Genomic DNA, 72089 nt, shown 5'->3' on the forward strand with positions numbered 1-72089 from the left:
GATCAACATCAAGAATTTCAAAACAACAAGTCCCAATCAAAATTTAGGCATTTACTAGTCAAAAGAGGGTTTTAACCACTTAATCAGTTTCGAACTTCGGCTACAACTCACTCAATTCAACTTGGAATTGAGCAAGGCTAGTGGCGTTGGAAACTAAATTCATAAGGGTAAAAGTTCACAGAAGGAATCGTTTTAAAAATCTGTCTACAACTAGCCCATATTCTAGCCTCAATTTGTAGCTCATGACTTGCACTCCAGTGGATCAGCGAAACAGGGCAGTCCCGTTCAAACGATTGGTATGGTTTACTCAGGTGGAATCAGGACATCAATTTTATACCATTAGAAAACTGGGAATGTCTAGTTTTTAGTGCCATAAACGGCACTTGATTTCGACATCGGAGCAAAAAGTTATAGCTGTTTGAAAAACACTGCCAGTGCAATACGGGAAAAATTCCAGTTTTGAATGAACTTTCGAAATCACCACATTTGGCCAACCAAATCACGTAATGTTTTGTGGAAACCTTCCACACAACCCATAAAACATATACACATCATAAACAAGTCAATAGAACTTCAAAAAATTGCTCTAAAGTCACGGCATTCACAGGGGCAGAAATGGAAAAATTCTCCTGTTCACTTCCTTTGAACTTTCATCCATAATATCACTCATTTCTACTAATTTAAGCACTAATCCAACATTATTAACATCAAAACTCACAGAATCAGTCTATCAAGCCAAAGTGGGAGTTCATAGAGCCCACACATCAAATTTTCAACATAAATAAAGTTACCCATAAGAAATTATGAACTCATAAGTGCTAAACAACTTCCATAAGTCAAGATTTTAGTAGTTGATCGTTATTTACCTTCCTTGATGGACAAAGCAGAAAATTTCGGCCTCTTGAAGCTAAAAAAAACCATGAGATGAAGCTCTTTTCCTAGCTTGAGGTGGTCTCCATGTGGTTAGCAAAGTGTAGTGTGATTTTGAGATGAAATGGAGAAAGATTGGTGCAAAGATTTGGAGTAAAAATGGTGAAGCTTTTCTTCCTCCTTCCTTGCTGTTTTGGCGGCCACCAAGAGAGAGAAAAGAGAGTGTAGAGAGTGTTGTAGCTTCTTGAGGAAGCTTGAGAATTTGTGGCCAAGATTTGTCCCAAAAGTCAACTGGGAATAGTGCGCGTTTCGCGCCCGATTCCTCTCGGGTTTGTTGCACTAGTGCACTAAACCTCTAATGCACTTACATTCATACTATTATTATTCACTCTTAATGGTCTAAAAATAAAGGTCTAAAGTCCCTTAACTAATCGCGCGCGTAAAAACGCGTACTTCCGATTTGTGCGCGATAAAGTGGAATTTTCAAGAAATTCTTTTAACGATAGTATCACTAGATAATAATTGAACACTTAAACATAAAAATACCTATTTCAAGACTAATGTACAAGTCTCCAATTTTCCAAACTTATTGTATTCTCGAATCGATTATTGTCTCCAAACGCGTATTCACTATTCTCACTTAACGAGTTTTCAAAAATTAAATTTTGAAATGAGTCATTTTAAAAATATAAGCATGTCATAGTTCCATGCAATTGGGTCTAAGAAGATTTAAATAAATTATTTGGAGAAAATGGATGGATAAATAATTAATTAAACCATTAAAATAAGATTAAAATAAGTAAAATTTCGGATCCTCACACCCTCTCATCTTTACAATTGTACCACTAGACCCGAATCATCCTCTCTAATCAAAATTTCTTCCATTCGAACCATAAATGAAGAATTCTCGCTTAAATCCAAGACTAAATTATGATAATTGATTCATGCATGGGGATTCAACGCCGCTCAACCACAGACATTTAATATTACTAACTAAAACATCAAGCACCAAGCTCTCTGTTTCTAATGGTGATACAATTTACTACATAAAGTTTGCATAACACATAGTCCAATAAATACAACTATTTCGGGTAAAACATCACTACTTGCTAACTTCGACTATTATAGCAGTTTCGCCATCATGAAACTCATTTATTTGGGCAATTCCTCACTTGATGTCCAAGTTGGCTGCATCTAAAACATGCACCAGTTTTCAGATAATATGAGCCAGTATGAATTTTGTCACAGGTTTCACACTTAGCAGCTACACATCTCTTCTCGAAGTGTCCATTCTTCCTTTTCTTCTTCTCTTTATCCTTCATAGCAAGTTCATTTTCACTAATCTCTTTACGTTTTCCTTTAGTATCACGAAAGCTTCCTTCACACCTTTTTACTTGATTACTAGAAATGTCTTGAGAGGCTACTTGACTAAGCAAATGCACCAATTCAAACTTATTCCGCACTTCCTCCGGAATCCCTTCATATTTCTTTTTCAATTCTATGTTCTTGTGCAGTAGTTCAATTTTCTTCGAATATTCTTGTTTCCATTGTCCTTCCCAGTACTCAACTAATCTCTTTTGGAAATCTACTTCCTTTTGAAGTATCTCTATTTCCTTATGCATATCAGCTAGAGTTGTCATCTCACCGTTCACTTAAACTCGAATAATAGCCTGCCAAGCAAATTAAAGGATCAAAATATGTAACTAATTACAATTGGAAACTCTAGTCATATAACTTTTAAGTTCATTCACTCCCAATCCAACTACAAAAGGTTAAACTTAGCTATTCTCAAATGAGATAGACGAGGAAGTGGAACACAGGTAAGACAATACCTCAAGATACTATGCCACTTATTCCTATTCTGAGCTCTTAACACAAGGAGTACCATTATCACTTATATACATAACGAAATCCTAAAGCATCTTTCGTACATCAAAAGTTCCACACCCTATCTCAAGTTTTTGTATATAGGTATAGAACCCAAATCCTTTTTCTCAAAATCTGTATACTTAATTCCAAAACTCTCAATCTTGGACGATAATAATCAAAGCTAAGTCCATACTTTGACGTAAATTGATAGGTATCATAGAAGTATAAGCAAAAGTAGTTCATCAAGAACCGAACTACGGGTATCTAATATCAAAAGAGGGGTATAAATACTAATATAGTTGCAGTTAAACCGCATCAAAATTGTGACGGACCCACTTCTCCCTAAGGCGAACCAGAGGGTTGGCGGGTCGCCTGCCTAGCTCTCGCCAGGACTCACGCAAGCAAACCGACCAAATATCCACATATAACTTAAACCAAAACACAATTCGCCATCCGAACATGCTAACTTTTAAGCGACTTGAATACTAAAACACATTAACTTCAGAGATAACCTTACCATTGAACATCCACCCGTTCACTCCTAAATACATCTCCGACCAGATCACCACATAAATTCAAATATACAATACAAACCACACAGTAAGTTCATAAAGCTCAGATAACATTCATACAAGCCAAATCTTAGGGTTTGCACTTTTCCAGCTTCAAGTGACAACCCAAAACAAAGATACAAGTACGATTCGAAATAATATTTACAAAACGATAAGATAGACTTCAAGTCTCTCAATTTCCGGAACCTGTTAAGGAAAACAAATATCGTGTGGTGAGCTAAAGCTCAGTGAGGTTCCGAACACATAGGCAACAAGAAAATCAACGCATTCCTTACATATAACCAATAATTCAAGATACAAGCACAAATAAAGCAATAAACACATTCATGAAAAGGATACGGGCTCACAGGGAGCCATATGTTCGTTCGTTCGTTCGTTCTCCTGACATTTCCCCTTATTCCTCCAATCATTCGCAAAATGCATTTTGTATAAGTAAAATCCCTCGTTCATTCATTCGTTCATTCCTCTCATTCACCCCGTCCCTGGCTTTTGGCCAGGCTCCACCAACCTACAAGGTAATACTCGAGTATACCGGAACGTTCACCCAGGTCCCTAATCGCCCGATCGAGTCCGCTTCTGGCTCGAGACGACCGGTAACAAGGGCAATGGCCAGTTCAGCCCAAAAGGCTTACATTCATGCGCAATAACATGTCAATCGTTCAATCATTAAAATTTCACAATCATTTAGGCTAAGTGCGATAAAGTACACACTCGCCTTGAAAACTCATTTTGACAATCATTGAAAGCACTTAACACATTATCAAGCAATAAGATCAAGCCAATAAGTCAAGGAAATATAACAAACAAGGAATACTCACCAAGAGTGAAGTCACAACTCACGCGGGGAATCGAAATCTGCGTCCTCGCTAAACCCTAGAAATCCAAGTTTTAAAAACTATAAGTTTTACTAAGCAAATACTTGTTTTATATATAAAAGGTTATCTTATATAAAACTAATTTAATTTCCCGCAACAAGTCAATAAATTTCTAAAAATCAAAGCTAGTAAAGGAATAAAATGTTTCGTGTGGTTTCTTTAAAGGTATTTCCCCTCTAGAGGCAAACTAGAACCAAATTAATTCAAACAAGTTTTCTTGTCGAACAAGTTCCCTTTGTCTTTTATTTGAAATTATTCAAATCTAATGTTTTTAACAAATTTACACTTAAGAGGAGAAAATGAGAAGAAACAATAGACTAAAGAAATATGCAAATTCTAGGGTTCTCACAAAAATCAAGTAAACGCTTATCAAATCCTCACATTCATAGGAGAAAGGAAACAGGTCTTCAGTGCTAATTTCTCAACATACACTATAATCTATCCACCGTCTATAAAAACCCTAGCAGACTATTACTAGATTAGTCCATGATAGCACTCCTAGATCCAATCCCCTCGATCAGTTCAATTCGTAGGTCAAATGTTAGAATCTTCCGCGCCTTGACCTTTGCCATCAAAACTTACCTCAAGTGCAATCAAGATACCGATCCTTATTCTAGTGCTCATCACTTTTTGGTACTCGGGTACAAGAATTCAAAATAAAATAATTCACAACTCGGGTCGGTCGGTCCCAAGAGTAAATCACCTATATTAGAGATTCCTACCTGACGTATATATTTATCTTCCCCAAGTATCAAGATAAAGGTTTTACGTCTATAACAGTCATGATTCACAACTTACATTCAAGAAGAGCATCTAGTCCTTTACACTTATTCACATAATCGGAGCCGTAACACCACTTGACCCTAAACTCACCTCATGCAAAGACCACGTGAACTAGCTTTGATATCACCTGTGACAGTCCCACCTTCCCCTAGGGCGTACCCAAGGGTTTGGGGACCGTTTGCCCAACTCTCGTCAGCACTCACTCACGAATCTCATAAAATAATAACAATTCCCAAACTCCAATAGTAATCGCAAAATGAGCATCAAAACTTCATGGTTAAACATTATAGACCATCCAATGTTCCAAATTATCCCGACTTATATACATACAATCGAACGAATAAACTCAAAGTCATTTAATCAAATCACCAAGTACAACTAGAATGGTAAGTTACTTAAAGCTAGATGTCAACTCTCAAACCGTCTATTTTCCCGCTTCCCTGTTGCCAATGCCTGCTAAGGAAAACAAACTAAAAAGAACGAACTAGAAACCTAGTGAGATTCCAAGCAAACAGGCAGGTAAAATAGCAAGCATGATACCATTAAGTCAAACCCAAATAGAGCAGGACATAATGCATAATAAATCAGGTAACCAAATAGATCATGCAATGGTATACAGTAAAGAACACGTTTATGGCAAAGAATACAGGCTGCTCTCAGGAGAAGGTTCCACGGCAGATTGTCCAGGGTCCATTGACTTTTCGTCAACCATGAAATTATAATGTCCGTAGATCACTACTAAACGTCAATTTCCATCCACCGATCATCCCTCTACCGGGTCCGAATGTCAAAGAAGTACCCAAGGTTCGTCGATCTTCTCGACCAAACCCTTGCCAGCTTGATTCGACCAACTAGCCCTGGTTTGGGCTTATAACCCTACATATTCAAGTATTCATGATTTAGTTTAAAACCTCAAGTATTCAGGTATTCAAGAGTGGAGTCGTTGGCTGTCATCCAACGCTCACGCACGTAATGATTGGTGACGTTAGTTGTCACTAAACGATTCGTATTCAGAAATGTCACAAGTTCAAATCAGGAATTCTAGTCAAGAGTAAATGGGTTAGGAAATTCGTCCTTTACCCAAGGTAGCCTAACTTACCCGACCGCTCTAAGACTGGTCTCAAGCAAGAGATCCAATGAGGGCTCAGTTCAGACGTTACCGATCTATATTTACGCATACACATGAGTAACCCAAGTTTCCACTTATCCGACGTCTCGGATAAGGGTCCAAGGTCTAGTTCAACCGCTGTAAAAGGAATGTAGCCGGTCTATAATTCAACCGCTGCAAGAAGAATGCAGTTGGTCTACAACCATGCACATAAACATGCAAGTCTGCATGCAGGATCAATTATTTCAAATTCATGAAGGTCGAGTGTGAATAAGGACACACTCGCCTAGTCATGACCAAGTCACAAGTAATGCCCAACAAGTCACATTTTCAAGAATTTCAAGTCAATATATAGGTCACATGCAAATCAAGTTAATTTTACATGCATGAATGAGATATCTAGTGTTTAATCAAGTTAGGTCAAGTGCAATAAAGTACACACTCGCCTATGAAATGTCAAATCAAGTGTCTAACAAATTTCTGGCAACAATGAGCATGGAACATGCAGTTGGAACACTCACCGCGTTTAGAAAAATTAACTTTCCTCGGTAAAAGGATCCGTGGGTTCGCTTTCCAAACCTGTGATCAAATATATAGGGTAAGTGAACTAAAAAATTTCATCATTTTAAAACATTCGAATAAAGTAGTCGAACCCCCAAGTGCAAGTTTTTAGTCAAAAGTATCACCTATCCTTGCTCAAACCATAAAGGAAAACTTTTGACGTTAAGTTAAAAATACAAATTTAAACGGGACAAAATAAGGTTTCAAATAAGGCAAGGATATAGTAAGATGACATAATAACGTTTACTCTTGTCAAAACGTTCAACAAGCGACTCGGGAAGTGAAAACCCATGTATAAATAGTGATCTAGGGGTTAACAAGGCATAGTGGTTTAAAAACCACAAATTCACCATCTAAATACCAAGTTGTAGCTAGAATTCATCTTCATAAACTCTACCATCCTATACTAAACCTTTAACACCATCAAATAAGGATTTCATGCTACGTGCTATTCGAATAATAATTGAGGGTTAGTAGGAAAACTCGGCCTCGAACAATCAGCAATCACTATTCAACTCAAAGGCATAAAATTGTGAGAAAACCTCAATTCCAATCATAAAATCAAGCTCAAAATGGTTTAACAACTCCAACTTATGGTTGGAAATGGAAGCAAGAACAACTTTAGAAAACAGAATTTTTTCCTGTTTTGCGCGACACTCTTTGAAAAATCGTATCGCAAGCGTCTTAAGTCTAAAATTTATAAACTTTATACCATTGAAAAATAGACTCAAAGAACAACAATTTTTCAGAATACACATTTGTAAGATTCTATCTATAAATCATGTCAAATTCCAGTTTCAAATTGCTGCTTCATCAGGTAGAAGAACAGAGTAGGTGTGAAAATTCAGGCAAATTTGGAAAATCATAGATATTCATAAGAATTGAGAAAAATTCTAAACTTTTCACGGTAGAATGTACTCTGAATCTAGTTTCAAACGCAACAAGTAAAACTCAATTTGAATTTTTCTACACCAAGATATAACAGATTTTCCAAGACTATTTAGAGTCTCCTTTGGGAAAAATTTTTCAGCAACACTTCCCCTTATTTTCTAAACTTTTTCATCCAAACTCAACACCAATATTCATCTCAATCCAACCTCAATCACAGCCACAATTTATAGGCTATAAAGAACATTTGTTTAAGGTCACAAAGCCACCCAAAATAGCCAATTATCTAACTCAAGAACTACCATAATAAAGCTGAAAAATGGAAACCCTAGGCTGAAATTTTCCTCTACAAGCTAAAATTTTCTATAATCAAGCCAAAATAACATATAAAAACTAGAAAATTCACATGGCAAAACTACTAGATCATAGCCAAATTCAACTCACCAAATCATGGTTAAAATTTATTATTCAAAGCTGAAATTTTCCAACCACCACTTAACCCATGAAATTTTTCATGAAAACTACCAAAATCAAGCCCTAAATCTACTCATATGCAAGTAATAAAAGAGAAGATGGTTTCTTGATATAGTTACCTTAATACCTAAGAAGAAATGAAAATCTGTGACGACCCCACTTCTCTTTAGGGCGAACCCTAGGATATCGGCGGACCGCTTGCCTAACTTTCGTCAGGGATCAATACGAGTCAAATTTAAATTTAAAGGTAATCAACCAATAATAAAATCAAAATAACGAAAAGTCGCTTCCTTATATAATCATTCAAGTTTTACATCACGAATTTTTCAAAAGGTATATCAAATTTACCCCAAAATACAACCTTCCAAAGTTGTCAAAACATTTACATCCAAATTCTAATCAAAAGATAATCAAGTCAGCTTCTCTAAAAATTTTTCCATCCGAACTCCTGTTAAGGAAAACAAACAACGGGGGTGAGCTAACACTCAGTGAGGCCAAGTAAAGCATACAAACAAATAATTTCAAGTAGCAATAAACCTTATACAAAAGGAATAGCCATAAAATTCAAGTTATTCACAAGGGAAAGTAAAACACAATCAATAAGGATATGGAAGCTCTCAGAAGCTAACTCCACACAGCTTGGCCAAGGCCTTGATCCAAATATCCCACGTTCACTCTCCGTCAATCGAGCAAGTACCTCTCCGTAGACTCCACTTTCACCAAATTCCGTCCACCATTACACCCCCTACCGGGCCCGTACGTCAAATAGAAAAGGCAATACTACTCGAGTATGCAAAGCAAGATCTTAAAAGATCAAGCTTTGCAATTTTTCTCATAGTTCACCAAACTTCTCGACCAAACCCATGTCGGCTCGAGTCGCAAAGTTAGCCAATGAGTTTTGGGTGTCTCCACAAGTATAAGTATAATTTGTCGATGAGGTTCACTCCAATCAATATTCAAGTTCAAGTTCAATACAAGTCAAGTTCAAGGAACAAGTCAAGTAAAGGAGAGCGAGTGCGATAAAATACATACTCACCTCGTCAAGTCATGTTCACGTATACAAACAAGATCAATCAAATAGATACAACAATTTATGCACTTGATACTCACCAAGTCGAAAGTAAGTGAGCAATTAAGGTCCTTCAATTGTCCGTACCGGGATCCCCATCGAAACCCCCTTGAGTACCTGAGAAAAATAGTGACCAACTATCACTCACATATACTCTAGACCATTTAACATTCAAGGAAGAAAATGCATTTGCTTACATTTAGGACAACGCCTCAAAAGAGCTTTAATCTATTGAAAATCAAGATTCAAAAATAAAGATTTAAAGTCACAAAGGAAACTTGTGTCATCCATGAAATCAAGTTTAAAACGGACTATCAATCTCAAAAGGAAGGGGAAAGTTCATAAAAGTTCGTTTCTTAAGAAATCAGAAAATTTCAGCTTTATGTGACAAAACTTGGAAAATCAGATCTTGAGTTTGGTAAGTCCAAAAATTGGAAACTTTACGCCGTTGGAAACTAGATTCATAGTACTAAAACTTTCCAGAATACACCTTTCCCAGATTCTAACCAAAAACCATTCAAATCTCCGCTCAAAATTGCTGTTTCATGAAGATAAGGCAGAACCAGTTCTTGTTTTTCAGCAAAGTTTGGAAATTCGGTAAAATTCAGAATTCTTGAATTAACCTCTAAAATTTATAACACAGCAAGTGTTTCAAGTAAAGTTTCAAACACAATAAGCAAAACTAAATTTGGATTTTTGAACAACAAGATACAACAGTTTGAAGATGGCTGGATTTCACAGCCTGTTCAACAATTTTCCAATTTCTAGCTTTGGCACAATTTTGAAATGAGACCATATCTAATTCTACACAAGTCCAAATTAAGAATGGTTTATGGCATTAGAAAATAGATTCAAAATGCTTCAAATCATCAATAGACATCATTTTCAAACTCCTATCACAAGGAAGACGAAATTGAGCCACAAAATACAGTTTCCCAATTTCTCTGGGATAAACAGGTAAAACAGGTCAGTCCAATTTGCTGATTTGTTACGGCTCACTCAAAACGAATCATTAGGGAAATTTTATACCGTTTGAAAAGCCTTGGTGTCTAGTTTCAAATGCCGTAAACGACACTCGATTTCGACTTTTGTGCAAAGATTTATACTCAGACAAAGAACTACTATTCGGCTGCCCTGGCAGCAAATTTCCAGATTACTACCTTTCACAAAACTCAAGTTTTATGCAACCAATTGAAGTGATTTTTGAAAGCCAATTTCCACACACATAATACAACATATAACAAGCAATTTCGCAGCCATATAATCAACAAAAATTTGAACTCCAAGCAAGACAACAAAACAGAAATTTCGGCCAGCTCTCTCAAGAGTTTTTCGCCAACTTCCTCTCCTCTTATCAAGTCCATATCAAGTCCCTCATCACATAAACAATAACAATCAAGTAAAAGGACCGCAAGTCAGCTACCTAAAGGCCACCTCAAGACCACTAGCCTAGGATACAAAGCAAGAAATAAAAGTTCCTCAAGTCCTCTAGCCTAGATTCTTGATTAGCGTTTCAAACCCATGAAATTCAACCTCTATACTTGGTGAAATTTGAAAGATTAAAGGTGGATGAAGTGATTACCTCTTCAAGCTCTAAACCCTAGTTGAATGCAAGCCTTTTCACTACTACTTCACCAAGAAACACCACAAGGTTGCACCTTCCTTCAAGCTAGAGTAAGAATCCAAATGATTTGTGGGTTGGTTGATGAAGAACAAGCAAGATTGGAGCAAAAAGACGAAGCTTTTCTCTTCCCCCTTTTCTTCCTTGGTTCAGTCGAGAGAGAGAGATGGTGAGGGAGTGTTTGTGTTTTGATTTTGTGGAGGGAAAATGAAGAAAGACTAGCCATAAGTTTTGTGCAAAAGTTAACTTTCAATAGTGGCTCAATAGTCCCTTACACTAGCACTCTCTTTCTTGTTTGATACACTTAACTACTAACCCTCCAAGGTAGTTCCTCTAGCACTACAATTGCTCATACATATTAGCCTAGTATTAAATCCTCAAATCTCCAATTAGTCGTGCCGGAGTGACTTTCGAGAGACTTACAACGTGCGCGCGATAAAAACTTAATTTAAGAAAAATTCATGCAAAAATAGTAAAATTAAATAACACTAAACCAAATAATTATATAATAGACTAAATTAAAATAAAAATACGGGTCCTCACATCTTCTTCCTCTTAAAAGAATTTCGTCCACGAAATTCATACTTTGATTTGGAAATAGGTCCAGATATTTCTCTCGAATCTCTTCTTCTATCACCCAAGTTGCTTCCTCTATTCCGTGGTTCCTCCATAGAATTTTTACCAAAAGGATTTGTTTATTCCTTAGTTCCTTCACCTTACAATCCAAAAGCTTCACTGGTTTCTCTTCATAAGTTAGTGCCTCGTGAATCTCAATATTTTCTGGTTGCAGTAAATGGGAGAGATCTGGATGATACTTCTTGAGCATAGACACATGGAAAATGTTATGAATTCGAGACAAACTTGGAGGCAGTTCCAACTTATAAGCCATGTTTCCCACACGTAGGAGAATCTTATAAGGTCCTACATGTCTTGGTTGCAACTTCTTTCCTCTTTCTGCCATCAAACTTGCTTTTAGAGGGGTGATCTTAAAAAAACTTAATCTCCAACCGCGAACTCCAAATCCTTCCTTTGATTGTCTGCATAACTCTTTTGGCAGTTCTGAGCTATCTGAATCCTTTTGTGTATTAACTTCACCTTTTCGTATGCCTCCTCAATCCATGGTACTACAGTTGGATCTAAAATCTTTCTTTCACCTATTTCATCCTAACAAATAGGAGATCTACACTTTCGATCATAAGGAGTTTCGTATGGAGCCATTTGAATGGATGAATGGAAGCTATTATTATAAGCAAACTCCACCAATGTTAAGTACTTACTCCAACTTTCTCCAAAATCCATAATACATGATCTCAACATGTTCTCAAGAGTCTGAATTGTCCTCTCTGACTGTCCATCAGTCTATGGGTGGTAGGTAGTGCTAAAATTCAATTTGATTCCTAACATTTCTTGTATCTTTTGCCAGAACCGAGAAACAAACCGAGGGTCTCGATCGGACACAATACTTACTGGTATCCTATGTAGCCTTATAATCTCATCCAAATATAATTTAGCTAACTTCTCCAGGGAGTATTTTATACTAATCGGCAGAAAATGAGCAGACTTGGTCAGTCTATCCACTATCACCCAAATGGCATCGGGACTTTTTTGTGTCCTTGGTAATCCAGATACAAAGTCCATGGTGATATTTTTTCATTTTCACTCGAGTATCTCCAAAGGTTGCAATAGGTCAGATGGTTTCTGATGCTCGGCTTTAACCTGCTGGCAGATCAAACAAGTTTGGACAAATCGAGCGATTTTCTTCTTCATATTCTCCCACCATTACAAACTCTTCAAGTTTTGGTACATTTTATTCCCTCTAAGATATACCGTATACTTAAAACGATGAGTTTCCTCCAAACTTTCTCTTTTTAACCATTCATCCTTTGGCACTACTATGCGATTTCGAAATCTTAGTACACCATTTACTCCCAAATTAAAATCTGACTTTTCCCCTTTTTTGACTTTTTTCAACTATTTTTTTTGCACATCGGAATCTTTCTCTTGTGCCTCCTTGATACGATCGAGCAAAATGGATTTCACGACAATGTTCCCAAGGATTACCTTTATTGGTTCAAGACGAGGGTTCCAAATACTAATCTTCTCTAACAAGTGCAATTCTTTAATCATTAATCCAACTACTTACACTTTACGACTCAAAGCATCGGTTACCACATTAGCTTTCCCAGGGTGATAGTTGATTGTACAATCATAATCCTATAAAAACTCCACCCATCTACGTTGTCTCAAGTTTAATTTCTTTTGGGAGAACAAGTACTTAAAACTCTTGTAGTCTGTAAAAAGCTCAAACATCACCCCATATAGGTAATGCCTTCACTTCTTCAAGGCAAACACTACAGCCGCTAACTCTAAATCGTGAGTTGGGTAATTTCTCTCGTGAGGTTTTAACTTCCTGGAGGCATATGCAATCATCTTATCATTCTGCATCATTATGCACCCTAAACCTTCTTTTGAAACATTTGTATAAACCACAAAACTATCCTTTCCATTAGGTAAAATTAATACAGGTACTCTTGTCAAACGTCTTTTTAACTCCTACAAACTTTCTTCACACTTAGAATTCCATATAAACTTCCCACTTTTCTTAGTCAATTCAGTCATGAGTCTCGCAATCTTAGAAAAATCTTTGATAAACCTCCAGTAATACCCTGCTAACCCTAAGAAACTTCGAATTTCAGTAGGATTTTCCGGTTGCTTCCACTTAGAAACTGTTTCAACGTTGGTCGGATCTATCTTAATTCCTTCCTTGGAGATTATATGACCTAAGAAAGTTACTTCCTTTAACCAAAATTCACATTTACTAAACTTAGCATACAACTGATGTTCCCTCAAGGTTTGCAAGACAATCCTCAAATGTTTCTCATGATCCTCCAGAGTTTTAGAATACACCAGTATATCATCAATGAACATCACTACAAACTAATCTAGATAAGGTTTAAAGATTCGGTGCATTAAATCCATAAAAGCTGTAGGAACATTAGTCAACCCAAACAGCATCACTGCAAACTCAAAGTGCCCGTATCTCGTAATTAAAGGCAGTTTTAGGTATATCTTTTTCCAAAATCCTTAGTTGATAATAACCCTGCCTGAGGCCCAACTTTAAGAATACTACCGCCCCTTGCAATTGGTCAAACAATTCATCAATATGGGGTAAATGGTACTTATTCTTAATGGTAACATCATTCAAGCCCCGGTAGTCTATACACAACCTTAAACTCCCATCTTTCTTTTTAACAAATAATACTGGAGTTCCTCGCGGGGAATCACTTTTTCTTATAAAGCCTCGCTCTAGGAGATCCTGCAATTGTAATCTCAATTCTTTCAATTCAATTGGACCCATTCTATAGGGTGTCTTAGAGATAGGTGTTACTCTTGGAGTCACATCAATTTTAAATATTATTTCTCTTTCCGGCGGCAAAGACTTTAGTTCCTTGGGAAAAACATCTAGATACTCCTTAACCACTGGCATATTTGCTAACCTCACTTTATCATTAGGAGTATTTATAAGAAAAGCCAAATACTCTTGAGCTCCCTTGTTCAACATTTTTCTAACTCGAATTCCTGTAATAAGGTAGGACGAGGCTAGTCTACCCCTTACATCCAATTTTAGGGTTGCCTCTTTCGGATTACACAGCTCTACCGTTTTCGTCTTACAATTCAATTGAGCATGATAGCGAGCTAACCAATCAATACCTAAGATGACATCACACCCCTTAATAGTTAAACTCATCAAATCGGCCAGTAATTTTCGCTCTCTAACCCATATCTCGCAGTTTCTATATGCCATGTTAGTAATTAAACTTTGATCCCCCAATAGGCATTCTAACCTCCAAATCATAAGGTAACTTAATTGGTTTTACATCTACCCCACTCATAAATTTAGGGTTTACAAATAGAGTGTGTCGTACCAGAATCAATTAAAACCTTAGTTAGGCAGTGAAAAATAGGAATCATACCTTCAACCACCTTAGTGGAATCAGGAATCTGTTGATGGTGCAATGTGTATCCTAACCGGCCCCTTAGGTCGACTCCCTCCAGCACTAGACTGCTTAGAGGTGGACTTCTCTGGCCGTTGAGTACCACCTCCCTCTTTCGGCACACTTGGATAACTTGAGAGTTGGTGCTCGACACTGTCACAATAAAAGCACTTTTCCAATTTCCTCCAACATTCATTCTCCGTGTGGTTGGACTTACCACAGTAGCCATAAACAACTTGAGGAGCCACGGCCTGTCTACTAGGAGGTATTCCTCTCGCTTGGCCTTACCTATTGTGGCCTCCCCTTGATAAAGCCCCTCTTGGTGCTCCAGCAGTCCTTACACCTCCCGTTTCTCTTCCCATTTTAGGAGGTGGGGTACTCTTACTTGCTTGTCCAAGAGACTGACTAGGAGTGCCCCTTTTCTTGGCATGAAAATTTCTAACTTGCAGCCTTGCACTTTCGACTCTCTGCGCTTTCTCTAAGGTTTCAGTGAACGTAGAGATTTGGACTGCTGCTAGCCCATCTTGAATCTCTACATTAAGTTCTTGTACAAATCGCCTTATCCTTCTCCTTTCAGTGGCCACCAATTCTGGAGCGTACCTATAAATCTTAATGAATCTCCCCTCATAGTCAGCCACGCTAGAAACCCCCTATCTCAATTTTATGAATTCGTCCTCCCGTTTCTCTTGAATCAAAGGCAGGAGAAACTTCTCATTAAACTCTCTTATAAAGTTTTCCCAAATCCAAGGGGTCTACACTCTTTCCCATTTTTCTTTTCTTACATCCCATCAAGCACGTGTTGCACCCTCAAATTAAAGGGTTGCAAAGTTCACTTGCCTCTCCTCGGTATAGTGTAAGGCAGCGAATATATTGGTTATTCGTTCCAGCCAATTCTCCGCTAACTCGGGATCAAGTCTCCCAGTGAATTTAGGCGAAGTAAATTTTAAAAATCGCTCCAAGACTTTATCCTCCCCTCTCTCCTGAGCCCCGGATTGGTTAACAGGTCCTGGACCTTGATGCTCTACTAACCATTCTAAGATATCCGTCATACAGTTAATGGCAGTATCCACTTGGTTATCCTCTACATTTCCTTGTACTTGACTCGACTCAGTTGCCGATCCTTGATCATCCCCATGGGTTTGGGGTTGCCTAACCCCACGCCCTCAGCCCCTTCCACTTTTTCGATCATCATTAATCTTAATTATGTCTAAAGGCATAGACGCAAAATAAATATACATAAGTAACGTAAAAATGATACTTTAATCATGCAAGACGAAAATAAATAAGGGAGAGACCAAAATGGTCGCATATAAATATAATCCATGGCATAGATTAGGAGTCATAGTTCAATAAAGTCGGGCACATCAAGAGTAAATTCAAGTGCTTCAAAAGATAGGCCGCACAGTTAAGGAAAATACAAAGGCCTTTGAACCAGCACCACCTCAACTAATCCCAATTACAAAAGAGTCAAAAGGTTCAACATTCCTAGCCTAGTTCGCAGCAGAACCGCTAGTCTGAACCTCTTCCTCTGGATCCTCCTCAAAAGGTTCCTCCTCAGAAGTGCCCTCATGAGTCGAGCTCTCGACTCCGTCTACCACTTCATCAATCAGCATGGTGGTGTCAGCTAAAATTCCAGCGGCCCGCTCCTTGACCTCCTCGACTACTCTAACCAGTCAAGCCCTAGTCCTCTGAACCTGGTCACGAGCGGCCACAACCTGCTCATCAATCACTGTCCCCTCAAGCTCTAAGATCCTAGCACCCTGGGCCTCCACTATAGCCCTCAGCTCCTCAACCTGCTCAAGTAGTGCCCTATTAGAAATCAATAGCTGTCGGCGCTCATCATCAATAGACAGCAGCACTAGATCATTAGGGTAAGCATGCATCTCCCTACAGGGACAACGAGGAAACCTAGAAAAATGTGAGTATCAGACACGAGATCCTCCACCAAGTACTTGATATCGAATAGACCTAAGAGGTTCCACATGACCGTTAGCATCTCCGTTACCATTAGCCGCCTGACCTCCATTACCGTTCTCCATTCCTACAAAACAACCACAAAACTCGAGGTTAGAAAGTTAAAGTCATTAATTCACTCAAACATCAACTTAAGGCATAACTAAGTTATCTTATTTCTATTTTCAAGAGTAAAGCCTCTAAAACATCTCCCAAATAAATCTCTAAACCTAGGATTTGAAACCAACTGTGACGACTCCACTTCTCCTTAGGGCGAACCCTAGGGTATCGGCGGGCCTCTTGCCTAACTCTCGCGCAGGGCTCAATACGAGTCAAATTTAAATTTAAAGGTAATCAACCAATAATAAAATCAAAATAAAGAAAAGTCGCTTCCTTATATAATCATTCAAGTCTTATATCACAAATTTCTCAAAAGGTACATCAAATTTACTCCAAAATACAACCTTCCAAAGTTGACTAAACATTTACATCCAAATTCCAATCAAAAGGTAATCAAGTCAGTTTCTCCAAAAATCTTTCCATCCGAGCTCCTGTTAAGGAAAACAAACTACGGGGGTGAGCTAACACTCAATGAGGCCAAGAAAAGCATGCAAACAAATAAGTTCAAGTAGCAATAAGGCTTATACAAAAGGAATGGCCATAAAATTCAAGTTATTCATAAGGGAAAATAAAACACAATCAATAAGGATACGGAAACTTTCAGGAACTAACTCCACACAGCTTGGCCAAGGCCTTGATCCAAATATCCCACGTTGACTCTCCGTCAATCGAGCAAGTACCAAATTTGTACACTCCACTTTCACCAAATTCCGTCCACCGTTACACTCCCTACCAGGCCCGCACGTCAAATAGAAAAGGCAATACTACTCGAGTATGCTAAGCAAGATCTCAAAAGATCAAGCTTTGATATTTTTCTCATGGTTCACCAAGCTTCTCGACCAAGCCCATGTTGGCTCGAGTCGCAAAGTTAGCCAATGAGTTTTAGGCGTCCCCACAAGTACAAGTATAATTTGTCGACGAGGTTCACTCCAAACGACATTCAAGTTCAAGTTCAATACAAGTCAAGTTCAAATAAGTCAAGTAACAAGTCAAGTAAAGAAGAGCGAGTGCGATAAAGTACACACTCACCTCGTCAAGTCATGTTCACGTATATAAGCAAGATCAATCAATTAGATACAACAATTCATGCATTTGACACTCACCAAGTCAAAAGTAAGTGAGCAATTAAGGTCCTTCAATTGTCCGTACCGGGATCCCCTTCGAAACCCCCTTGAGTACCTGAGAAAATAGTGACCAACTATCACTCACATAAACTCTAGACTATTTAACATTCAAGAAAGAAAATGCATTTGTTTAAACTTAGGACAACGTCTCAAAAGAGCTTTAATCTATTGAAAATCAAGATTCAAAAATGAAAATTTAAAGTCACAAGGGAAACTTGTATTATCCATGAAATTAAGTTTAAAATGGACTATCAATCTCAAAAGAAAGGGGAAAGTTCATAAAAGTTCATTTCTTAAGAAATCAAAAAATTTCAGCTTTACATGACAAAACTTGGAAAATCAGATCTTGAGTTTGGTAAATCTAAAAATTGAAAGCTTTATGCCGTTCAAAACTAGATTTATAGTACTAAAACTTTCCAGAATACATTTTTCCCAGATTCCAACCATAAACCATTCAAATCTCCGCTCAAAGTTGCTGTTTCATGAAGACAAGGCAAAATTAGTTCTTGTTTTTCAGCAAAGTTTGGAAATTCGACAAAATTCAAAATTGTTGAATTAACCTTTGAAATTTATAACACAGCAAGAGTTTCAAGTAAAGTTTCAAACACAACAAGCGGAACTGAATTTGAATTTTTGAACAACAAGATACAACAGTTTGAAGATGGCTGGATTTCACAGCCTGTTCAACAATTTTCCAGTTTTCAGCTTTGACGTAGTTTTGAAATCAGACCATATCTAACTCTACAAAAGTCCAAATTGAGAATGATTTATGGCATTAGAAAATAGATTCAAAATTATTTAAATCATTAGAAGACATCATTTTCAAACTCCTATCACAAGTGAGATGAAATTGAGCCACAAGATACAGTTTCCCAATTTCTCTCGGATAAACAGGTAAAACAGGTCAGTCCACTTTGCCGATTTGCTACGGCTCACTCAAAACGAATCAGCAGGGGAATTTTACACCGTTTGAAAACCCTTGATGTCTAGTTTCAAATGCCACAAACAACACTCGATTTTGACTTTTGTGCAAAGATTTATGCTCAAACAAAGAACTACTGTTCGGCTGCCCTGGCAGCAAATTTCCAGATTACTACCTTTCACAAAACTCAAGTTTTATGCAACCAATTGAAGTGATTTTTGAAAGCCAATTTCCATACACATAATACAACATATAACAAGCAATTTAGCAGCCATACAATCAACAAAAATTTGAACTCCAAGCAAGACAACAAAACAGAAATTTCGGCCAGCTCTCTCAAGAGTTTTTCGCCAACTTCCTCTCCTCTTATCAAGCCCATATCAAGTCCCTCATCACATAAACAACAACAATCAAGTAAAAGGACCTCAAGTCAGCTACCTAAAGGCCACCTCAAGACCACTAGCCTAGGACACAAAGCAAGAAATAAAAGTTCCTCAAGTCCTCTAGCATAGATTCTTGATTAGGGTTTCAAACACATGAAATTCAACCTCTATACTTGGTGAAATTTGAAAGATTAAAGGTGGATGAAGTGATTACCTCTTCAAGCTCTAAATCCTAGTTAAATGCAAGCCTTTTCACTACTACTTCACCAAGAAACACCACAAAGTTGCACCTTCCTTCAAGCTAGAGCGAGAATCCAAATGATTTGTGGGTTGGTTGATGAAGAACAAGCAAGATTGGAGCAAAAGACGAAGCTTTTCTCTTCCCCCTTTTCTTCCTTGGTTCAGCCGAGAGATAGAAATGGTGAGGGAGTGTTTGTGTTTTGATTTTGTGGAGGGAAAATGAAGAAAGGCTAGCCATAAGTTTTGTGCAAAAGTCAACTTTCAATAGTAGCTCAATAGTGCCTTGCACTACCACTTTCTTTCTTGTTTGATACACTTAACTACTAACCCTCCAAGGTAGTTCCTCTAGTACTACAATTGCTCACACATATTAACTTAGTATTAAATCTTCAAATCTCCAATTAGTCGTGTTGGTGCGACTTTCGAGAAACTTACGATGCGCGCGCGATAAAAGCTTAATTTAAGAAAAATTCATGCAAAAATAGTAAAATTAAATAACACTAAGGCAAATAATTATAAAATTGACTAAATTAAAATAAAAATACGGGTCCTCACAAAATCAAGTGCTTCTTTTTTCCAAATCACTCCACCAAAACCCTTAATCTTCCTTAGATGTCACCTTTTATGGAGTAGTTTGCAAGATTAATGGTTAAAACTCAAGATTCAAGCAAGATTGGAAGTTGGAAGTTAAAGTTTTTCTCTCTTTTCCTCACTCAAAATTTCAGCCAAAGGAAGATGAAAGGTGATAGGATTTTTGGCCAATTTTTTTTGTTGATTAAAGGGTTAAGAAAGTCTTAGTAAACGTCAAAGGACCATGACTTTTGTGACAAGTGGTTTGCTATGGTTAATCCTCATTTCTATGTCTTCCAAAGGCTAAAATATCTAGCCAACCTCTAATTATCCCTTAAGACCTTATAAAATAATCTCCGATTGCACAAAACTCCTTCTAATCTTCAAAAATTTATCGCACGCACCTCACTAGTGGGTCCTACTTCCATAATGCATTACGAACTTAACCTATACTAACTTAAACAAGGAAAATAATTTAAAAACTTGACTCACTTATAAAAATATCTAGAAAATTAAGGCAATAATTTAAAGTAAAGAAAACGCATTCAAAGAAATAAAATAAAATATAAAATATAAAATAAATTTTTTTTCGAGTCCTCGTACTTCCACACTTGATTCTCTTCCCAGAGATGATGAACAATCATCGCCCTTCCCAGCTTTAGAAGGATTCTTAGAGATGATCAAGTAATAAGTAGTCATGTTTGTGAATTTTTTCCAATTGATTTTTCAAGGCTAGATAGCTCTATAGAAGAAATGTTAGTTCCAATACTGATGCTAATTGGATCTCTAATCCTAATGAGACAAAATTTACTAGTGGTTATGTATTCACCCTTGATGGTGGTTCAATAGCATAGAAATTAGCCTACAGACAATCATTGCAAGATCAACTATGGAATTAGAGTTTATAATTCTGGAATTGACAAGTTCTGCGACAGATTGGCTGAGAAATTCCTGAGCTAATTTTCTTCACTAAGGATCTATTGCCTATGTGTCCATATACTATGATTGTCAAGTACCGATTGCTATTGCCAAAAAAAATTCCTATAATTATAAAAGTTGTCACATGAAATTGAGACATGGTATCGCAAAGCAGCTATTTAGAGATGCATTGATTATGTGAAATCAGAGTTGAACTTGGCCGATCCTTTAACTAAACTTGTAGAAAAGAAAATTAGTTCTTCAAACTACAAGGGAAATGGAACTTAAGTCAATAAGTTGTCAGTAGAGATGGTAACCAACCTATGTGATTAGAGATTCCATGAAATAGGTTCACATGGATAATAACAGCTCAATATTGACTGTAAAATTTAAGTCCCTTCTGAGATGAATGCTTTGATTGCTAATAATTGTGAGATTGATTTTAAAACTTTTAATGAATTCATATTCCTTTAGGGTGGTGTATTTAAAACAGTATATACTTGATGAATTCACCTATTTGAGAGTGGAATAAGGTCGTTCTTATAAGATTTCTTGGCCGAATCTTTATAACTTTCATGAATAATCAGGCAGGCACATGGCCTAAATGCACAAATTCGCGTTGAACAGTAAATTGTGGGTTGCAATATGATTGATAAAATCTTTGTCATACAACATAAGTTGTTGGCTCATAGAAATTTATATTTCACTAATAATTCTGAAGTACTGTTTTATCAATCTAAGTTTAATTCATAGTCTAAAAGATACCAAACTAATTGCATTAAGCCCAAACAAATCCAGAAAATCTTTACTCTTTTGTCCAAAATTTTTTGAAATAGGTGGGAGACTGATGTAAATAGTTTTGTATTTCAACATATTTAATCCCATATTGGAAAACCAAAGAGAGTTTCAATCAATTTATAATACTTAGCATTTGTTAGGCTTGTGGTGGGTTCGCGCGCATAAAAGGAAAGTTGAGTTGGGTCAATTTAGTGCAAACTGGTAGATTTGCTCCCCCTGCGCTGGGTTAAGCATGGCCCAGTTTTCTTTTCTTTTTGTTTTTGCCTGAAAGACAAAATTTTAGAGTTTTGACTCTTTCAAACTTGCTTTAGATATAAAATTTTATCTACAAGTTAGTTTAGGATTTCAAGTTATAAATTCCTGATTATCAATCAAATTAAACCCAATTAGCTTCATTTTTCGTAAGTATATGGGTAAAACGAAATAGTGATAATTAGACTCGATCCCACAGGAAATTGATTAATTACTAAGGCTTTTAAACTTACTTTATTATTTAAACAATCAAAAGTTCCAAAGTAGATAATACTATAATTTAACTAATTAAAGTGATGGTCAAGTAAGGTTTCAAGTAGTTGAAAGATTATCCTAGGGTTTGTGAATCCTATACAGTTTAAGAAATCATGATTAACTTGGTTGATTAGACTATTAACTCGTGACTTGTTAAGGAAGCAGCTTCCAAATTCATTTGTATATTTCTTTCACAATTAAATAAATATGCTTATACTAAATCTTTATCTATTTGAATGATAAATTACTTAGCACAAGGTCATAAAACTCAATGAAGTTACAAGTCTCAATCCATCTAAATCCATCTCCTACTAATGTGAAGATGTAATCTAGAGGTCATTATCTTGAACTACACATGCAAGACAAGTTAAATGCACTAACACATGCTTGGATGATTTATAGTTGGTGATTAATCAACTACAAATATGACATACAAATATATGAGCTAACAAGTTCATAAGATAGTCAAGAATCAACTCAAGTTATCATATATTCAAGAAATTATAAGTTCATCTTTACCCTTGAATACAAAGAGATTAGCTAGACATAAAATCAAGCATGTTAGATCTCATGAAACTTTTACACAAGAACATGAATAAAACAAGGAAGTAAAGAGTAAAAGTAGAAGAAATCTTATTCAAAGGATGAATCAAACTCTTCAAGTTTCACTTTTACACTTGTTCTTCAAGTTCCAATGCAAAGACTCTTTCTTGCTACTTAAAAAACCTCACTATTTTCTCTCTAATGTTCCTATGAGAAACTAAAACTCCCTTTTTTTCTTCTTTGATCTTGCATTATATAGGTGTTAAAGAGATCAAAAAGTCTTCTTTGAGATGACATAAAACTTCTTTCACACTCCTCTATGGTTTCTTGAGCAGTCACAACTGAAATTTATGTTGGAAATGAGCTGGAAAATTTATGAAAAAGACTGGACAAAAGGTTAGGCGGGGTAAGGCGGGCTTCCTTGTATCATTTGTTTTTCTACTTTAGCTGGAAATGTGGAGTGTAACTTGACTTCACTAGCATTATAGGGTAGCGTTTCTTGCTCAAAAAATTGCTTTTGTTCAGTTAATCCTTTCCAATTCATCTTTGAATCTCATCATATATGTAACTTGAATTATTCTCCATCTGAATTGATTAAAACCTACAAAAGTAACAAGTTTTGCACATTAAATTGCTTAAATGCAATATTTGGTTATACAATGGAACTTATAAAAATAATAGTTTATAGAGCAAGTTTCATCCCAAAAAATCCTAATTTTACACGAAAAGTAAGCAAATAAATACACTTTAAAATATGCAAAATAATCTCTTATCAAATTCCCTCACACTTAAGTCATTGCTTGTCCTCAAAGAATAGGAAAAATCAACCAACAATAATTCAAATGCTTGAAATAAATTATTTGGAACCTAAAAATTCAATTCCTCTCAAGACTTGGTAAACCATCATTATGCAATCATTCAATTTATCTTAAATACTCATAATGTCACGTAAAAGAGAGATAATTATACTCTAATTTTAATACATCAAATTTAATATTTCAGCCTAACTGAATTGCACAAAGTAAACAAATCATATAGTTTTTTCTCTTTCTCTTCCATATTACTTTTCTTCAAATAATACTTTAAAGGGGGATTTATTTTCTCTCTCTCTTTTTTTTACTAGCTTCATGAAATTGTGAAAATATTTTTTAATATGAAGATTGACATTTTTAGATGAAGATTCTTCGAAACTCAACACTTCACTTATTCGAGTTATTTTGCATACTCTTAATTCAAATATCTTTTTATGTGAAAGTTAACATTGGTAGATACTAACCCTTGATTACTCAATACCTAAATCATCAGAGTAGAATGATTCTTTATTTTCTCTCTTTTTTTATCCCTCAATAAAATAAACATAGGAAGAGGATAACTTTATCAACTATATCAATCATTTACTTGTAAAATTAAATAAAGCAAGAAATCTAATTCAACAAGCAAAAATTTAATTTTCCCTATTTTGCTAGATATACTTTCTAAACATGCAAAAATCCTAATCACAATAATTTTTTCCAAGCCAAATATGAAATTGAAATTTTCAAGTTATATATATTTATTTCAAAAAGGGAAATTAAATACTAATGGTTTGAACTTTTGCATTTTTGGACCAAACCAAAAATTTTTCAAAAATTTTTGAAAAATTTTTGGGGATAAAATTGTAATTGTGGACAAGATTTTGAAAAAAATTTGATAGAGTTTCTTCATATAATTGGACAAAACTCCCTGCAAGCAAACCCAAATTTTGACAACTCCAATCATAAAAAACATTTCCAATATCAAGTCCAAACATTTTACCCATTTTCGATAACCATAACCCCGTATAACACAATGAGGAGAAGCTCATTTGTTCCATGGTTCTGTTTAGCAATGAGGAGAAGCCTTCAGCACAAACTAGGAAAAAGTAAGGAGATAAGGGGTCTCCTTGCCTAATACTTTTGGCTGGTCTAATGTATCCCCCTCTTCTTGCCATTTATATTAACAGAATAGGAAACACTAGGAATGCATTCCATGACCCAATTAACCCATTGAGAGCAGAAACCCAATTTTTGCATAACATTAGTCAATAGCATCCACTCTAGCCTATCATAAGCTTTAGATACACCCAATTTAATGGCTATAAATCCATCTTTATCAAATCTTTTGTTATTTAAAAAATGAATATACTCATGGGCAACAAGATCATTGTCAAATATTTGCATCCTAGGAACAAAAGCAAATTGAGTTGGGCTAATGCAAGCATTGAGTTTTTTTAACCTATTAACCAAGATTTTTGAAATGATTTTATAAGTGATGTTGCAAAGGCATATTGGTCTAAACGAGGTGAGTCAATCTTTGGGATTAAACTAATGAGAGTCTTATTTATAGATTTTAGAAGGTAACTAGATTGAAGAAACTATGAATATAGCACTAATCAAATCAGTTTTAACCACATGCCAAAATTTTTGAAAAAAGATAGGGGACATACCATTTGGTCTTGGTGACATGTTTGGGTGCATGGAAAATAGTACATCTTTGATTTCTTGCTCTACCACTAGTCCTATTAGCTTGATGTTAATTTCCTCTATAATGCACTATGGGATACCATTCGAAATACTAGAGAACTCCTCTAGTTTTCTTAATGTGAAGATCTATTGGAAATATTCAGTAACTGCATCACTCATTTCCTCTTCATCTTTGCACCAATTTCCCTCACTGTTCATTAGAGCTTTGATCTTGTTCTTTTTCCTCTTATTTACAACTGTGGCATGAAAGTAACTTGTATTTTTGTCTTCTTCTTTTAATCATTTAATTATGACTTTTTGACTCCTATGCAACTCTTCCATCTTGTAGGCTTCTTCTATATGGCCCAATCAACTTGATCCTCTTTCCAGGAGTATTTCCCTTATTCATATCCCTTATCTCCTTTTTGATTTGATTTATCAATTTACCTATATTACTATTCAAAGTTTTGTTCCAATTCAAAAGGGCCATTCTACAATTTTTAATTTTTAAGTGGATTTTAAAAAGTCTGGACCCCTTTTGATTAGCTTCCTAACTTTGCTTAACCACTTTTTCTACATCTTCATGCATGAGCTATTTTGCTATCAAATATGAATCTTTTTTTTTTTCATTTTTACCCTCTAGATTAGTATCTAACAATAGTATGCAATGATCAGAGGCTTCATTAGTGATGTAACAATTGATAGCTTTGTTAAATTTAGCAAACCAATTTTTGAACCCCAGGACTCTATCTAATCTCTCTTTGATTTCCTCCTCTTTGTCCCAGTTATTACACCAAGTACAAGGAACTTCTTCTGATCCAATGTCTATGAGTTCATTAGTATTGATAAAATTTCTAAAATCTTTAAAACTATCCTCATATCTCCCCCTCCATCTCTCCCATTTTTCCTTATTTGAAATAATGTCGCCCATATCCCCTATTATTGCCCAATATTCTCCCTAAAGGTGTTTCCTTCTTGTTAAAACCTTAAACTGTTCACTCCTCATTTGATCATTTGCACTAGTATACACACATATGTACCACCAAACAACTTTACATTTAAGATCAACAAGAAGCAGTTCAATGGTAAAACTAGTAAATAGGACCTTCTTCATAGTAAGATTATTGTTCCAAAAAACTGCTGGAACCCCAATAGTCCCATAGGATCAACAACAAACAAATTATCAAATTTAATCAATTGTTTCACCTTATTCATAATTTTCTTTTTTTTTTGTCTCAAAAAAGAACACTAAAAGAGGGAAGTGGAGTTTCATAGCCTCTTTGAGATGGAAAATTGTCAAGGGGCTCCCAACACTTAAATAATTTCACACAAAAACTCTCATTGAGAATTGAATCCCCATTAAGATGGAGTTCCACCACCTAAATCAACTCCGTAATAGTATCACACAAATCAGCAGTTTTGTACTTTTTTAGATACCTTTTCTCCTCTCTCATTCTATCATCTTGTTCATCAATTAGATTGACTTTTCTCTTACTAGGTTTCCCCCTCTCTCACAGGTTAGTGATATCCTGCAATGGTCTCCTTCTTTCTACTTCCTACACTAGCCTTTTACAACTAGTATTATTTTTTGACCCATCTCCTATTTTTTGTATTACTTATATGCCTTTCCTTCCTACTTTTTCCTATCTCCACACCTATCACATTATTTACCTTGTTTCTTGGAGTTCCATCAGTTCCCATGACAGTTTCCAATCCCTGGTTCCCCTCTATCCACATTAAATCATGATCTAGATTCTATAGTTTATTAACTCTTTTGACACTACTGTCCTCATTCTTATTTGTATCTATAGCGTGTTCAATTATACTATTTTTTTCTCCCTTCGGTCTTATTCTTAATCTCACTTGCACTGGTTGTGGCCCCTTTCCTATTGCTATTATCCTCATCTTCTTTAGTTATCTAATCACCTTTAATTATCTTTATGATTCCCTGTTCATTTGTTCCTTCATAGTCTTTAAGTCCCATTTCCCCCATCATTAGTCCTATGAAATCCTTCTATGTAAGTTAGGAATAAGTTTTGCTTGAATCTTTTCTCTCCTTTATTATCTTGGTTTTTATTCGTTTGCTTCTCTTCATGGTTATATTCTTTCCCATTCTAATTTTTCCTATTCGGACTTCTAGGGAAACTTGTCCTCATATAATTTCCAAATTGTGTCATGCAGTTCATCTTTGTTCCTTTAATGTTGCAATTTTTCTAATTATGACCAAGTTTTCCACAACAAAAGTAGAAATCAGGGCCTTTCTCATATTTAAAATCCACCCATCTCATTTTACCATTAGATTTAATTGTGGTTCGCCATAGTAAAGCCATGTTTAAGTCAATTTCAGCAAGGATTCTAACATGTCTCCCCTCTTTACTCCCTCCCCGTCCCCCCCTCCCGGTGCCCGGAATGATTATCTCTTTTACTCCTGAGAAGATGCTTCCAATTTTCCTCCCTGCCTCCTTTGTAATCCAATGTAGCGGCAAATTCTAGATCCCATATTAGGTTTTGCTAAAAGCTTTTTCGTCATCATTCAAACTTTCCCTCCATTTTTGTAGAACCAACGGTTGCCTATCATATATCATGCATGGCTTTCCACTTATTGCCCTTGCCATTTCTGACTTACTAGTAAAAAAAAAAAATTAGAACATATTTGCTTTGATTTCTGTGACCCTCAGGTTCTTTGGTTGATGCCACATATTGGTTGCAAAACTCTTTATTCTAGCCACATTTGCTATCTTTTATCCCCAAATTTTCCCTGTCAAGCTTTGGTTACATTCTTCTACCCCTTTAGTGACCTCTCCCACTTCAAGGCTCACTCCACTGTATTCTTTGTTGAATAGCGAGATTTTTTGCATTATCTTTTCCAAGTTCTCCATCGTCTAAATGATATTCCTTAGGAGATTATCTAGGTAGAACTGCGTGGTGAAAAACAGGACAGAGAAAAAAATCACTAGAGACTATTTACAATGCCCCATCCCTAGTCATCGGCCATCTGATTTAAATTGTTATAGAACGGATTTCCCGGAAGGTTAGAAACTGAACTAAAGCTATGGAATATCAAATGGAAGACTAGACAAAAACGAAAAAAACTAGACTAAAAGGGAAAGGAAAAACACAAACTAAGTTGCCCTGCCCATGGTACTTCACTTCTTAAAGTCTCAGATCCAATAATTGAAAGAATTATGCCATGAAAGCATATCAATAAGTGGGTTAAGCTCAAATGATAAAATATTTTCTCAGAGTTTCCTAGACCTAACCATGATGAAACTTTGGAATTTGAAACTTTTGGAGGTTTAGAAATGGAAGAATCATTCAAAACGTTCCTCATATTTTGTAAAATGATTTTTTTGTCTCTCACTTTTAAAAGTATAATTTTATGTCCCAGACAAATTTACATTGGTCAAATTTGATTCCTACCTAAATTTTCGGCTAGTTTTTGACCGGAATTCATCACGTGCCTTGTATGTGATCATTTTTTAGAGGCAAAATTGTCAAATCAAAATTTACGTAATCCATCTATAGTCCCTTACATTTCACAAAATGAATTGTTTGGTCCCTCACATTTCACAAAATAAATTTTTTCATCCCTCACATTTTACAAAATGAATTTTTTCACTTTTTATTGACTATGTGTACGAATAGTTTTTTTTTTATATCCATGTATATATCTATTTGATTTCACCTAAACAGTACAAATAGCATGTAATATATCTCTATTTGATTTCACCTAAACAGACTAATTGTAGTTGTACATATGCTATTCAATAGATATATACATAGGTTTAAATCTAACAATTTTATTTTAAACCCATATATATATATTTGATTTCACCATGTGAATCTATTCAATATTTGTAGTCTGTTCCATTTTGGTAATAATTCATTTATTAAGTTATGTAATAAGACCATTTAATTAATCGGTGTTAATTTGAATTCTATAATTATGCTAACAAATTACAGTTTAAATCTGAAACTTTCATTCGCTACCTTTAAAACCAACCGTTGAATTTCTTGTCTTATGATTATCTTAAAATTTGAAAGTGTCAATCACTTACTTTTTTTGTCATACTTTTCCTTTGTTTATTTTTCTGTCCAAATTTAATTCAATATAAATGCTTGATAATGTTTAGAATTAAATGTTTTCTTTGTTTTCAATTTTAAATAAAAGGAATGAACATGAGTGAAAAACTAATAATTTTTTTAATCCCCTATAAATATCTATTTTAATTTCAGCTGAACAGTACGTTCAGACAAAATCAAATAGAGATATATTACATGCTATTCATATTGTTCAAGTGAAATCAAATAAATAAATAAATAAATAAATATTAATTTTTAAAAAATTTATTCGTATACATAATCAATGAGGGATGAAAAAATTTATTTGGTAAAATATGAGGGATGAAAAATTTATTTTGTAAAATGTAGGGGACGAAACAATTCATTTTGTAAAATGCAAGGGACAAAATAATTCATTTTTTGAAATGTTAGGGACTATGGATTGGATTATGTAAATTTTGATTTGTTGATTTTACCCTTCAAAAATGATCACGTGCTAGGCATGTGGTAGATTCCGATAAAAAACTAGTCGTAAATCTAGATAGGGAGTAAATTTAATCAATGTGAATTTGTAAGGGATGTAAAAGCACATTCTTAAAAATGATGGATGAAAAAAATCATTTTAAAAAATGTGAGAAACGTTTTGAACGATTTTCCCTTTAGAAATTTTGAAAATTTTGAAAAGGTTCCGTACGCCCACAAGGGAGATTTATCTCTCTATAGTAGAGTGAGTGCTCTCAAAGTGAGAATTTTTTGCTTACATGAAAGATTTGTGTTAAGCAATATATCTACTGCTGTTTTGCGTGTTTTGACAACAAAAAAGGCAAAAAAAAGGTTAGCACTTATGTGTAATTTTTTTTATAAAAATTGATTTTTCACAAAAATAAAAAGTTCAAATATAAATGTTAAACAAAACTATGAAAAGTGAAAAAAAGAAATTCGGACTTCATTGTTAGCTATAGAAACTTTTATATTTGGATTTTCCTATCCCATACTCAATGGGCAAACTTTTCCTATTTGGTATTTAGTGGGCAAACGCTAATACACTTAAAGCTCCGTTTGGGATTGCTGTGCTTTTGATAAAAATACACTTTTAGATGTTAAAAATACTTTTAAACTGTTGTGGTAAACATTATCTCATAATATTGGGAGTAGAGTTTTTTTTACGTGAAATGCACTAATATCAAAAGCTCAAATTTGGTGTTTTTAAAGTATATTTTGTAATTTTAAAACTAAAACATTAAATTTAATCATTTTATCCTAATTATAAACTAAATAAAGAGATAAATACATTTAAAAATTTTCAAATTATATATTGTCTAATACAATAATCACTTATTGAACTATGTCTCCAAACAATATATTTAAAAACACTTAAATAGTTAATAAGTATTTTTATTAAAATCTCTATTAGACAAGTACTTTTGAATGAGTTATCGCAACTAAAAACGGATCCTAAATATAAACCTATTTTAGCATGTTGATGCACCAATCATATTTGTGCTTGTTGAATTTAGACAATTTCCAAATTAACTTGCCTCCTCCGAAAATCATCTATTTGTCTTCCTTGCACTTTGATCATTTCCAAATTGACTTCTCTTCCTTTTTTTTATTTCTTAAATTAATATCTAAAATATTTTTGACCATTTAGCATCCATTAGTCAAATCTTTAAATATATTCCATTTGAATTAGCTGTTTAGGAGTATTTTTGAAAAATTTTACTGTATCATAGTTTTTAGAGTATATTTTAAAATTTTTTTAAAAATATTTTGTGATATTTAAGAATAGAAGAATAAAAGAATTTTTAGAATATATTTTAAGATATTTTTAAATATTAAAAAATTTAAATTATTTTTTATAGTGTTTTTCAAAATTTTTTATAATATTTAAAAAATTAATTTTTGAAAAACTGATGAATCCAAAGAGCATTTCTATTAATCGTGTGGCTGTAAAGTCTGAGCTGGCTTTGACAGAACATGTGACGATGCCAAGACGCAGCCTTTGAATCTGGAGAGGAAAAGGGAAGGGTTGGTGAGCGACGGGCCGCCGACCCACCGACGGACGAAATATATAAATCCCCAGAACCTTCGTTTTGCAGTGTTCATCGCCATCAGCTGAACTGCAGGTGCACACTTTTCTCTTTTCTCTTCTGCCTTCTGCACAAGATTTCTCTTGAATTTTTCTTTTGTTTCAGATTTTGTGTTTTAATTTTCCGTCAATGTCATCAGTCCTACGTCCTATCAACATCTTTACTCAGTTTCAATGTTTAGTATGATCTGAAGTGATTCTTTTTCTTTCTCTTGGATTTTCTTTTTGGTTCAATTCTTGGTTATGGATTGTTGAAGTTCCAGTGATTAATTATGTAAATCCGGGATTGTTTGCTTTGTTTGAAATGGTGAGTTACTAATGTAGGATTTGCTCATGCATATAACCTACTTGTTAAAAGGTGTGACTGAAACAGAATGTCATTATTCTTAGGAAATTGCCCACTTTGAAAGATCTTCGATAAAACAACAATGTTATGTTCTGTGAAAAATTTACATCCTCAAAGTGACTTAAGTAGCAGAGAAAATTATACCATGAACATGAAGCCACATTGAAAAGAATTTTTGATGATAACTGTAAAAGCTTCATTATGCTGCAGCCATGCTACATTAAGCGTCATAAAATAGAAGATAGGAAAACATATTATTGACTTAAGATCTTCTGTTTGCTATAATTTCCCATCAATTAAAACAGATAATGTGCCTAAGTGTGTCTGGTTTTAGCTCAAGATTTGAATTTTCAACCCTTTTGAGGAAGAAGAAAGAGCCGAGACCTTGTTTAAAAATTTATAAATTGGATTTTTGAAGATATGAGCATCCATGAGGAGGAAAAGAAGCTAAAAATTCTCATGGAAAACAAAAGTTGGCAAATCTTAATAGGCCTAAAACTGACCTGTGACCTTTGGCTGCATTGATAGTCTCGCATGTCTAATGGCATATTACCAATAACTTCTCGGTTTTTTGTTTCTTCATTAAACCTTTTCATCTGTTAGGCTTTTCATGAATAACATCTATTAATGGGCTGACACCATAGACGAGTCCTGAATGCCAGAACTAGACCCTCAGCATTGCAGACAATTATTTCTATTGTAATGAAAATGATATCAATGGTGTCTGCACATGAATAGAGTTTATAGTAAGGAATGACTTCTGAATCTTGCTGAGCTTTTGATGGTGATGAATTTTCATTTGCTTTAGCACTCTCTTTGGATTTATCCTTTTGTAATTGCGGTTTACTTTTGGCTCCCCATCATCCTCAACGTGGCTCATTTTATGATTCTTGCTCCAGTGAAGGCCTGTTTGAATAGAGGGAAAGCTATGCGGGAAAGTGAGTTATTTGTGGTTATTGCAACTTTTGTGTATTATTAGTTCCAATTTGAACTTTCCTACAGATTAGACACACAAATTGACTAACATTTCCTCACTTTTCTAGATTCTAAGCAAAGCTTAATAAAGATGGAAAAGTAATAAGGACAAAAAAAAACACACACACAAACACATGCGCGTGCGCAAAAGAAAGTTGAAAGAAATAAAGATGGAAGAAAAGCATTGTCACCATTTATCGGTCCTTGAATTTTTCTCTGCAGTTCGAAGTTTCTGCACTGCTTTAAGCTTTCCTGAGATTGGTCCAAAACATTTGCAATCTTCAATTTACTTTTCTACTAATTAAAACTTAGTTAAGCTGTGGTTGGGTAATAGATGAAAATATTTAGGACATTGGAATAACTAGTAATTGGAATTTTAACTTAAATGTACATGGATTTGGTTGTCTGTCAAAATGGTTCAAATGACTCTGTGATTAATGCGACCCAGCAAGCTTATTTGTTCTGTGATTTTTGAGCATTACGAGTTTGATCGATGATTAGTTGTATTTTATAATTTCGGGTTTAATTTGAAAAACCAATAATTTTAACTTCTGTTTCCAAATGAAAAGTATTTTTCTTTTGGTCATTAAGACAAAAGTGTTGTTCATACTTCATATCCAAGACTTTTGTTACAATTCTAAAGACAAGGTTTTGTTAATGAGTATTAAACTGAATTTGGGGTTTGAGTTCCTTATGTTAGTTCTATAGTTCTTTGACTTATATGGCATCTAATAAGCATCATTCTAACAGAACATATGACTAGTTAATTGGTTGACCATTTCCAAATTCAATATTCAGTAGTATTCAAATGAAATAACATCCATGTCCCCTTATCATGTGTACATGTAAACATCTGTTATGCACATATATGCAGGGGATGAAAAATATACACCCAGCATAGGTATAAAATTGACACATTAGTCACCAATAAGATATTAATGTCCTTGGCCTCTAAAGGTTTAATTACCCATTTATGTTAAAAAACTCTCTTATATAATTATAGAAGGAAAGAGAATTTCTGACCTGTTGTCTATAAAACAGCTTCATAAACGTATAGAATTATGCATATTAGTTTTGAACCAAAAAGTTTGAATTTAAATCAAGTTTTGTACATGCAATGAGCATTTAGAGTACGGTCAGAAGCTAATTCTCACCTTATGTGCTTTTAAATACATATAAAGTATGAATTTAGAATCAAAGAGTATGAAACAGATATAGATTACATATGTATACAATCTTCATACATTCATCTTGCTTTTGGTGTCTCAACCTTAGTTATCTCCACCACTAGCTAAGTGCGACATAGGCTCAAAAGTATTCAAAACACATAAGTTGATTCAATTTCCATTGCAGACATCCAACCTTTGGTAATTTGTTAAATCGCTTAAGTACAATTATATTCATGAAAAAAGTTTAGATTTTCAATATTTTTAATGATTTATAGCTTTTGAATATTTTATTTTTCAATATTAAAATTTTTGGAATATAAGGACCATTGCAAATTTAGAAAACAATGTGTGTAATATAGTTCTCTTTTTCATGTTGATGAGTCAATTTTTCGAATGAAGAAACTAGATTGACACCTCTGTAGTTATAAAACGATATAATTTGTGCATGAAGTACGTCTGCTAACATTTTTGTGCAGTATTGACTTGTACTTTTGAATTAGCACTTTAATTAGTATAATTTGTCGATGAATGATTGAATCTACAATGTTCTTCTAGTTTTATTTAACAACTAAGTAACTTTTGGATCAGTCCGCCCTATTTCTGAACTAGTCTTTGATTTCAGATTTGTAGATAATTTTTAATGAATAGACGAAAGCAAATAAAATGGATTAGAAAATAGAAAATAAATAGTGTATTGCTGCAAATTGGGTGCTGCCATATTTTGCTAAATCGCTAATGTTATCAACTATTTGTTTTAAGAAATGAATAAGAAAAAATTTAAAAACAGAACATGAAAGAAAGCCTTGTGTTAGTTAAGCATCATTTTTGAGACTAAGAAAAATACTATGCAGAAAAGGGGAAAAAAATTAAAGAAGAGGGGGGCAGTCCATGTTTTGAAGATGCCAAGAGGTTCCGATTACACCATTCTTAAATTTGGAACAAGTCCAAAATCAAATTTACCTATTAAACAATTTCAAGTAGGAAAATTCACATTGTAACACCTCTATCATCATACCTATCCGTTATATCTCCATATTCAATTAAACGTGAAACTTATGAGAGCCAACGTGTTTAGCAGAAACATTAGTTGTGTAATCTTGAGAATCCTGATTGACTGTCAAAACCTCCCCCTTGTCCTTTCCCCTTGTAAAACATAAAGTCACCACTGAACCAAAAAATCTTATAAGACAAATACTACAAGAACAACAAATGTTACTCTTAACAATTACAGATATGAGCATGAAAATGGTTAACAGCTAGGGTTGTGTGATTCCTAAAAACATGAAAATGGTTAACATGAAAATGCTTCTCTTAATATTGGTCGGGTGCTTTTGTTGAGGAATTACTGTTCTATATATAATTCTTAAATAATATTAAGAATCGGTTGTTTGTGATTAGGATCCTCTTCATTTGTTTTCCTGTATTTGTTTGTTCGCTTACCTTTATCTTGTCAAATTTCAACAATATGATCTACCATTAATTTTAGCCTGATGATTAGATCACTATACTAAGAAAGTCAGATGAATCATAAATTATTTTTTTGTTTGATCAATATGTAAAATGGGGTAAAATGGCAATATGGTAACAATTCGGTTTCTGAAGTAATTTTAGAGCTTCATTTATATTGGATAACTGTAGAATCTTCAATAAGCTTTAAATTGGGTGGATCCTACTCTGTTTGTTAGATAAATTATACATGTGTTGATCAAAATTTGTAATAATGCATGTGAATTGTTTGCATGGGAACAATACATGTAAGAAAAAATATTATTTTTTTAAATAAAATAATAATTGTTATAGTATAAAATTCTGTTGTTTAGACAATGGCGTGGTTGATTTTGATGGTAGGATTGGCTCCCTGTTTTGCTTTTTCTGGAATAAAAGCCAACCCGAATAGGAACGAAAATGAAGTGAACTTTCTTGCTCCCATTATATGGATCCTTAATTTTATATGTACAATAAACTTGTTTATATTTTCATGTTACCTAGTTAATATTATTTATGTCTAACACTGGTATTGTTCACTTATGCGACGAGATTTTGTGCACATTTGATTTTTATATTTATGGTTTAAACAACTTGATTTTTGTTCACACTTAGTTTATTACTAAATACAATTAGTAGTTTTAAGTTCATATGCTAAAAGACCAAAGAACAATAAAAGAATGATTTGGACGGAAATGAATAGTAATCAAAGTTTTACTGACAATTTAGTTGATGTAGACACATTTTACTGGTAAATATAGTAAATAAACTTGCTGTAAAAGTTTAAGATGTTAATTTAATTTATTTTTTTTGTGGGATGAGGATAGAGAAGTTGTAATCACAATCAACACTAAATGGAAGCAAATACTTGTTATGGGATCTTATGCCTGACTAATAAGTTGTGAGATCCTATGGTTGACAAGTAATACACATGGTAACATATATGTGCACATCAACAAATAAAAAGTGCACAGTCAATTGAAAAGGTGCGCACACAAATAAATGTAGTGTGACGACCCCACCTCCCCCTAGGGCGTACCCCAGGGTTCGGCGGGTCGCCTGCCCAGCTCTCGCCGGGACTCAGTCGTTCACTACAACCCTCAATTTAAAATCGGAATAAATCACAAGAATAAATAGGGCAGCGATCCAAACTTAAAGCGGAACTTATATACATTGCCATCCCAAAAGGAAGTACAGCCATCAAATATACAAAGGTTCTCACTTCACTATACAACCAGCCCGTGCCAAGCACTAGGGCGAGAACCATTACAAAAGAAACAAAAGACCTAGACAAGGCTAGTCTCTATGCTCTCATCCTGCTCGTCGTCCCCTGTTAAGGAAAACAAAGCTAAAGGAGTGAGCTAAAAGCTCAGTGAGGTTCCGAACAGATAATCAAACAATCAATTCAATACATTAAACATGGAGTATCAATAATTCAAGAAACATTTACAATGGAAAGCAATAGTAACATTCATTAAAAGGATACGGGCTCACATGGAGCTATTCGTTCTTTCGTTCGTTCCCCTGACATTTCCCCTTATTCCTCCAATTATTTGAAATTTCCTTTTTGAGAAATAAAACCCTCGTGCCTTCGTTCGTTCATTCATCCCTTTCCGGACATTGACCGGACTCCACCCATCCGGACGTTGACCGGACTCCACCCATCCGGACGTAGCCGGACTACAAGGTAATACTCGAGTATACCAAATTCACCCAGGGTCACCATATCGCCCGACCGAGTCCGCTTCTGGCTCGAGTCGATCGGTAACGAAAGGCAGGACCCAATTCAGCCAAACGGCTTACATTCATGCGCAACTAGCATTTAATCATTAATCATTGAAAATTTCACATTTATTTAGGTCGAGTGCGATAAAGTACACACTCGCCTAGAAAACTCGTTTTAACAATCATTGAAAGCACTTAACACATTATCAATCAATAATAACAAGCCAATAAGTCAAGGAAATATAGCAAACAAGGAACACTCACCTAGTTATGCAAAATAACGTGCAAAATATCATTCCGGATATTACCCTTAGTCACCAATGAAACCTAAGGTTGAACAAGAGAACATATTACAGTTTATCGAGCAAAACATTTAAGGGAAATAAAGAAACCCGACTAATTAGGAGTAAAACGTGTAAAGATGACTTTCAAGTAAGAAGAGGGTTGTTTGAACCCAAGGATGAAAAATCATGTTTTAAAATGGAAAGCCGGTCATGGTATTGGCCAATCAAAAGTATACAAGTTCAAATAGAAACCTAGCACTCGAGCAAAAATTTGGACAGCACGCCCTTTGTGTTTACCTAATTTTTCAGCCATTTTGGCTTCATTATTTTTCCTCAGCCAGTCCCAAAGTCATACATATCATAGATTCTGGTAAATAGCCGTTCCATAGGCTCATAACAACATAAGAACAGAAATCAAAGTGATAACAAGTGCGGAAATGTAACCTAGCAAAAGACAGATTTGACGTGCGGTTGCGGAAATAACACATCCGAGGCTACGCTTATCCGATTGAGGTGCAACTTATACCATTTTGAAGCTAAGACACAGGGCTACAATGTTCATGAAGATCACTCAGTCCAGTTTCCAATGTAACCTAGTCAAATTCCGCAATTGACAGAACCAAAATCCAACTAGTCGGCTAATCAACCGTACTGCACTGGAATGGTCATAACTCAGGTTACCAAGGTCCGATTAAGGTGTTCTTGGCGGCATTTAAAAGCTAAGACAGAATACTAAAACTTTCATGTTTTGGCAAAAAGCTAAATCAGTACGGATCCTAGTGAATAAACGTGATAAACTGGATAAACTGACCAAACGGACTACTGGGAAAAACCTTAAAACAGTGAGGGTATTTTGGTCTTTTCACAGGCTACGTTGCTCCGATTGAGCTGAAATTTTGTAGGCACCTATAAAATACCATTCTCTACAACTTTCATGTTTTATGCCAAACCCAATTCGGCCTCTAACATGGTGCAACAAAAACGGGCAGAATAGAGTGAAAATTTCCAGAAATCTGGAATCTTTTAGTTTCAATGATAGTTTTCTTAATTTCTTGCTACACTTGCTACCAAAACCCCCTATATAACCGTGGATACAACATATATCAATCATACATCAAGTTTAGGCAGAAATTAATCAAACCCTAACTTGCTTAAATCATCCAAAATTCATCACAACAACTGGCATATTTTGTAATCAAGCTAAAACATGATCTAAATAACATCTTAAACCAAAATTTAAAGGAACAAGGATCATGGTCAGATTTTTATACCTCAAAGACAAGGCTTGGAAGAGTGATACTTCACCCCCTTTGAAATTTCTTAGTTCCACAAACTTCCCAACTCACAACCTACACTTTAATCGGTTTAGAATTGGATTTTCTCACTTGGTTGAAGCAAATCAAGAAGGAAATTTGTTTCTCTTGCTCTTCTTTTCTCTCTCTCTTAGTTCGGCTATGGGCAGAAATAATGAAGAGAAATGAGCAAAAATTGGGCTAAAAAGGAAGAACATCTCTCTTGGTCAAGAAACCCTTAGGTGGCGACACTTGTCGCCACCACCACCTTTCATTTTTTTCTCTTTCTTTCTTGCATTTCTAGCCACAAATTTCGGTCAAGCTAGCTGGAAATTGAGAAGATATTTTGCTCAAATATCAATAAGCTTGTATGGTAAGAAAGTGGTGGTCAAGTGGTGCGTTCAATCGGTAGTGCGCGGTACCCGTCGGTTCGCGCCGTTTTTCCTTAAATCGCACGTACTAGGGTTTTTACTTTCCATTCACTAACTTTATATCATTGCTCCTAATCACATATTATTTCTCACTTAAAAGGTACTTTTAATCACCAAATTTAATCCTTACTCTGTACCGAAAATTCATCCGGCGAAAAATCGCGAAAACCCTAATTTTGCTCCAATCTTGAAACCAAAAGTGAAACCCTACTTTCTAGGTTTATTTGCACTTATTGTGGAAAGATTGGGTGGTAGGGCTTTAATAAATAATAATTTCCAAATAAAAAGGCATTTTTGAGAAAAAATATAAGAAATTTGCGAGTCCTCACATGTAGCACTTCTTTTTACATTGATACAAGTGTGTGATTTTAATTAATGATTGATATTTGACATGCCCACTCATCATGGTTAACTGTTTGAATAGTAACTGATACTTGAGAGCATAATTTACAAAAATAAGAAAAAAGTACAGATGTTAATTTTACAAAAACTATGAAAAGAAAAACATCAAATTAAAGAAAAAGTTACATGAGTTTATTTGTATGGTAAAATTAGTTTTATGTTTTATAACATGATTACCAACTAGTTGTGTATTAGTTGTGCATCATTTTACTTGTCTGGTTTTAAAGTCAGACTTGGCTTTGACAGAAATTGTTAAAATGCCAAGAGAAAACCAAGACTTGAGAGGAGGAAGAGGGGGGTGGACCAATGCATGACCAACCCATCAAGGGGTGGCATGGTAAAAGAGGGCAATTTTCCTGTTTCTCTTCTGACTTCATTTCCATATTTTTCTTGGGATTTTGTTTTGTTTCAGATTTGGAACTTAAATATTTAATTAATATCATTCATTCCTATGTTCAATCGGTTTCTTTGCCAAGTCTGAATGTTTAATATTATATAAAATGATTCTTCATCTTGGAATTTTTTTTTGGGCAATCTTGGTTATAGATTGTGATAGTTCTTGTAATTAATCCTGTGAATCTGAGATTCTTATTTTATTTGAAACTGTGCAGTACTAGCGTAGTATTTGATGCATTTCACCTGCTTGTTATGAGGTCTGACTGGAAAATTTGGATTCCTATGCATTTTAGACTCAAGTGAAATGGAGGGTAAGCAAAAGGGGTTTTGTTCTATTTTATAATACATCATGCTGCCTTCGCTGGTTTTGTAGGTTCGAATCGGACCACTTTGACCTGTGCATTGGCTTGGCTGGTTTGCTGCGAGGGGAAAGAGGATTCACATTTTTGCATCAATCCATAAGCGGTTGCACTGCCTCAAGAATCAATGGCAGAGAAAAGTCAACATCAACATCAAAATCACAAAACAATCCCTCTGTACATGAAAGCGATTTCAGGGTCATTAGGGGGGATTGTGGAGGCATCTTGCTTACAGCCCATTGACGTTATAAAAACCCGGCTTCAGCTGGACAGGTCTGGTAATTACAAGGGGATAATCCACTGTGGCTCCACTATAGTACAAAATGAAGGCGTTCGGGCTTTGTGGAAGGGGTTGACTCCTTTTGCTACTCATTTAACCCTCAAGTATGCACTTCGGATGGGGTCCAATGCAGTCCTGCAGTCTGCCTTCAAGGATTCTGAAACTGGGAAGCTTAGCCCTCAAGGGAGGCTTCTCTCAGGGTTTGGAGCTGGTGTGCTTGAAGCCCTCATTATTGTTACACCTTTTGAGGTTAGATTTATTGGGTTTAAAATTGACCATGGCTCAGTTTTATGTGAATTTACCATTAGTAGATCATTTAGGTTGATGTATAATACTGTGTGTACCGGTTTATGTTTGAAGTGATGCAAATGAGAGCAAATGCAATCTTGAATTTTTGTTTGGCACTTCAGATTATATGGTGAAACAATCATTGGATGTATTATATTATTCTTTTTTTTTTTTTTGTCGAAACGATAGGATACTTTCATTATAGTAAGGGAAAAAATTTACAGGTGCGAGCAACGGCTCGAGAGAACTTTACAAAAGTGTTCAAAGACACTGAGGAACATTCCTTTCCTCATCCACAATAATGCCTAAAGCATCAACACTTAACTTTCTACTATCTATCATATTTTCTTCCCTACTCAAGCAAAAGGAGCACATGCAAAACAGTCTTTTCACATTCACAATATCCTCCAGCAATGTAGCCATTCTGCTCCCCATAGGCTGTGTTTTTGTTAGTTGTTTCAGCAGCTCCTTGTTGGCAAAGTTGAGCTTGATTCTGCTCCAACGATATTGCGCAGCTTTACACAAGACTAACTTTAAAGCTAGTGCATCATCTAGACTTTGGTTCCCCAGGCTTCTTTCTTTCAGCTTCCATTCTGCAATCTTGGTGCCTGCAGTTGTTCTAACTGTTACTCCAATGCCTAGGTTGTTTTGACCTTTCCTTGTAGCTGTTGACAGGTCCATGATCATAGCTCCCTGAGCTTCATTGCCTTGGCTTTGTTGATCATGCATGTGGGCTGTTTCTTCTGTGCTCGTTCTATCTTTTGATTTCTCTACTTCCACTTGCTCCAGCCACTCTCTATGTGCTTTTTCTACTGTTCTCAGTGGTGGTGATCTAGTTGAGCTCTCAAACTCCTTCTTATTCCTATCTTTCCATATTTGCCACAAGATATTCGCCGTCAATCCAATATGTTCCTTCCCTTCTGGTCTTGCCCTTGCTTCTGAGATTCTAAACCACCATCTTCTGAATTCACCCTGCTGATCCTGAGCCCCCTCCCAGTGAATAGGTGATGCCTTCCAAATGTCAACCGTGTGGGGGCATGTTAGCAATAGATGTTCAACTGTTTCCTGTGCCTCACCACAGGTTCTGCATATTGGATCTCCTATTTTTGTTCTTCTACTCACGGCTTCTCTCACTGGTAAAGCTCCTTGTATACATTTCCAAATGAAGAGCTTGATTTTGTGCTTGATGTTAAGCTGCCAGAGTGTGTTCCACATCTGTGACACTTGCTGGCTCCCCTCTATATAACTCGAGCCAGCTACCTCTGAACCACCCTTCCTTACTTTCCTGTTGTTCTTCATTTGGATTTTGTAACCTGAATTGACCGTGTACTCCCCACCTGCCTGTGGTTGCCAGTAATAGCTGTCTTCCCTCCCTGACAGACTTAGGGGGATACTTAGGATCCTCTCAGCATCATTTCTGTTGAAGACTCTAAATATGGTGATCTTGTTCCATCTGTTGTGGCAAATGAGCTCATCCACTCTTTCCAAATCACAATTGTTTGGCTTAACTGTACTTGGCATTCCTGAGATTGTCTCTGGTATCCATTTATGCTCCCAGATTCGTGTATTCCTTCCATTGCCAATTCGCCTAATCAGTCCCTTATCCAGCAAACTTCTTGCTCCCATTAAGCCTTGCCAAATCCAGGAGGCACTTTTGGGGGGATTGCAATGAAGTATAGATTCCTTAGGGAAATATTTAGCTTTTAGCACCTTGCTCACAAGAAGGTTTGGCTTGGTGAGGATTCTCCATACCTGCTTCCCTAACATTGCTGTATTGAAAGCCTCAAGGTGCTATGAAGAACTTCTATGTCCATGTGTCTTTAACTTAACATTACTGGGACATCCTATTGTTACTAAGTTTGATAGTTGCCAAGATAAATAGATAATTTTATCTGGGCTGACAAGTAAAACATACAACTTTCTAACCAAACAAATGTTACAGATGCAAGCATACAGTTTTACTAAACATAGATTACTGGGCTCATTTATTAACAGGTTATTAAACAACAAGGCCTGGAAATATATGAGTAGGTGCTAGGGTTAAGGTTTCCTAGTTGTGATGAATCTGATACAACAGGACCATTGAAACACCTAGAAAAGAAAAGGAAATCAGTTTGTCATCAATGAAATTGAAGGTTAAAGTGCTTTGGAGAAGGAAACAAAATCACTTTCGTATCCATTAGAAATTTTGGAATTAGAGGTGACAATCATTAAGAATATGAGATAAACTCAAGAGGCAGAGCCTAACTAGAGGTACCCCATTTGAATGGTTTGAAGTGATGACTATATAGGTGCTCTCTCTCTCTCTCTCTCTGTTATATAATGTGCCTGAATATGACTGGAATATATAGTTCTAAGTGTCACTTTTCTCTAGGTGCCTACTATTTAATCCATGTGTGTGGTGGGAAGTCACAAGCCTCAGAATCTGGTGCTGCTAAAAAATTTGCAATGATTTTCACATAATATTTCAGATCTGTTGAAAATCACCTGAACAAAGTATGCTGTATGTGGTTGGAAACCTGGATGACTAACACTGGCAAGTATTTGTGCTTATTTAGTTTAGACCACCCTAGAGGACTATAAGGCAGCTTCATGATTAAGATTGGTTCATCTTGCTTAGCTTAAATAGATTTCAGACCTCTATATGCAGCATTGTGAAAATTTTTCTGTTATCAAAACTTGGGAGTTCGTTGTCTCATGCATCAGACATTCAGAATGTCCATTTCCCCTAGCTTAATTAAGTTTTAACCATCTGGTCATGGTTCCAGGTTTCCAGGTATTGGCTATACCCTTCATCAGAGTTGTACCAGTTTCTTTTTCTCTGTTTGTCCATTTATTGCTTACTCATGGTGAAAGTTCGATGGTTTTAGTCAAAGCACTTTTTTCTCTCTTTTTTTTAGTTTTTGATTTTTAAGATTTCATTCTGTTCTTATCAAGTTATTTTGCTGGTGAATGCTAAGTTGCATGCCTCTTTGTGATGCTTTGCCCACAATTTTTTATGGCGGCATAGTGATGTTCCTAAGTTATTGCCTACAAATATATCCTTTCTTTCTTTTCTATTTTTTTTCCAACTTTGCCTAAACAAATATTTACATTTACATAATGGAAGTTATTTATAGAGCTGGCAAATTGTGTCTCTTCAGGTGGTGAAGATCAGATTACAACAACAGAGAGGTTTGAAATCTGAACTTATGAAGTATAAGGGACCAATACACTGTGCTAGGACTGTCATTCGTGAAGAAGGCCTTCGGGGTCTTTGGGCAGGAGCTACCCCTACTGTAATGCGCAATGGGACGAACCAGGCCGCCATGTTCACAGCCAAAAATGCTTTTGACGTGATTCTGTGGAAGAAACATGAAGGTGATGGAAAAGTCCTTCAACCTTGGCAGTCTATGATATCTGGATTTCTTGCAGGAACAGCTGGCCCAGTGTGTACTGGTCCCTTTGATGTTGTGAAGACAAGACTGATGGCTCAGAGCCGTTCTGGGGGTGAATTGAAGTACAAGGGCATGTTTCATGCTATCTCAACGATATATGCAGAGGAAGGGTTGCTTGCCCTGTGGAAGGGTCTGTTACCCAGGCTAATGAGGATCCCACCTGGCCAAGCCATTATGTGGGCTGTAGCTGACCAGGTGATTGGTTTTTATGAGAGGACATATATGCATAATGCACCCTTGTAGATACCCTTGTTTCTTAGACATCAGTTCAGTCCCAGGGATAAGAGTTCACAAGTCCTTTAGGTTACTTTGGTCATTTTTTGCTCTGGCTCTTTCTAACTAAAAGAGGGAATGAGCCAGTGTTTTGGTGTCATGCATGGCAGTTTTCAACTACAATAGCTGGTGCGATCTAGTTTATTCATTGCTTGAAATTCAACAAATTTAGAAGGTTGAAAGACAGTAAGGTGCCATATTGTCATATGCCTCTTCAATTTTCTGTAAGTGTGGCCAAGTTTAGCAGTCTATAAAGATGCATGTCTAATTATTTTTCTCAGAGTCGGGGGTTCTTTATCTGTAGAACGTACTGCAGTTCTTACTGAAGAATTCCTATTGTATTGCCACATAAATGCTTCTGTGGAAAATCGCCAAAATATTTTTCTAGGTTGTGATAACAGATATGACACCAGATGAAGTTTTGGTTAAGTGAAGATGTACTTATTGAGAACTGGAGGAGGTTTTCCTGTTATAAGGGAGCCCGATAACCTTGGTGATGGAGAGCATCTTGTTGATGCTGTTCTAGAGATGTTGAACTGTCTTGTTTAAATTGCTTCAAGTTTTCTCCATTGTATGTACGAAAGGTACTTCGCTTGTAAATTCGATACGTTTGTTTGCCTCGTATGTTAAGCTATGGCTGCGCAGTCTGAAAGGTGAGATTGCGGTCGTAGTGTAGAAATCAATATGAGGCAAATAATTAGAAACTTATAAATCAAAATGCAATAATTGATGGTCAATTTTTGAATCGGTATTTTAGTTAGCCATGTTGAAGCAGCAAATTGTTTTCTTTTCTCCGAGTTTTTGCTTGTACGAGTTACTCTGGGGTAAAACGAACATCTTAAACTTTATATTCATTTAGGGTATCTACTAAGCTATTTGGGCCAAGCAAATAGGATTAGGGCCAAGCAAAAAAAAAAGTTCCTGGGCCAATTTTGATGCTATAAAAAAAATTCTTGGATCAATTCTGATGCTTAAAAAAAAAAAAAACTTGTTAAGTAGTTGAATTTCAAAATGCAACTACCTTCTAGATTTCTTGCTTTGGATGGGAGTATTTTTCAAAAATTAAATTTTTTTAATAAAAATTTTTAAAAAATACTCTAAAAGGTAATCTAAAAATTAGTTTAAAATTTTTTAAAATTTTAAAAAATATTTCAAAATATATTCTAGAAACTCTTCTACTCTTAAATATCTCAAAATATTTTCTGAAAATATCCCATAATATAATCTAAAAACTCTGTTACAGCAAAATTTTTTAAAAATACCTTCAAAAACAGCTAATCCAAGCATTTAGTAATTTGGTACACCACACAAATCATTGTTGAACCTTGTGGTACAACACTTCATGGGGCAGTTGTTGGTTGGATTTATGGGTTTATCTTTTACAATTATTTATAACTATTGTGGCTGCGGCTGGTTTCATTTTTTCTTGTGCTTATGCTTTGGCCCATTAAACGTTTTCCAGCCTTTTGCCTATTTGGTTGGTTTTCATCTATATTAGTTCCTTTTTGTTTTATAGTATTGCACCAAAAATACGATTGATTATGGCAGTTCTTCTATTTAGGTACGTACTAAACTTTGAAGTCTCCTGGACTAGGTATTTCTAAAAGTGTGTTGTAGAAATATAAATCCAATAGTACCCTCATAGATTAATCTCTTCATTTGTTGAATTTTTTTTTTTTTTTTTGCCTGTGAGGAATTAACGGTCATTATAAGCTGCTATGCCAAGTATATAATTGTCCAGCTGTATTTTTTCAAATTTTTTGGAGCTGTTGAAGACCAGAACTACAGCAGTGCTTTCTTGCTTATTTTTTGGAAGCATTACTTTGGGCGACAATTTTATATTTTATCCCAAAAGTGCATGATTCATTGAGATAGTTTAAGCTTTTCATTTCTTTTCTTTCTGTAAGAATTTTGAACTCACCAATTGCTCTTACCATTTTAGTCTGGTAGGAGAAATTTGTTTTTTTGTTGTCCATTTTTTTGTTAGGTTTACCTTATTCTTGTATTCTGTTAAACTTGAGTTTCTATCTTTCTATTTGATTTCCAGACAACCACTTGATAGTTTTTTTGGTTCAGCAGATTTTTACTGCTTCAATTTCTTTTTTTGAGTATAGTGTGGTTATTTTTTAATTTGCTATATATAGTTGTGTTAGTTGTTGGTGAAACAAAATGCTGTATCAATGTTTCGTCATCTATTGATTGTGTATGTTTCTATAGATACAGTTTATATTACTAATATGGTAGATACAATTTATATTACTAATATGGTATGGAAAATACAGTATGGCGGTTGTTAAGAAGGTTGATGATTAGGATACAACAAAGATTAGTCATAATGAAAAAGAAAGAGAGAGATATGCATATCTTCTGAGAAAAAAGATTTGATGTTGTTAGCAATGAGAACAGAGGCTTACCAAAGCAAATAAAATCAGATTAATTCTCGGCCATCATTAATAATTTATAAGCCTATAGTTCCTGTTACTGAAGGTATTATTACACTTTAATGTTACTTTTTGTGCTTATTGAGAAGGCTGCAATAGTATACATCTATGATACTTATGGGTCTCTTTGGAAGGTGTGTTTTTTTGGTATTTATAAAAAACTTTAATGTAACTTATTGTAGAATCAATAGAAAATTTTTTGTATATTTGAAAATTGGTAAAACAAATTTTCTTTTTCGTTTTTCTTTTCTTTTGTCCTTTCATCTTCCTCCCTCACCACTATCACACCCAGAACCTCTCCCACTTTGTTTTTTCCTTTTTCCTTCCCCCTCCCTCCCTCTCTCTCTCTCTCTCTCTCTCTCTCTCTCTCTCTCTCCCTATTGGTCGTGCAACTAGTGGGGCAGGGTTCCGGGAGAGGAGAAGGGGGTTGCGGGGGAAGGGCATAGGAGGAAGATGGAGGGAGGGAAGAGGAGGAAAGAGGAAGGAGGAGAGAGAGAGGTGGTGGGGGGCAGGAAAGAAAGAAAATAAAAAAGGATTGCCGACGCCAATGAAAGTGGTGGTAGATGGACGTGTGCGGAGGAAGAAGAAGAAAAAAGGGAAATTTTGTTGTTTGTGTTTGGGTATTTGATGTGTGTATTTAAAAAGTTTTTAGGAATTTTTTAAAATTACTGTCAATAAAGTAGTTAAAAAACTTGTAGAAAAAAATTAGACAAAAAACATGGGTTCCAAATAAACCCTATGTTTGCATACCTGTTTTTATCATTGGTCTTTAAGTGTGTATTTCAACAAGGAAAACATTAAAAATATGTCTCTGATTCACAAGTTATGAAAAAAGATTAAAAAAGTGGCTCATTTCTTTGAACTTATTCTAATGGCTTTGATATGCATGTGTATCAAGTATTTATATTTTTTTTATAGGCTCTTGTTTGAAATCTTAACTGTGTTAATTGTAGGCAGTGAAATTTTAATTTAAAAAAATTACCATTGATTTATAAATTATCTCTACGGCTTGTTTTTATCCAATCAAATATTGCCATTGTGAGGATTCAAAATTTATTTTATATTTTTCTTATATTTTTCCTTATTTTTGAATAAGCTAATTTATACTGATTCACAATTTATGAAAAAAGATTAAAAAAGTGGCTCATTTCTTTGAACTTATTCTAATGGCTTTGATATGCATGTGTATCAAGTATTTATATTTTTTTTATAGGCTATTGTTTGAAATCTTAACTGTGTTAATTGTAGGCAGTGAAATTTTAATTTAAAAAAATTACCATTGATTTATAAATTATCTCTACGGCTTGTTTTTATCCAATCAAATATTGCCATTGTGAGGATTCAAAATTTATTTTATATTTTTCCTTATTTTTGAATAAGCTAATTTATACTGATTCACAATTTATGAAAAAAGATTAAAAAAGTGGCTCATTTCTTTGAACTTATTCTAATGGCTTTGATATGCATGTGTATCAAGTATTTATATTTTTTTTATAGGCTCTTGTTTGAAATCTTAACTGTGTTAATTGTAGGCAGTGAAATTTTAATTTAAAAAAATTACCATTGATTTATAAATTATCTCTACGGCTTGTTTTTATCCAATCAAATATTGCCATTGTGAGGATTCAAAATTTATTTTATATTTTTCTTATATTTTTCCTTATTTTTGAATAAGCTAATTTATATTTTCTTTTGGTTTAATTCACTTGCCTTGGTTTCTTAGATGCTTTAATGATTAAGTTAAGATTTTATCTTTTTCCTTCTATAATTTGATGTATGTTAAGTTTCGTAGTACATTATGATAGTGTGACCAACTAGTTGGGTGTGTGTAATAAATTTGGTAGACAAAAATGAGTGTTAGGCAAGAGGGATTATATGTGATTAGAAGTGTTATGAGTGTATTAGAGGAAACAAGATAGATTAGTGATTAGAAACACAAGAGAGACAAAGAGATAGGAAAGAAATTATGTGCCGCCAAGTGTCGCACCTCTATGCATTCCTGACCAAGACTTTTCTTTGTGTTTATCTTTCATTTTTCACCTAAAAACCTTTCATTTTCTTGCTCATTTGGCCAACCAAGAAAGAGAAAAAGGAGAGGAAAACCACATCAAATTTCATCTCGATCTTTGCTTGATTTAGTGAGAAAATCAACAAGAAATCCAAATCTAATCCGTGAAACGTTGCAACAATGGAGGAAATAAGCATGTGGTGAAGTGATTTGACAAGGAAAGCTCTTGTTTGCTAGGGTTTGAGGTATTATACTAAGAATTTCTCTTCTTCCTCTTATCTTGCAATTTAATCCAAGCATGAGGCTATTTTGTGGAAGATTTCATGGTTTTACTAGGGTAGGTTGTAATTTCCAACTTTAGTGGTTAATATCCAACTTTGCTATGTTATTTCTAGCCTTGGGATGCCATTTCTAGCTTTGTTATGTCCTTTTTAGCTTTGGCATGAGAACTTGCAGCTTTGATATGAACTTTTAGTTTCAATATAGGATTTTCCAGCTTTCGTTTGTAATTTCTAGTTTTAGGGTTCAAATTTCCAGCTTTGATGTAGTGGTGTGTGAGCTATGTATATGCCAAATTTTGATAGCTTTTGTGGCCTAAAACATGTGCCACTTATACCTTATAACATGTTGCCTTGATTGATGTCGATTTGTCATGAAACTGGGATTGGAATTTGGAGGGTTAACTTGAAGAAATTAAGGGATATGCTGCTTGTGAGGACCCATATTTTAATTATTTCAAAATATTCTTAAATTGGTCATTTAAAAGTATTTTTGTATGTGAATTACTCAAGTTTTCCCAAATTGCATGAATTTCTCGAAAATGAGTCTAAACAATTATTATTTTAATGACCAAATTTATTCGAGTTGAATTATTTATGGTGCTTTTGATTGTTATATATACTTGTCGCATTTGCATCTTTGACTTTTAATAAATTTTATTATTGTTGGTTCTTAGATAAGTATGTAAAAATAAGTTTAAAGTTGCAAATAAGTTAATTGTGCAAAATATTGGGTTATTTGAATTTTTGCCAAGTTAAGTTAATATTTCTTGACGTAGAGTGTGTTATTGCTTTAATATTAATTCCTTAAATTTCAATAGCTAATTTTAAGTATTATTAATGTTAGGTGTTAACGGGAACCTAGAATTAAGACGAATCGTTTTAAGTCAAGACTTTGTATAATTACCCTTAGGATGATGTATTTCAATAATTGAATTCTGCAAAGGGTAGTATACCAGTAGGCATTCGATTTACATTTGGGATAAATTTTGGAATTTGATTAGGATTGAGGACGTAAGTGGAACCTCGGATGAAATGTGAAAAGACCAAAATAGCCCTTCTCCAATTCAAATTCACCATGCAGCCAAGAAATGATTCTTGAACAAATGCAACTCCAAACACTTCCCAATTTCTGCCGAATCCGTTTCCACTTCACATTCCAGTAGTTTATATCCTTAGTGCCGGTTTCTTCCTCCACTACCACACGCCACTATATCAACTATTAATCACCACAACTCTTCCATATCATTTGTTCCACATTTCCATTGCCTTATTCTGCCGTGAGCTGTGAGGGAGCAATTGCATAGGAATTAACGACCGAGAGGGAGAGCTGAGCATCTCATTGTTTCCTTTCGGCCGTAAGCTAAAAGAAGAGAGAGGGAGACCTGCTGCTCACTCTTTATTCTAGCCGTGAGCAGGCGGAAAAAAAAACCGAGAGCTATATTATCTTCAATCCGGCCGCGAGTTTGAGCAAGCAAGAGGGAGAGTGGCGGACTGAAATTTCTGGACTGACCGAGAAGGAAGAATTTGCAGCTGCCAGTCGTGTGTTTTAGGCTTCAAGCTAAGGTAATTTCTGGTCTTAGCTGAGTGTCTATGGGTTGATGAGGCTGTCTATAAGCATGCATGTGGGGTTGTGTGGTCAGATGATAGTTAAGTCACAGAAAAATCTGTTTGAGCAGGAACTATGGTTGCCGAGAGTTTAAGCTGGAAATTTGCTGCTTCGGTTGACCAAGTTTTGATGATCTGAGCTATATGTATGTTTAACTAACCAAAGTCTGGATGATCTAGCTCTGCATGAAGCTAATTAACTTGGATTAAGCAAGAAAATTGAAGGAATACCAAAAATCTGGTTGCATGCATGTCAATCGAGAGAGTTGGGATGAATTTCTGGTTGGTTAGTGAGTTTGATGTTGTCCGAACTTGGTTATGAAACAAATTTAATGGATAGCTGTTTATTTGGTCATGCATGTAGCTGTATTACGGGCTGCATGATGGTTTAGCCATGAATAATAATATTTGGCTGAAGGGAAATTTTGATAAGAATAAAAAAATGGGAGCTGGATCAAAGATGAGGAACCGAGAGCTTGCATGTTTGTCTTGCAGCTTGTGATTCCAGTAAAATGGAAATTTATGTTGGTAACACATGTAATATGTTGAGCTTTAAGTGTACAAAATTTCAGCCAAAAACCCTTTGATTTGGTACACCAAAATTTCACGCAAAGTTTGGTCACAACCCTGGAAAATTTCTGACTTACTGCCCGACTTTCTTGTTTGCTGCTGCCCTGTAATTTCGAAAATTTTCTAGTGCTAATTGAGCTTCCAAATTAGTGTAGATATTTTGTGCTATGTGTATTGTGGTTGTCTACCAAAAATCAACCCAAATGGTTGGTTAAATTTTGAGTTACAAGTAAAGAAGCAAAACTGGAACAAGCTCCAGAATTTTCTGACCAGCAACATTCGTGTAGCTATAACGTTTTGCTCATTGATCAAAATCAACTGCCACTTGCGGCATTTGAAACTAGACTCTTATAGCTTTAAAATGGTACCAAGCTCATTTTCTTGTTCATCCCGAGTGATCCGTGGTGAGTCTTGAAAGTTTGCTGATTGACAGTCACTGTTCACCCGAGGACAGTCCAGAAATTGCAACTTTTGCTGATTTTTGAACCACTTGTGTTTGGATGTTGAAAACGATTTCTTCTGTAACAATGTAGCCTTGCGAATCTAATTTTCAATGCCACCAACTATACCTGATTTGAGTAAATATAGAGCCAGATATGGCCTTTTTGCTGAAGTGTGTCAGAATTGAAATTCTGGAAAACAAAGCTCATCAGTCCTTAAGCTTGTGCGAACCTCAAACTTTTATTTCTTGAGCTAGGAACGTCGGAATCGAGTATAAATACTGGAATGGAACGCATATCAAATTTCAAAGGCTGGTTTTGATTCTATGATTGGTGACAAAAATCCAAAGTTATTGGAAAAGTGGGGACTGTTTTGCCCTATCTTCTATGAACAGAAATTTCACTTGCAAACTTTGACTTGCTTCTGATTTGATTTTTGGATAATGGTCTTCTACAGAGTTGTTATGCTTCGCATGAAGTTTCCGACGGTGTAAAATTTTTCATTTTTGGACTTTCTGAACTTCCGGACCGATTTTTCAAAGATTCACGCGTAAAAGTGAAATTTTCCGATTTGAACCTACTTGCTCTTTTAAGAACTTAGGTCACTCTTTTGAGACTCTTGGGATATTCCAAACTTATTTTTATGGTGAAAACATGCTCACTTATAATTTGGAACTTTATTTTGAATGTTGGTTTCGCTAAACCGAAATACTTGAATATTTGGCCATTTGAGTAAATTTTTGCAAGAGTTTAATTTTGGTGAATTTGTTCAAGTGGTTGGCTGAAATGTATTTGGAAGGTCCATGGTTTGTGATTTGGAATTGTTTTGATACCTTAGACTTCCTTTGTTGAATTTTATATGAAATTGAATCTGTTGAGACTTAGGGCTAATGATTGATGAAGCCCTAGTGAAATTGATGTTTAAACTGTGATTTGGCTATTTTGGCAACCGAGAATACAATGTGCAAATGATTTGAAATCGTAAAGTCCGTTTTGGCCCTTGAATTCGAGTACCCTTGACCAAGCTTTGTTGAAATGTTTTGTTCCAATATTAAGCTATAGAAATTGAGTATAGTACGATAATGCTAAATTCGAGTGTCGGGACTTTTAAACCCTTGCTGACTTGTTGATTCTTTTTCTTTGCTTACACTAGCTTTATTATTTTAAGAAATAATTGCACTAACTTCCAAACTCTAAATTTTTCATAAAATTATTCCGGGCCAGTTGTTTTAGAGGAAAATTGTTAAAAACACTAGATTTTAATAAATTTAAATGAAAAGTGTAGAAAACTTGCTCGGCAAGAAAACATGATTCTTTTTCACTTATATTCTAGTACTTGAGCTTTTATTGAAAATTTTCTAGTACGAACACATTTTTCACCTTCTCGATTTCCGTGCCAAATTAAGCATTTTACTCTTCTTTTGAAATTGATAGTCCTTGCCACGATTTATCTCGGAAATGGGACTTTTAAATTCCTTTTGGTTTTATAACAATGATTAAGTTAAAACTTCCTATTTCAATTTGTTTGAGCTTGAGGCTTGAGTGTGTGTATCTAAGAGGTTTTCTTTTATTCGCCTTAATCGAGCATCTAGGTAATTTGTAATTGTGATTAATCTCAGGTGATTCAGAGGACACCGAGAAGCTCTTTTAATTTCCTGCTTTTGCTCTTGCTTTGCTCCGGATTACGGTGAGGGATTCCAAACTGTTTTGCACAAAATTGCTTCTCGAACTTTTATAACCACTACTTGTATACTTGCTTATATATATACGTGATGTGATTTGATGAGTGCTTCTTTCATGCCTAAGTGGTCTAATACTTGATGAATCTTGTTCATTTGAATGAAAAGTACTTATTTCTAGGCGAGTGTGTACTTTATCGCACTCGACCTAACTGTTGTTGTACTGCTTAACTGTTCAATATTTCATTGTTTATATGTTATTTGCGTATGCTGTAGGCCATGTGTACTTTATCACATTGGCTGAACAAGGCCTTCTTCCCTTCGTTATCACCTATTCGAGCCAGAAGCGGACTCGGTCGGATAGGTTGATAACCTTGGGCACTGTATTTTGGTATACTCGAGTATTACCACTAGAGGGATAAGGTGATGGCCAGTCAACCGAAGGAGTTACCGATGGAAGTTATAAGGACGGGAAGTGGACCGAGTACTGTATCCTTTTGTGTTTGCTTTACTATTAATACTGTTATTGCTCTCCTAGTTGACATTTCTCGGGTAAGACTCCTCATGAGCATTAATCTCTGAGACGAAGCAATCCTTGTAATGTTCTTCTAGTCGGACGAGCCACTATTTGTTTGACTAAAATTCGTGAAAATATATTTATATGGTCGTTCATTCCAAATGTACGTTAGTGGTTTTTAAATGATTTATGAGTTGTACTCATAATAAAGTTGCCAACAAAAGTATTACTTCTACATGTGTTTCCAAAGTAACACTTACGCAATGGTTTATAAATACTTGATTTTTTCTTTTGAAACCTCATTGAGCTTTAGCTCACCCCCAAAAACATTTTAGTTCTATGCAGGGCTCGAGAAGGATAGTTACTCAAGCACAAGGATTTGGAGTACCATGGATTATCCTTTATCTAGGTTGTGATTGATCTTCTTTGTGGAATGTAATGGTTATTTTGAAAGATTTGTGAACTTTATGGTATGATGTACTTGTGGTTGAAGTGAATGTAAATCTCATGACATTTTGGGGATTTTACTTTTGTAAGAATGATTTGAATTGCAAACATAAGATTGTACTTAAGTTATTATTGTGAAAATTTAGATGAAGTATTGGACTCGTACTTTGGTATGTTGGACTGGTGGATATATTATACTCCGTTTGAGCTTTTAAGAACCATCGATTATATTCATGCTTGAGTTTTGTAGTGAGTCCCGGCGAGAGTTGGGCAGACGGCCCGCCAAACCCTTTGATTCGCCTTAGGGGGAAGTGGGGTCGTCACACTGCTGGATTTTCTCTCTAGTTGGTCATGTAAGCTAGAATGAGGATTGGGATGTGAATTTAGGATGGTTTGGACTTACTTTGTTTGAAGTTGCTTGAATCCACCTTGATTGTGACATACAAGCTGTATTTTTGCCAAAACCAAGCGTTTTACAAGGAGGGAAGTAATGGTTACTTCAAGCATGTTCTCTAGTTGCATCTGTCTGATTTTAAACTTGAAAGTTTTGATCGTTTTTCTTCTAAAAGTCGTGCGCATACCTCACATATGTTTTTGCTGAGTTTCATGAGTTCTATTTGCATGATTTTTCATATGATATTTACAAACAAAGGTTGTGTATTTTGAAATCCTATTTGATTGTAGTTTACTATACAATATTTAATCACAGATTTCGAGAGTGATGATCTTGATCTCGAATTTTTTGATGCTTACAAAACAATTCAATAATACTAATATTTTTTCAATGAGAAAGCTTTTCAGATCTGAAGAAATTTGATTCAAAAAACAATTGAAAGAAGAAAAAGGAAGTCAAAAGCTATCGGACGCTTACAATGGCAATACCGGACGTCCGATAGACAGGGTAGATACCGGACGATCATATCGAACGAAGAACATCATCATCGGACTCCCGAAAGAATTGAAATGACTTTTCAAACTCTCTATCTGCTTTTGGATGCAAGCATCGGAAGTATCGAACGTCCGATACTTCCAACGGCTAGTTGACTTTTCAGCTACCTTCTATCCGTTGAAAATCTTAATGAAGTACTTTCTTGGTCTCACATAAATAGTGCATGGTTAGAAATTTCAAAACAACTTTTTGCACACTGAGAATACAAAAGATCAAGAGTAGTTTTAGTGAGAAAATACTCTCCAAGGAACATTTATACTCTTTGTGGTGTAAGATTCTTTGTAAGCTTTTCATTTGTGAGAAAATACTTCAATAGTGTAGTTTTGTGAGGGTTATCCTGAGGGATTGTAAAACTTCCTAATTTAACCGAGTGAAACTTGGGGCAAGGAGGAAGTGAATTTTCCTTTGTACACAAGATTGGTTGTATTTTATCAATTTGAAGAAATTTGTTTTGTGAATTGATCTTTGAGTTTAAGAGGAGCTTGGTAGTCAATTGGTTTGCAATTCTTCTCTTTTTATTTATTTATCATCTTGTGTTCCTTAAATTGCATATCTCTTCTACTTCTCTCAAATGATATTGCTCCTTTATTAATTGATTCATTGTGTGATCACTTAAAAAAGAGAGTAAATTTCGTATTGAACAAAAAGTGCCCATAACCTGATTAGTTTTTTTTTAATCAACTTAATTCACCCTCTCTTAGGTTGTTTTCGGGCCTAACAATTGGTATCAGAATTTGGTTTCTAGAGATTAAACTCAAGCGGTTAAGGAGCAAAGATGACAACCAATAATGTCATATTTTTTGAAGGACAATCTGTAACTAGATCTTTAATGTTTAATGGGTCAAATTATGTGATTTGAAAAGAGAGAATGGTTATTTTCTTGCAATCGATTGACATTGAACTGTGATTTATTGTTAATGAAAGTCCATATGATGCCTCAATAGAAGATGAAAATACTCATAAATCTAGACAAAAAACAAGAACTGAATTGACTGCAGAGGATAGAGCTCGTCTCACCTTAAATGCAAAAGTTATGAATGTGTTATATAGTGCTTTAAACTCAAATGAATCTATTAAGGTCAAAAGCTGTAAGTCGGCTAAAGAGATTTGGGACAAAATGAGAGAAATTCATAAAGATAGTGAGAATGTTAGAGAACAAAAGAAATCTATCTTGCTTACTAAACATGAGTCGTTTAAGATGGAATCTCATGAAGATATTGATAAAATGTATTGTAGATTTAATGATCTTATTAAAGATTTAGAGGTTCTGGAAAAGCAATACTCCTTAGGAGAGAAAAACAAAAAAATCTTGAATGCTTTGTCTAAAGATTGGGAGAGGAAAGTGACTGCTATTGAAGAGTCGAAAGATTTGAATTCAATGCCTATTGAATCTCTTATAAACTCTCTAACATCTTATGAGTTGAACCTTAAGACCAAGGTACAAGAAGAAAAAGATGCAAAAGTAAAAAGGATCATTACTCTAAAAGCATTTCAAGATAAAGATGACTCAATTTCATTGGATGATGAAGATATGGATGTTGATGACAATGACAATGACCTAGTTCTCATCACAAAAAAATTCATGAGAATCCTCAACAAAAGGAGATTCAGAAAAGGAGAACCTAGCAATTCGAATTCCAATCAATTCAACAATGTAAGAAACAAAGGAAAGCAAGAGGCCAACAAAAAGTAAAGTGAAAAATGCTATGAATGCGACCAACTTGGACACTACATGAGTGAGTGTCCAATGAAAAAGAAGAAAGAAGGGAAAGCTGAAAAAAAATCAAGATTCAACAACTTCCAAATCACATGGAATGAGTGCAACTCCGATGGTGAAATTGAAGAGGGAAACGAATCTGCTCAAATGGCTTTTATAGCCATTGGAGATAATGAGGTAATAACTTGTAACCCTCAACTTGAAAGTGATGATCAAACTGATGATGATTTTGAATTCTTCATTGAAAAATTGCATGATAGTTTGCAAGAATCTTATGTTAGAAATAAGGAATTAAAACACAAAGTTAGTTTTCTTCTTCAGAACAATGCACGTCTTTTTCAAAAAAATAAAAAGTTGAAAACTGAAAATGATTACTTGAAAAAAGGTGAGATTGATCTACAAAATGAGTTTGATAGAAAAACAAAGCTTTGTGAAATGTTCAAAGAGGAACAAAGTGATTTGAAAAAAAGAATGGATAATCTAAATGAATTTCTCCAACATAAAAAAATAGAACTATTTTCAAGAAAATGGATCAAAACCTCACTTGGCACTCATGAAAAGAAGTTAAATTCTAGTGTAAATAAATTTACTATTCATAAGAGAAGAGAAGTAAGATTTATTAAACTTTTTTCATGTAAATAACTCTTTGGTTATGTATAGTTTTTGTTGTCAAAAAGGTCACATGAAAAGTGATTGGTATGTGAGGAAGAACATGAGAAGAGGTATAAAATGTATATGGATAGTTAGACGTGATGCTAATTCTCAAGAACTCAAAAATTAAAGGGTATCAAATATTATTTCTTGAACTCTTGTGTAGGTGAATTTTGTGAATATCATTAAGGAATCAAAGTGATTCATAAATAGTGGATGTTCAACACACATGACCAATGATCCATCACAATTCATTAAGTTTAAACCAAAATCAAGTAACAAAGTGACATTTGGAGATAATATGAAAGTTAAAACAATTGGAGTAGGAGATGTTGATAAGAATGGTGAGATTTTTGTTCATAATGTTCTTTTGGTTGATAATTTGATTTATAGCTTGTTACGTGTTAGTCAATTATGTGATAGAAAATTATTTGTTTTGTTCATGAAACATGAGTGTTTAGTTCTTGATTCAAAGTTCAACATCATTTTCAAAGGAAAAAAATTCAATGACATCTATGTTGTGATTGTTGAAAATATTAATTCCTCTAACTTTTAATGTCTTAAAATCTCAAACGAAAATTCTTGATTATGGCATTGAAAGTTTTGTTATTTCAATATGGATTTATTAAAAGAAATTTCCAAAAAGAATCTTGTTAGAGATTTGCCAAAAATTAAGTTTGAAAAAAACAAAATTTGTGATGCTTGTCAATTTGAAAAACAAACCAAAGTCTCTTTTAAACTCAAAAATTGTGTTTCTACTTCAAGACCATTGGAGATTTTACATATTGATTTGTTTAGTCCTACACAAATTGCTAGTTTGGGTGGTAAGAGATATTGCCTATTAATTGTTAACGATTACTCTAGATACATTTAGATGATTTTTCTTGTTCACAAAAATGATACTTTCAAAAATTTTATTTTCCTTTTGCAAAAGTTCAAAATCTGTTTCGTTTGAATATTGTTAAAATTAGAAATGACATTGGTTCAAAATTTAAATTTTGTGACTTTTTAAAATTTTGTGATCACAATGAAATTACACATGAGTTTTCAATTGCAAGAACCCCTCAACAAAATGGTATTGTTGAAAGAAAGAACAATACTCTTCTAGAAGGCGCAAGAACCATGCTAAGTGAATGCAACGTGTCAACATATTTTTGGGCCAAGACCGTAAATACGGCATGCTATGTAAGGAATAGAATTCTTTTCACACCAATTTTGAATAAAATTTCTTATGAGTTACTTTTTGGCAAAAAGTCAATTGTTGAATATTTCAAAATTTTTTGTTACAAATGCTTTACTTTAAATATCAAGGAGTATCTTGAAAAATTTGATAAGAAAATCGATGAAGGTATTTTCTTGGATTATTGTGAAAACAAAAGAGGATATAGGGCCTATAATAGAAGAACTCTTGTTATAAAAGAAACCATACATGTCACATTTGATGAAGCTAATGATAATATTTTCAAGAGTTGTTGTGAAGATGATGATGTAGGTATTCAAGAAAGATTTAGGAAGCTCACGGTTCAAGATGAAGAAAATACTTCATTAGAAGAGAATTCAAAGGAAGATAATTTTCAAGAAAATCAAGCGTTAGAAGAAAATGACAAGGGTGTTAGTATACCTGAAGATCTTCCAAAACTTGGAAGTTTGTTCAAAATCATCCCAAAGAACTCATTATTGGTGATCCATCCGAAAAGGTAAGAACTCGATCCTCATCTAAACAATTAATAGATAATTTTATTTTAGTCTCTCATTTTGTGCCTAAGAATGTTAATGATGCTTTGAAAGATGAAAATTGAATTTTGACCATGCAAGAGCAACTAAATCAATTTGAAAGAAACAAAGTTTGGACACTAGTTAAAAGACCTCAAAGTCATCCTATTATTGGAACAGAATGGGTCTTTAGAAATAAATTGAATGATAAAGGTGAAGTTGTTAGAAATAAAGCTAGATTAGTGGCTAAGGGATATACTCAAGAAGAGGGAATAAATTTTGATGAAACATTTGCTCCTGTAACTAGATTAGAATAAATTAGAATGCTTCTCGTATTTGCATGTTTCAAAAACTTTAAATTATTTCAAATGAATGTTAAAAGTGCTTTCTTAAATGGATTTATTGATCAAGAAGTTTATGTTGACCAACCTCTCGATTTTGAAAATGAGACATATCTAAATCATGTATTTAAACTTTCAAAAGTATTGTATGGGTTAAAGCAAGCTCTAAGAGTTTGGTATGAATGTTTAAATGATTTTTTGGTTGAGAATGGTTTTAAAAGGGGTATTATGGATACCACTCTTTTCACTAACACAAACCTCCAATGATCTTCTAATTGTGCAAATATATGGGGATGATATTAGTTTTGGTGCTACTAATGAGTGTTTATGCAAGGATTTTTTCACTATTATGTAAAATGAGTTTGAGATGAGTATGATGGAAGAGTTAAATTTCTTCCTTGGACTCCGAGTGCTTCAAACTCAAGAGTGTACATTCATTAATCAAGCAAAGTATACAAAGAAACTTCTCAAAAGATTAGGAATGGAGGATTCGAAACAAGTTGGAACGCATATGTGTACATCCACTAAACTTGACAAAGACGAAGAAGGTATGAAAATTGATGAGAAGAAATATAGAGGTATGATTGGAAGCTTACTTTATTTAACCGCAAGTAGACCCGATATTATGTTTGTCATTTGCTTGTGTGCTCGTTTCCAATTTTGCCCTAAAGAATCTCATTTAATTGCTGTTAAAAGAGTTTTTTAGAGATTTAAAGGGAATCTTGAATTATGATTTTTGATATCCTAAATGTCATGAATTTGCCTTATGTAATTTTTCGGACGCTGATTTCGGTGGGTGTAGGATAGATAGAAAAAGTACTAGTGGAACATGTCATTTTCTTGATAACTGCTTGGTATCATGGTTTAGCAAAAAATAAAATGCTATCTCTTTATCTATGGTGGAAGCGGAATATGTAGCCGCCGGTGCATGTTGTGTTCAATTGTTATGGATGAAACATATCTTGAATGACTTTGGACTAGTGTATGATTGTGTGCTTATGTATTGTGATAACACGAGTGCCATAAATTTAACAAAGAATCCCTTTCAACACTTTAGGACAAAGCACATAGATATAAAGTATCATTTCATTTGTGATCTTGTCCAAAATGATGAAATTTGTGTAAAATATGTTTGTTTGAAAGATCAAATTGCTGATATTCTTATAAAAGCTTTACCTTTGGCTCAGTTTATATTTTTAAGGACAAAATTGGGCATTTTGAAAAAGACTATCTAAAATTTTTTCAGTCAATCTTTATCGGACGTTCGATAGTTGATGAACGGGCGTCCGATAGTGTTCTAAGCTATTTTTCAAAAAAAATTTGCATCGGACGGTAGTGTCGGACAACTTTCTTTGTTCGGCAGTCCGACACTCAAAAAGAGCGATTATAAATGGATTTTCTCTTCATTTGGTTCAGATACATTCTCTCTCGGACGCACCCCTTCTTTTCCCTCCAATTTCAAAAATTCAAATTTGTTTCCTCTCAAGACAAATTTCTAAAAATTGATTCCACAAACAATCTGACGGTCTCTTTGCAAACAGATTAGCATCTAAACTTTTTTCTAACTGCCAAACATTCAACCGATCCCAAATTTCATCAGAAAACCTAGCTTTTTAAAAACTCACCCACGTTGGCAGATTTGAGCATTCATCTTCATTTAAGATAGTACAATTAGTCCATTTCATCCACATTCTCATCACATTTTACAAGAAAATCACTCGGCATTTCACTATGGTGCAATTGAGAGGGGGGGTCTTCTAGTACCAGACGCACAACCTCACTCAGAGAATAAGAAGTTAAGGTGCCATCAACAAGAAAATTTGCTGGTCGGTCTGAAAAATGCATTTCCAGTGATAAAAGGAAACAGACTGATCAAACCGAGCCACAATTTACTACATTGCCCAGATTCATCGATGATGATGCCAGAAATAAATTTGAATGGATTTCACAAAAAGGTTTCATCACTCAAAGAACCATCACTCCCTCTGAATTCCGTAAACTTGACTTAGACCCTATTCTTAAGCTTTTTGATTTCCAAAAATGGTCTCATATTCTGTCTCTGTCCAACACCTACTACTATGAGATGTTATATCAATTTTTTGCCAATTTTAGGAAGGGTAGTTCTCATACTGAACTCATTTCTCGTGTTAATGGAGTGGACATTCTTCTTACTCCTGATATTGTCAATCTTGTTTTGAAAACAAAAATTGAAAAAAGCTGTCGTAGTAAAATTGTAAATTTTTTCTCATATGAAAAATTTTCAACTACTTATCATCATTTTCACTGAAGAACTGATAACTTACTTTCATACTCGCTTTAACACACCTGCTGAGGTCAAGTTGGAGGATCTTAGTCCTCAAAATCTGATCATTTTTACAATCATTTTCAATCTGTTGGTTCCTACTGATGGTCACAGGACTGATGCAAATAAAATGAAACTTTACTTGTTTTATTGTTTTGTTGAGAAAATTCGAATTGATTTTAGTTTCGTCATGTGTAATTTTCTGCTCAAACTTAGTACTGATAGCCGTAGGAAACTTTCTTATGAAAAGTTTTTAACTCCAATTTTTGCTCATTTCAAAATTCCTTTCACTAGAGTATCTCCAAAAGAAACTTCCTCTTCTATTTTCACCAAAGCATATTTTGAGAGAAAAAATATTAGATTTTTTTATGGCCACTGGTGTTATAAGGAAGCTATCTTGGAGTTTCGAAACAAAAGTCGTCATGAAACCTCTGTTACTCCTAGACCTTCCAAACGTCTTCATCTTACTCACACTTTTCCATTCATTCTCGCAAATTCTCTTCTCAACCCACTTCATCCACTAACAAAGTCATTAAGCTACTTGAGGATCTCAAGAATCATTTCTTGAAGATAGTCTAATGATGACCATGTCACCTGAGCAACAGGCTGCATTCTTGGATAAAAGAAATTTATTTATGCCTCCTGTCCCACAAGAGGAAGAACTTACACATGAAAAAAAGCCACGAATAGAGTTCATTCCTCCCACTGTTGAAGTAGATGTCTCGAGCTTTCAACCTACTCCTCATGATCCCCCAACTTCAGAAAAAGGCAAGGCTCCAGTCACTAAAAGAAGTGAAGCAGATGATGAAGAGACTGAAGACAAATTGGATCCCTCTCCGTTTTGTCTTGCAAGGAGAAGGCCCAGATCGTCCAAGATCACATTTAGGCACTCTAGGGTCATTTCCACTTCATATTAGGATGCATTTTCAGTTTTCTTTTGTAATGTTTTTGATTTTTTGATGTTCTGGACTGTGTTTCCTTTGACTTTTTGAATGTTACCATTAATGACTTTTGACTGATATGAATGTTGATATCATTGATGTTTATTAATATCCGTTGCTATTATTTTTCTGTTGATATTGGCTACTTTCTGATTTTCTGATGACAAAAAAGGAGAGAAATTAGTGAATGATTTTGAATTCATTATAGATGCTATGTATAAGAGGGAGTTTTTGATGATATTATGATGGAAATTACTTTGTTCATGGCTTTACTCATGTTGGTACTGAATGACTTTGAATTGGTTATGGTTGCTATGTGTAAGGGGGAGTTTTTTGCTCAAATTTTTTCAAGTCATCTATTGTTTTGTCATCATCAAAAAGGGGGAAAATGATGATCTTGATCCCGATTTTTTTGATATTTACAAAACAATTGGATAATACTAATATTTTTTCAATGAGAAAGCTTTTCAGGTTTGAAGAAATTTGATTCAAAAAGCAAATGAAAGAAGAAAAAGGAAGTCGAAAGCTGTCGGACGCTCACAATGGCAATACCGGACGTCCGATAGACAGGGCAGATACCAGACGATCATATCGGACGAAGAACATCATCACCGGACGTCCGAAAGAATTGAAATGACATTTCAAACTGTTTGTCCACTTTCGGACGCAAGTATCGAAAGTAGCGGACGTCTGATACTCCCAACGGCTAGTTGACTTTTCAGCTACCTTCTATCGGTTGGAAGTCTTAATGAAACACTTTCTTAGTCTCACATAAATAGTGCATAGTTAGAAACTTCAAAACAACTTTTTGCACACTGAAAATATAAAAGATCAAGAGTAGTTTTAGTAAGAAAATACTCTCCAAGGAACATTTGTACTCTTTGTAGTGTAAGATTCTTTGTAAACTTTTCATTTGTGAGAGAATACTTCAATAGTGTAGCTTTATGAGGGTTATCCTGAGGGATTGTAAAACTTTTTAACTTGACCGAGTGAAGTTTGGGACAAAGAGGAAGTGAGCCTTCCTTTGTACACAAGATTGGTTGTATTTCATCAATTTGAAGAAACTTATTTTGTAAATTGATCTTTGAGCTTAAAAGGAGCTTGGTAGTCAATTGGTTTGCAATTCTTCTCTTTTTATTTATTTATCATGTTGTGATCTTTAAATTGCATATCTCTTCTACTTTTCTCAAGTGATATTGCCCCTTTATTGATTAATTTATTGTGTGATCATTTAGAAAATAGGGTAAATTTCATATTGAGGAAAAAATGCCCATAACCTGATTAGTTTTTTTAATCAATCTTATTCACCCCCCTCTTAGGTTGTCTTCAAACCTAACAGAGAGTGGCCAAGGAGTTGGGTCTGAACTCGACATTGATAAATAGTGAACCATTGGTGGTGAGTGTTTCACCTGCATGTTGTGACTTGTTCCTTGATTGTAGTGTATACTTGCTTGTTTATATTCTTTTGTCTTGAATGAATGGTTGAATGATCTTGACTTGCTATTAGCAAGGTGAGTGTATACTTTATCACACTTGTCCCAAATTTGACACTATTTACATGTAAAATGATATATGTGTGCTTGACTTGATTATCGATTGGGCATGTTTTCGACCAGCTATATGTTGTACTTGGGATCCCAAACCTCATCGACTAGTTGGTCAAATTGAGCCAGTAAAGACTTGGTCGAGGTGATTGATAAACCATGGGTCATGTATCTTACTACTGGCTCTGGTATATTCGAGTATTGTCCTACTTGTTACTTTTTTGGAGTGCAGGCCTGGTAAGAAGGATGATTCGTGGACAGAGACTGGCATGAAGTGGTGTTCTACTGGAGCTAGATATTATATTTCGAGGTTGATGGAGTGTCACCGGTTGCAAGATAAGTGGCCAATGTGAGAGAAATTGTATCCTTCCACTTGAAAGTGCTACTTGTTCCTTAGTTGCCTGCTATTAATTTGCCTAGTTACTATTTTCTTATTTGCTTTTAGATTGCTACTTTGTTTACATGTTTCTTGAAACCTCACTGACTTTTGACTCACCCCATTAGTTTGTTTTCCTTACAGGGGGTGCTAGAGTAAGGGTGTCTGATTGAGAGAAGGCAGAGATTTTGTCTAGACCCCTTCACATTTGTAGTAGTACTAGTGTTCTTCCAGAGTTAGTATCTCAGTTTGAGATTAAATGCTTTGTTATATTTTGGGTCTGTATGAATATGTGCAGTAATCGAATGTATATATGTTAAGTTTGACTATTATTGCTCCTTTTGCTCTTGAAGTTATGATTTGTGTTTCTAAGGATTGTAAGTGAGTCCTAACGAGAATTAGGCAGATTAACCGCTAAACCCAGGGGTACACCCCATAGCGGACGAGAGAAAAAGGTTAGCTAATGTCAATCGTAGGGCTCAGACGGAGATCGAGCACTTGAGGGCAATGCTAAGGATGCAAAGGGATAAAATTCAAGAGTTTGAGACTTCTATTCTTGAGGAACAAGAGCAAACTAATGCCTTTTGAGAGCAAGTACAAGAGGTCAATGGTCATCTCGTTCGAATGGTGAGAGAAGTGAGGGACCAAATAGAAAACATCTTAACTGAGTATGAGGTGCTCGTTGATGAGGTGGTACAAGTGAACTTAGCCGAGAAAGGTCAAGGGAATGTGGCCTCTAATGAATCTGACCTTGAATCTGAGGAAGGTTAAGCTGAGCCTGAAGGAGAGATGGGATCGGCTGGTTCAGTGATGAACTAAGTGAGAGATCTAGGTTTTGTGGTTTTGTCCAAGACAGTTAGGATGTGTTATAGGATATCTGGGACAACACGTCACTTTTCTTATTTTACTTTTGTTATTAACATGTTAAGACTGATATATATAGCACTTGTTTTTATTTTGTGTACTTTGGTTTTGCTATATGTACTTGACTTTATTAGGTTGACATGTACAATATTTTATGACCTGATATTTAAATTTGTTATGGCATCTCTATATATAGTGTGTTTTATTTTAAGTATGTTTTATTATTTTGCTTTCATGGTTTGGAAATACCTGTTGTTTAACTCTATAGCCGATTTATTTTTGCTTATGTATATGTAGTTTATTTTAAAAAGGGTGTGGAGGGTAGACGAAGTCAAGGATGTGGGACTAGTCATGAACATGGGATTAGATAACCACCGAAATCGAGGGATGAAAGAGAAGCGGCGGCCGAGCAACAATGTAAACCAAGAGCTGAAATAGGGGATCAAGTAGTGACGGCTATACACCAAATGATCAATCTCCTAGCACGGTTGGTAGAGAAATAGGGTCAAACCCCTGTTAACTTACCTAGGGACCCCGAGATAGGAGAAAATAGGGTCCTAAAGTATTTTCAAAAGTTTTCTAGAGAAAATAGGGGCCTAGAGCATTTTCAAAAGTTTTCTCCTCCTAAGTTTCAAAAGTTTTCTTCTCCTAAATTCTTTGAAGGGCCTGATTCGGAGGTAGCCGAGAATTGGTTGGAGTAGATGATTAATATTTTTGTAACTTTGAAATATATAAAGGAAAGATAGGTGACCTTTGCTATATTTCAATTTGAAAGACTGGTTCAAACATGGTGGAACATGATTAGGGTTAAGTGGGAAAGGGAACAGATGACATGGACTTAGTTAAATTTTATACGGGAGTTTAATGAGAAATATCTCCCACCCTTAGTCCAAGAGAAGAGGGAGAACGATTTTATCAGACTGCGTCAGGGAGTCTTAAGTGTATCCGAGTATGAAACCCAGTTCACCAAATTATCCAAATTTGCTCCTGAATTGGTGGTTACGGAGTAGAGAAGAGTGAGGCGATTTATACAGGAGTCAAATATGGAAATCTAGGAGACATTAGCGGCGGTTCAAATCAATACATTTATAGAAGCTATTGAGAAAGTTCAGAGGGTTCAGAATGCGAGGGTGTAGGTAAAGGCTTTCCAAGTAAGAAAAAGGGGTGCGTCTAATAAAGGCCAAGGGCAAGAGCAAGATGATCGCATTATGCCGTCTCTTAAAGTGGTACAAGGAGCCGGTGGTGTGAGATTTTCGACAACACGTAGGGAAGTTTCTCCAAGAGGAGCTACAGTTTGGAGAGAATGACAAGTGAGCACCTCACAAGGAGGCCAAACATCGGCTTCTCGTATAACCTGTGGATACTGTGGGAAGCTCCGAGAACGAGTGTTGGCAAAAGACACAGAAATGCTTGCACTGTGGGAGTGCTGAGCATTGAATTCATAGCTGTCCACGCTTGGACGAAGATGATGCCTCGCAATCGGATAGATTGAACCCTAGGCAGACAAATGTAGAAGGGAATAGGCCGAAAGTGTTAGTCAAGGTATATGCTTTAGATCAACACCAAGTGCCTAATTCGTTTGAAATGGTAGAAGGTATGATTCCTGTCTTCCACCGTCTGGCTAAAATTTTGATAAACCCTAGTGTAAGTCATTCTTTTGTGAATCCTAATTTGATATGTGGGATTGATATGAAATTCGAGAAGCTACCATATGACTTAGAAGTAAGGACACCCACGGGTGATCAATATTTGCTTGCTAATAAAGTGTATAGAAATTATGAGATTTGGATTGGCAAGCGAAAATTGGTAGTAGATCTCATAAGTCTAGCTATCAAGGGATGTGATGTCATTATAGGAATGGATGCTCGGTGTCATGTTCTGTTAGATTGCAGAACAAAGGTGATTGAGTTTTGCATACCAGGTGAAGCGACCTTAAAACTAGACGTAAGAGGTACCTTAGTCTTATCTGCCTGCCCTTATTTTGGAAATTTAGGTTAGGAAATCATTGAGTAAGGGGGCATAGGGATATTTAACCTTTCTAGTTAACAACCCGAGAGATAAAATTAAATTAGAGGATGTGCCGATGATAAATGAGTATCTCGATATTTTTTCTGATGAACTAGTGTCATTGTCTTCCTAAAGAGAGATAGAATTTAAGATTGATTTAGTATCTGGAATTACACCTATTTTGAAAACTCCTTATCGGATGGCACCTGTCAAATTTAAGGAATTGAAGTTCTAGTTGCAGGATCTGTTAGAGCGAGAATTTATACAGAAAAATAAACCACCTTGTGGCGCTCCAGTGTTGTTTGTTAAAAAGAAGAACAAGAGTTTGTGATTGCACATTGATTATTGAGGTTTAAATGCAGTGACCGTTAAGAACAAATATCCTTTGTCCCACATTGACGAGTTATTTGCTCAATTGTAAGGGGTTATGGTATTCTCTAAATCGGATCTTACATAAGGATATTATCAATTAAGAATTAAAAAAGAGGATTTGCCAAAGACCACTTTTAATACTCGATATAGGTATTATGAATTTGCAGTGATGTCTTATGGATTAACTAATACTCTGACAGTATTCATGGATTTAATGCATCGGGTGTTTATACCCTACTTGGACCAAGTTGTCATAATATCTTAATTTATTCAAAGATTAAGGAGGAACATGAGCGACATTTGAGAATAGTATTGCAAATCCTAAGAGAGTATCAATTGTTCACCAAATTTAGTGTGAGTTTTGGTTAGAAAAAGTATCGTTTCTAGGTCATATAATTTCAAAAGATGGACTCACTATGGATCCTGCCAAAGTAGAAGTTATTGCCAAGTGGAAACAATCGAAAAATCCCACTGAGATTCATAGTTTCTTAGGTCTAATGGGGTATTACCATCGATTTATAAAGGATTTCTCAAAAATTGTAGAGCCTCTAATGAATTTGATGAAGAAATAGGGTAAATTTATTTGGGACACTAGGTGTGAAATCAGTTTTCAAGAGTTTAAGAAGCGATTAACCATGATAATGCTAGTATTAGCTTTGTCGAATGGGAAGGTTAGTTATACGGTATATACAGATGTTTTGAGAAAAGATTTGAGGTGTGTTTTAATGCAAAATAGGAACGTAATTACCTATACATCTCGGAAGTTAAAACCCCATGAACAAAATTATCTGACCAATGATTTAGAACTCGCAATTATTTTGTTTGCATTGAAAAAATGGCGCCATTACTTGTATGGGGTGATTTTTGAGATGTATATGGACCATAAAAGTCTTAAATATTTGTTCTCTTAAAGAGAATTAAACTTGACGTAGGGTCGATAGATGGAGTTTTTAGAAGATTACGAATGTGCCATCAATTACCATCCTGAAAAGGCCAACGTAGTGACGGATGCCCTAAGTCAAAAGGCTCAACTAGTAGGTTTAATGATAAAAGACTGGAATCTGTTAAAGGATGTTAATGAATGGAATCCTGGCCTCGAGTAACAGAAAGTTATCTTCGAAAATACTATGGTGAAGTCAACATTATTAGATTGTATTAAAGAGGCTTAAAAGAAAGAAGCAACGGTACTAAGATGGCTAGAAAAGGTACAAAAAGGGGAACTATCTGATTTCAATCTAGGTCCTGAAGGAATCTTAAGGTTTTGAAATCGAATTGTAGTGTCAAGAGATGAAGAATTGAAAAGGAAGATTTTAGAAGAATCTCACCGTTCTAAGTATACTGTGCATCCTGGTAGTGGCGAAATATACCAAGATCTCAAAGGACTATATTGGTGAGATAACATGAAATCAGAGATTACTCGATTTGTCCAAACATGTCTTACTTGCCAGCAAGTAAAAGTCGAGCATAAAAAACCGTCAAGATTGTTGTAGCCTTTGGAAATACCTGAGTGGAAGTGGGAGCATATTACGATGGATTTCATATCTGGTTTGTAGTAAACTCATGGAGGTCATGATACGATAGTGAACCGATTGACTAAGTTGGCACATTTCTTGCCGGTTAATATGAAGTATTCTTTGGATAAACTTTCCAAACTCTATGTGAATGAGATTGTGAGATTGCATGGGGTACCAGTGAGCATAGTGTCTGATAGAGATCCTCGATTTGTATCTTGATTCTGGCAAATGTTACAAGAGACTTTAGGGACTAAGCTGAATTTTAGTACAGCCTATTATTCTCAAACCGATAGACAGTCGGAGAGAACCATTCAAACCCTTGAGAATATGTTAAGATCATTATCGTGAATTTTGGAGGAAGTTGGGGCCAATAAATGACATTGGTTGAGTTTGCTTATAACAATAGTTATCATGCTTCTATTCAGATGGCACCATACGAAGCACTTTATGGATGAAAGTGTTGTATACCAATTTACTGGAATGAAATAGTAAAGAGAAAAAATTTGGATCCGATAGCAATACCATGGATTGAGGAAGCATATGACAAGGTAAAGCTAATCCGTCAGAGATTTCAAATAGTTCAAAGTTGACAAAAGAGTTATGCCGACTATCGGAGAAAGGATTTGAAATTTGAAATTGGAGATAAGATATTTCTTAAGATTACTCCTTTAAAAGGAAGTATCAAGGTAGGAAAAGAAAAAAAAGTTAAAACTGAGATATATAGGGCCTTTCACCATTCTCCAATGGGTAGAAAAAGTGGCATATCGATTGGGGTTACCAGCAAGTTTTTTTCGAATTTACGATATTTTTCACGTGTCCTTACTTAAAAAATGTCACCCAGATTCGACTCATATACTACATTGAATTTGACGAGTTTCTAGCCTATGAAGAGCGATCTGTTCGACTTCTAGATCAAAAGTGAAAGACTTAAAGAATACACAAATTCCGTTGGTTAAGATTTTGTGAAAACATCATGAGATAGAAGAAGCAACTTGGGAGTTAGAAATAGACATGCAAGAGAAATACCCCAAGTTATTTACGAACAAAAGTATGAATTTCGAGATCGAAATTCTTTTAAGGGGGAGAGAGTGTGAGGACTCGAAAATTATTTTATATTTTTCTTATATTTATGAAATTTGTGATCGAAATTCTTTTAAGGGGGAGAGAGTATGAGGATTCAAAAATTATTTTATATTTTCTCTTATTTTTGAATAAGCTAATTTATATTTTCTTTTGATTTAATTCACTTGCCTTGATTTCTTAGATACTTTAATGATTGAGTTAAGATTTTATTTTTTTCCTTTTATAATTTAGTGTATGTTAAGTTCCGTAGTGCATTATAGTAGTGCGACCAACTAGTGGGGTGTGTGCAATAAATTTGGTGGACAAAAACGAGTGTTAGGCAAGAGAAATTATATGTGATTAAAAGTATTGAGAGTGTATTAGAGGAAACAAGATAGATTAGTGGTTAGAAACACAAGAGAGACAAAGAGATAGGAAAGAAATTAAATGCCGCCAAGTGTCGCACCTCTATACATTCTTGACCTAGACTTTTCTTTGTGTTTATTTTTCATTTTTCAACCAAAAACTTGTCATTTTCTTGCTCATTTGGTGTGACAACCCCACCTCCCCCTAGGGCGTACCCCAGAGTTTAGCGAATCGCCTGCCCAACTTTCACCAGGACTCGCTCACTTACTTCGAATAAAATAAGCTATACCATCAAAAGAAAAGGAAACAACAGTTCCCAATCTTAGAAAGTACATGTACATTCATTTCTATCTTAACCATTCATACATATCCAAATATAACAAGAGTTTCAAGTTCTAGTTGCACTTCTAACCCTAATCGAGCACTAGCACTACTAGAATTACAAACATTAAAAATCTAGACAAAACTAGCCTTTCCAACTTCACGCCTATGCTCGTACCACCTGTAAGGAAAACAAAAGAAACTAATGGAGTGAGCCGAAACTCAGTGAGCTTCCAAAACATCATGCAAACCCAAATAGCAAGTTGGTCATTATGTAAAACCTGCAATATCAAAGTAGCGAGTATAAAAGTTCATAAAAGTGAGCAATAACACTTCGAATATCAAATCTCAAAATGAGCGAATGTAAAGTTTTTTAAAAAGAAACAAAAACACTACAAGCAACAACCATTTCAAAGTATAAGGATATAGATGGCTCTCAATAGTCAAATTTCCGCTGCATTACTTGATCCGAATCCGTTGACACTCTGTCAACGTTTGAAGAAGCAAACCATAATCATAGATCTC

At 35.0% G+C, this 72089-nt stretch overlaps 1 protein-coding gene across 2 annotated transcripts; it reads left to right on the plus strand.

Annotated features, from left to right (window-relative positions):
• Positions 1-31282: 31282 nt before the first annotated feature.
• LOC113753054 (mitochondrial succinate-fumarate transporter 1) lies at positions 31283-45119 on the plus strand. 2 transcript variants are annotated; one of them, XM_027297130.1, is made up of 3 exons: positions 31283-31431; positions 40273-40787; positions 43970-45119. In XM_027297130.1, the coding sequence occupies exons 2-3, from the start codon at positions 40386-40388 to the stop codon at positions 44504-44506; spliced, it is 939 nt and encodes a 312-aa protein (XP_027152931.1). In that variant the 5' UTR covers positions 31283-31431; positions 40273-40385; the 3' UTR covers positions 44507-45119. The 2 variants fall into 2 exon arrangements, with proteins under 2 accessions (XP_027152931.1, XP_027152932.1); XM_027297131.1 differs by lacking the exon at positions 31283-31431 and adding an exon at positions 39818-39840.
• The last annotated feature ends 26970 nt before the right edge of the window (positions 45120-72089 follow it).

The sequence above is a fragment of the Coffea eugenioides genome, chromosome 11 (genome assembly GCF_003713205.1).
Source record: "Coffea eugenioides isolate CCC68of chromosome 11, Ceug_1.0, whole genome shotgun sequence".
In the NCBI taxonomy this organism is placed as follows: Eukaryota; Viridiplantae; Streptophyta; class Magnoliopsida; order Gentianales; family Rubiaceae; genus Coffea; species Coffea eugenioides.

Bases quoted from the DNA above. Each gene is read 5' to 3' on its own strand.
- LOC113753054 (XM_027297130.1), top strand. From the start codon at position 40,386: ATGGCAGAGAAAAGTCAACATCAACATCAAAATCACAAAACAATCCCT. The intron at 40,788-43,969 runs GTTAGATTTATT...GTGTCTCTTCAG, and splicing joins TTATTGTTACACCTTTTGAG to GTGGTGAAGATCAGATTACA.